Source organism: Pavona decussata, unplaced genomic scaffold (genome assembly GCF_977016875.1).
Source record: "Pavona decussata unplaced genomic scaffold, jaPavDecu1.1 SCAFFOLD_158, whole genome shotgun sequence".
NCBI classification, from domain to species: Eukaryota; Metazoa; Cnidaria; class Anthozoa; order Scleractinia; family Agariciidae; genus Pavona; species Pavona decussata.
Window position 1 is genome coordinate 920,181 of NW_028145570.1, and position 67,449 is coordinate 987,629.

At 39.6% G+C, this 67,449-nt stretch overlaps 4 protein-coding genes and 1 long non-coding RNA gene across 5 annotated transcripts; 2 read left to right on the forward strand and 3 right to left on the reverse strand.

The window, feature by feature from the left end:
• The first annotated feature begins 14,019 nt into the window (after nucleotides 1-14,019).
• On the forward strand, nucleotides 14,020-28,278 carry LOC146465017 (ATP-binding cassette sub-family C member 4-like). Its single transcript, XM_085129054.1, has 6 exons — nucleotides 14,020-14,553; nucleotides 15,348-15,733; nucleotides 16,343-17,637; nucleotides 18,850-19,420; nucleotides 20,496-20,632; nucleotides 27,034-28,278. Exons 1-6 carry the CDS (start codon nucleotides 14,023-14,025, stop codon nucleotides 27,939-27,941), a joined length of 3,828 nt encoding a protein of 1,275 aa, XP_084985180.1. The 5' UTR covers nucleotides 14,020-14,022; the 3' UTR covers nucleotides 27,942-28,278.
• Nucleotides 28,279-38,130: 9,852 nt separating this feature from the next.
• Nucleotides 38,131-48,435, forward strand: LOC146465018 (ATP-binding cassette sub-family C member 4-like). The gene is made up of 6 exons (XM_085129067.1): nucleotides 38,131-38,661; nucleotides 39,312-39,697; nucleotides 41,510-42,822; nucleotides 43,912-44,482; nucleotides 45,247-45,383; nucleotides 47,271-48,435. Exons 1-6 carry the CDS (start codon nucleotides 38,131-38,133, stop codon nucleotides 48,176-48,178), a joined length of 3,846 nt encoding a protein of 1,281 aa, XP_084985193.1. The 3' UTR covers nucleotides 48,179-48,435.
• A 1,092-nt stretch (nucleotides 48,436-49,527) lies between these two features.
• Nucleotides 49,528-50,773, reverse strand: LOC146465019 (uncharacterized). Its single transcript, XR_014868383.1, has 2 exons — nucleotides 50,502-50,773; nucleotides 49,528-49,988 (listed from the first exon to the last, which is right to left on the reverse strand). It is a non-coding gene; the product is annotated as an uncharacterized LOC146465019 (long non-coding RNA).
• Nucleotides 50,774-54,793: 4,020 nt separating this feature from the next.
• Nucleotides 54,794-56,324, reverse strand: LOC146465020 (uncharacterized). Its single transcript, XM_085129101.1, has 2 exons — nucleotides 56,210-56,324; nucleotides 54,794-56,123 (listed from the first exon to the last, which is right to left on the reverse strand). Exons 1-2 carry the CDS (start codon nucleotides 56,322-56,324, stop codon nucleotides 55,120-55,122), a joined length of 1,119 nt encoding a protein of 372 aa, XP_084985227.1. The 3' UTR covers nucleotides 54,794-55,119.
• LOC146465021 (uncharacterized) lies at nucleotides 56,280-60,514 on the reverse strand. Its single transcript, XM_085129064.1, has 2 exons — nucleotides 58,963-60,514; nucleotides 56,280-56,508 (listed from the first exon to the last, which is right to left on the reverse strand). Exons 1-2 carry the CDS (start codon nucleotides 59,321-59,323, stop codon nucleotides 56,450-56,452), a joined length of 420 nt encoding a protein of 139 aa, XP_084985190.1. The 5' UTR covers nucleotides 59,324-60,514; the 3' UTR covers nucleotides 56,280-56,449.
• Between the last annotated feature and the right edge of the window lie 6,935 nt (nucleotides 60,515-67,449).

Below are 67,449 nucleotides of genomic sequence, written 5' to 3' on the forward strand. Positions count from 1 at the left end.
CGCGAACTAAAAAAAGATTGAAAATAATTATCATGGGACACAGGGATTCGCTCTCTTCCCTCATAGTCTCTTGGGCGGCCCTAATGCTTCTGAGAGTAATTGCTTTGTACTCCGACCGTCTATTGTTTTATCTGCCAGAAAGCTAAAATTTCTCGAGGCACTTCAGTGCGCGCTCGGATTTTCTCAGGTGGTTTTCTCCATCTATTCAAGACGAGTCGAGAGCTCTGTTTAACGGTTGCGAGAACCAATCTAAGAAAAAACATGTACTGTTTGCAATTTCTGAGCCTTTGCTAGAATACGGGACAATCCAATAATCTAGGGAAAAAATATATGAAACTTTTTTGCTGAACTGTAATTTGCCTGTTTATAAACAGAAAGGTAAGCACTGAAAGTTTTTGCACTAACCATTACAATTCTTAGCAGCAAACTTGGTTACCTTCTTTGTGCCCAGTATAAAACAGCGTTATTAATAGTTTGGTGTTCTTGCGAGGTCGTTACTTTTTGAACGACACACGAAAACTACGTATATCGCACATAATGTCGCACATGCCCCCGAACAAATTGCAACAACAAAGCGAGTTTCAACTGCAAAATCTTTAAAATTTACCGACATATCGGGTAATATTTCTGTTTCCTCCACACCGACAAGGTCGACAAGATTGAAGGCAAAGCTCGATAAATATTAAATCGAAAATTTGCGTAACCAGTCGGCAATTTGGCGAAAATATCGCTATTTCCCGTCAAGAATTCTTTGATTGCAGTTAGTTAATAGGCATTTAAACGAGAAATTTTGAATGCAGGACACACGGTCCTGAAAGCTCACGTAAACTCGGTCAAGTTCTGTCTCCGCCGTGATGTTTTTCACTGTTCCCGCGAGAGGCGGATTTTAGAAGGTTCGCCGTGATTGGCTTAGCGGAGGAAAGGAATGTGGCGCTTGAGTAAGCGGGTGTTTGTGGGGAGGGGGTAATACGAGTCCTCTAAAAACGACTGCGTGGTAGGCTATGTTACAATGTGTTGAATAAGAAAATGAGATAAGAGTCTTCCGATTTCATATCCGTCGCGCGATTTTTCGGCGAGAAAAAAACAAAGAAAGATCGTCACATTCTCAACAACATACTCTAAACACACCATACAGGCATTGCTCAAGGCTATATCTGGGTAAAAAATAGAAACAATTTTAACTCTGCAGAAGTTTCCTGAAAGACCACCAAACTTGGCAGGGACATAGAACTTAATGACCTTAACTCGTTTCTAACCTCGGGTGTTAAAAATGGATGTCACGTGACCGGTTATGATTGTTTCTTTGACAAAAAGAAAATAGATAATGGGCCGCCGAGTTTGTATATGATGAATATCGATTAGAACGTTTTTCTTACTGCATTGTTATACCTTACATGAATCTTTCCCGAATGGTTGACTTCAATATTTAGTTAACGGGTTATTTAACAAAATAGGACACGTGACTTATTAAAACTTCCTAATATTTTCTTAATAAAACCAAAACATATGCTATTCAGGACAGATTCAGCTACTATACAATAGAAGCTACAATCACACGTGCTAAGCTCCGAGTCACAATAAACCATTCTTTCCCCATCTGACAATTTGTTTTCAGCGCAATTGTGACGTCATCAAACACGTGACTACTATTCTTATGCCTTAAGGAATATAAGGTCGCTATAATACGTCCATTACAAAATTATGGCCACCCTGGAGATTTAAAAAACATTGATTTCAAAGATAGATAGTTTTAAATTCGCCGGGTGTCTTAAGTAAAGAATAAGCCATGCTTTATCATGCTTGAGATACCCATTATCTCTGGTGTTCATGATATTTCTTATTTCTCGGTGAAAAACATCCTAACAAGGAACATCACTAGAATGACCATTCGGATTTCAGGAAACTGAGTGACGCCAAAGAGAACATCGATTGGCTTCCAGAAAGCCACCTGAAAACAGAACGAAACAAAACAAAACCCGTGCGTATTTGTTTTTGCTTGCTAAACCAATCAAATTGCTATTTTTATTTCGTTTCAGGTTTTTTTTTTTCGCGTACAGTCATTTCAAATTGCTATATACAAAGACAATCTTGAATCATATCATTTTGTCTGAAAAACAGCGAGGATTGTAAGCTCCTGGCCGCATATCACCAGCACAATAAACTCTGACTGATCGAGCTCAATGATCTTGAGATCTTGTTTGTAGTGGACTTAGCGAGTGTGTTACTCAAAGACTGTTCAATATTGTAATAATGTGCTACCCAGTTCCCTCGAACAAAAACAAAGCCAATGAAAGGGGGAACAATAAGAAAGAACACTCTTAACCTTTTGTTCTCGAAAGCGGATCCAGTAAAGCTGGGAATCCGTGGTAAGCAAGTGTTAAACTCACCGGGTTTTGAGCAATACCAATGTCTTAATGATGACAAAAAATAGAAGCAAAAAAAACAAAAACAAAAAACAAACGATACCTCCTTGAGTTCACGAAAAATTTGTCCCATCAGGCAATCAAGAAGAACTTACGTCAGCTGAAAAGATTAAAAAATAACTAGAAATACGTGACTCGCAAAACCTCGCGAAGCTGGGGCTGGTCTTTACTCGTATTGTAGCATAAAATGAGGAGATTAAAAGGTTTCTGAACATGGCAACTATTTTGATGAGCATGGTATTTTCGAGGTTCCACAGGCCACAGGCTTGCGGTTGAAAATCTATTTCTGACCCGACGAAATGTACAACGTGCGTGAAGCGCTGTCGTGTTCGATGAATTTATTTTCCACGGAAAATTATTTTACCGCGGCCACAAAACGTGTAATTTCTTCAATGCAATCTTTCACAAAAGAAGATTTCTGGAAGGAAGGGAAAAGATTCTGGAGATATAGTTCTGTATCCAGTGAACATTGCAGTTGAAATTTGGTCCGGCACGCAAACTTTCCCGATGTATGCAAATTTTGCTCCAGACGACGCCACACAGTTTGACGTCATTCATACTTTGTATTTCACTGTTGCTAGGCAACAGTGCGGACACCTTCAACGAAATATATAAACATACATACATACATACATATATAAAAATATATTTTTCGCTCGAATAGCTCCGCTCGGGCTGGCTTGGCCCGACAAATTTATTAACCTCGCTACGCTCGGGCCTTCGGCCCTCGCTTCGCGAGGAATAAAAATAAACACAGATGAATCAACAGCTGTGGAAAATCGACTATTAAAATATTATAAAAAAAAATAGATGAAGCAGGGTGTGGGTGAGTAATAAAATTATACTGACCTGTTTATTTAATTTGGGATGCTGCAGAAGTTCAAATAATAGCGTGACTCCTGCCTTGTGTGCCTCTGCCCCTATCACTCGCACAGCTATGTCCGGTATGAAACCTTGCATCTCTCTCAGTGTCTGGTCACGTCTCTCTAACTTTTGAGTATCAGTTCTGCAGCAAATATAGAGCGTGTCTAATTTGCGCGTGTCGCGGGTCGCGGGTAAATTATCGCGGGTCGCGGGTTAATTGTCGTGGGTCGACATTTGACATTCACGTGTAGCTATTTCTTTAACCCAAGAGGTTGGATAACAGACATGGTTGGGTCAAACATGGAAGGCCTAAAAAGAGCCATCGGTCCTCATGCGTTGCATAAATTGATAATATGCGAATTTCACCTCAAAGAGTGTAGGAATAGGCAGGCGAGAAAGTTAAATGACCATGAAAGACGAAATTTTAGAGACTTGTGCAATGCTCTGCTCGAAGTAGTAAGTCCCGCTGCTTAGAGCCTTAAAACTTAATAAACTTCGTTGAAGAAAGTGAGGAGAGAAAATACCTTCATAACTGGTTGGATTTGGTGGCACAAAAGACGGAGCTACATCTTTCGTGCTTTCGTGCCATTTGACAGTGCGCCGAGAATGAATCACGCAGAGCTGATCCATGCCAGTTGGGTGAAGAGGGACAGAATGAACATGTCATTGCCGGATGCCGCACATGCCGATTCTCGGGACAATATCCAACTTGAAGCGGCATATAAAGCATTTATGGATGGTACTGGGAAGAGTGGAAAAGGCCCATCTCTTCTGGAAAAACGACACAAAGCGACAAGAGATCAGATCCGTAGAGCTAGGCTTCTTGGAGAGGACCTGATTAGAGAAGATCTCTGTGACGAAGACAAGATATCAGCTTTACAAGACCAAGATGCACCTGGAATCCTCAATCCGCATGATAGGCATAATGCTAGTGTCAGCCAAACGTCGAAATCTACCGGAACAAGAGAAGGTCGTTACCGACCTACTCGTAACAAAACCTTTGTCGATAGGCTGCACACGGCAAAACAAGAGAAGGAAGAGCTCAAAATAAAATCAATAGACTCCTCCAAAGCCTATCACAGAGCCTACATCATAGTTAACCTAGGAAAAAATTCTGAACATAAAGTAGAAATCGGAAAAAGTCCCTCCTGTGATTGTGCAGATTTCGAAAAGAATTCTGGGAAAGAATTATGTAAACATATCATATGGACATTATTTAACATGTGTCGACTGCCGGAAAACAGGAATCTCTTGCAGCAGCTGTTTCTAACTGATGACGAGGCCTCATCTATTGTTGGAAATGCATTATCGTTTATACCACAGAACCTTGCATATAAAAAGGCCACTAAAAAGACTAGAAGAGAAATAGTACATGCAGGGCCTCCTTTCAAATGATCCTCGAAGTAAAAACCAGCAAGTCTGGACTCTAGAAAAAAAGAAAAAGAAAAGTGGACAAGCACCAAGATGCCGGGCTTGCAGAAAAGTACAAAATGAAGGTGAATTTACCATCGCTGTTAAAGGGCTCTATGTCCCTTATGAACAGAATTTCGTCACAGAAACAATGTTTTGCTTTTGCCCGTAAGAACAATGTATAAACGAGATACCATATTGGACCAATTTGAAACCGCCGGATAGAATCATAGCTGACAGTTCCGTTTCTGAGATAATGGTTTGCCAATTTATTCTGCTGACCGATAATTAAGATCGATGTGTTTGAATCGTTTGTTCAAGAAAAATATTCACTCGTAATGAAAAAAAAAATGAAAATTTACAAAATTTATACCGTTACAATGCTTATCAATTTGAAATTGGGTGATCACTTTGAAATTTGTATTATTAATGGATTAAAATAATAAAAGTTCAAGTTTTTGGACCCGCGACAATTTACCCGCGCCGATTAGATAGTCACGCAAATATAAAGAACATTTCACAGTCATTCTAGGCGCACGGCATTCTACGATCACAAAGACTGATGTGATAGCTGTGTTATGACATTTTCAGTGGGAGTGGTTAGCAGACCGCATTTCCGATCTTTCGTCGGCAGGCTGGGCCTAGTATATGTCCCTGAGTGCTGTTATAGAGAGAAGACACTTTGTTCCACATGGCCTGTTTTTGCCTAGGTGTAATAACTGAGTGTAGTAAATGAGTTCATGCGGATCATCAGAGAACCCCTGCAAATGACCAAGGTAACCTTGCCATGCACTATATAGAATCCCATCCACTGGGGAGTTTTTTTTTTCAATTTTTAGTATCTCAAATGTGTGCTGGCCTTTAACCGACATACCCATGGGTTGAGGGCTACCAAGTAATGAAAGAGATGCGCGGTAAATATAACATGTGCACATAACACCAGACGCTGTGACTTACTTAGCTCAGTTTCAGATGTAACGGTGCTCACACATTTAATCGGCCCCGTCTTATGAGTACTGTTCGTCACGTTCAACCTATTTAAGTTCAAAGGCCACTTCAAAGGCTAGTTTCTGTCACAGTAATGTTGTATGGTTGATATCTTTTGGAACGCTTGTGTGTATTATTGTTGTTATTATTGGCTATTACTTTACTTTTAGTCCGGTCTCTAACCTAACCTAATCTAAACAAACCTAAATACCAAAACCTAAACACCAAATTCTAAACGTCAAGTTTTTACTCGGAAGAAGGAAATTCAAATTATACAATAATTCAGTTTTTAATAATGACATTTATAACTGGACGTTGCCCATATACGACAAAAAGACTTTATCTCAGAGGATCTTGATCGAAGAAAATTGCATCTAAGGAAGGAAACAGATAGCCGTTGCCAAAACTTTTCAACTCCAAAGAAACAATCGACAAAAACTGTCTTCCTCTTTTTGTTCGAAATACTTACCTCTTAGAAGATGAATTATCATGACAAGTCGATATTCCTTCGTTATTAAATCCAGTTTATGAGCTAAATATCTGAAATATGAATTGAATAAGTCACGTATAAAGGCACCATAGCTAAAAGTAAAATTTGAGAAAGTAAACTTTGAGCAGATCCGTACCGTCAGCGTAGACATCCAAGCTCTGTTGAAAAGCAACTTTCCCACACACTAATAAGCTGTACAGGTAGCAAGGCACCTTAAACAGACGCTGAGCTACAATAAAACAAAACAAAACTAGGTGTGGACAACTTTATTTCACCGTCGGGGATTTGTACATAAGCAGCAGCGGGGTTTTGTCAAATCACTGAAAGAAAGTTAACAATGCGCTTTGAGGGCGCTTAGAATGATGGAAATCGAGTAAAGTTTAAACAACTCACCCCTAAGTTCGTTTCTTTCGACGGACGTAGGATATTCATTTAGAACTCGCTCATTCGCTCAAATAAAGCCTATTTCGCATATTAATGTTCGCTAGAGTTCCGACAGGCACGCCATTTACGCAAGTTCATTAAAGTTGCATTCATATTTGATTTCAGTAACAAAAGGCAAAAAAAAAAAAAGCGCTTTTAAATTAACACTCCCTGGGCAAGGATTGCTATCTCGGACGAGATAACCAAAATCTATCCTACGGACAAGCTACTTTCGCGTCATGTCAGCCTCTTCAAGTAGGCAAAACTTAGTCACTGGTCAAGTATAAGGAATCCACTTTGGGTTTTAAGTTCAACCTTTCTAACTCTTCCATCTTCACTTGGATGAACTTTCAGAACGCGTGAAAGCGGCCAGTGGTCACGCGCCGTATTTGGCTCAACTAGCAGGACAATGTCATCCTTTTCTATTTTTCTGCTATCTGTGGTCCACTTAGGCGTGACGGTCAGAACTGGGGTAGGTATTCAGAATGCCAGCGGTGCCACAACATGTTGGCGAGGGCGAGAGACTGCCGATGTCTTTTCCTACTGTACTGTTGATTTTTTTATCTTCGACGCCAGATATTGGAGGCCTCGCTGAATCAAAAAGGAATTCGGCGTAAGGACTGTGAGATTGGTTCCCTGGTCACTAGTGAGAGTTCTAGGATACCCTCGTCTACCACCAAAGCGGAGGAAACAATTCAGGAAAGAGTCTTTCTCCAGGGTGTCGACAAATTCCAAGTACACAGTACGAACGGTTGCACAGAAGAAGATATCACCCCATCTCTTAACTTGACTTCTTCTTTCCTTGACCTTGATCGGCCTAAATAAATCGACGAGTGCATGGAAAAAGGTCGGACAATAAATCACTCATTTCTCCGGTATTGCTGACATAAGAAGTGAACTGGGACGAGCATCCCTCCTGCTGGAAGAAACACAATTTCGACCAAATTTCTTTACAGCTGATTTTCCGCTAACTAGCCAGTAGCGATGCCTAATTTCATTATAAACGTAGTCGGGAGGCCCGTGGGCGAGCTGGGTGTGGTTGTGTCCAAATAGCAGTTGGCCAAATCTGGATTTGGCTTCCACAAGCACCGGGTGTTTGGCGTCGAAGTCCATCGCCGCATTTTCGAGCCGCCATTAAGAACGTAGGATCCCTTCGTCGTCCAGAAATGGAGTTATCTTAGACAGCCGTGAAATCCTTGGAAAAGGCTTTCCAAGCCTCAAGCAAGAGATTTCATCACCAAAGGAATCCCGCTGCACAACGCGAAGGATGGTGTTCTGTAACTCCCATTGCGTGCCTACATTTGACGTCATAATCATTTTCCATGTGCTCCGTCTTAGACCAACAAGTCGCCATGTTTGCACCCTTCATAATTTGTTATTCAATTCGTTGAATTGTGGACAATTTGAATTCGAAACAGTCGGTAAGTTCTGTCGTTTTCCGTGTGTATTGTTATTTCGCTCGTTAAAGGTGTAATTTCTTTTCGTAGAAAACCTGCCCTATTGACTGCCTTATTGCCTAACTGGATGGAATAACTGGATGGAATATTTGTAAATAAATGGTTGAGTTTTCGCTTTCGAATCTTACGCATATGGTTCTGGGAAATGCATAATATGTTCTCTGCTTGCTGAAGCTCTCTTAAGGTTGGTGACCTTGACACATCGGCTTTGGAAAGCATCCCCTTGAATTTCTGAACACCTCGTAAAAGACAAACTACTGCCCGTTTAGCTTTCCATAAGCTGTGAAATTCTCGAGGTTGATCAGATTCTTTTCTCCCTAGGGGCGACACATACTGCTCCGACATGTACGGGCTTTCTTAACTGTGATGGTTCATCGCTTGCTCGTTCGCTCGGTTGTGCAGGCCATTCATTTTCAGGCTTGTAAAGAAAGGCTGGACTTCGTTGCCACGTACTGTCGGTATCAAGGTTCGAAGGTGTTACTCCCCTTGTCCGAATATCAGCCGTATTCAACTCAAAGGGAACGTACCGAACTGCTACATCGACGCCCTTCTGCTCAATAGACTCTACTCTCTCCTGGAAATTGACAAATCTGTGCGTGACGAAATCTTTGTACCGTCTGCTTGGTTTCCTTAGCCAGTGTTTGCAAATGACGGAGTTTGTCCATACCACGAGCCTCAATACTTCAAGCTAGATCACATTCTTCAACAATTGTGGCGGGTAAGTTTATTATCTAGTTCTAGTCTTGGAATGGCCTGTCTTCTTAACGGGCTTACGCGCGTACGAGCTGAAACCAATGACACATCCACGTCTTCGCTTTCATACACGAAACGGTAATAGCCCACTACACATTTCGCTTGCATGGAACTATCTGAAAAAACTAGAATCTGGTAATCGCTGGCAGCTTCGCTTCTTCTTCTATAACGTCGGGGAAAACTCAACTCGTCCAATGACCTAGCTTCTTTCTCGAACTTGGTCCACACTTGTAACCTCTCATAGTCAATAACGTCATACCAGTCTAGCTTCAGAGGCCACAACTATTGAAAGAGGACTCTTCCACGCAGAAGAAACGGCGACACAAAACCGTATGGATTCCACACTGACGACACAAAACTTAGGCCTTGAATTGGTGTCTTCGCAGACTTTGCTACAGGAGATGTGATCTCAAACTTGTCTTCCGCAGAGTCGAAACAATGCCCAGGGTTCTCATAGCCTGGTTCCCCTGGAGCTCAATCCTAGCTTAGCTCATCTCAGCTCGGTCAATCCCTTTTATTTCCTTTAAAACGTCAGGTGGGTTAGACGAGTAAGGTGAAACCCTCCACGTTTCATAACTTCCGCCAAGTCTCTATAGAGGCAGATGGCGGCGTCTGGAGAATCCACAGCCTCAAGAGTATCATCCATGTATCTATTGTTCTCAAGGGAAGCAGCGGCGCGCGGGAAGTCAGCGCGGTGCTGGTCACATCACAGGACGGTAAAGTTTGCACAGGCCGGAGCGGAGCACTCGCCAAATATTCGTCTCTCGCATGCACTGGTAGACATCTGGCTCCAGGAACTTGTCACTTCTATACGAAGTGACAAGTCTTATCTTGTCTTATCTTCTGGGCGCACATGAAGCATGAGGTACATATCCTTGGCATCAGCCATAAGGTAACCAGTCCTTGCCGAAAGCGAAGGAGTATTCCAAACAACGGACCAAGCAAATCGGGGCCACAGTAAACGAAGTCGTCAAGGCATTTTCTATGGAATTTAGCGGCAGCATCGTACACGCGTCACACTTTTTCGGCCTTCTAACGGTTTCTCACTGGATGGTGGAGGAGATAGTGCGTCATAGTACAGGCACGATTCGCTGGACTTATGATCTCCTCTTTTGACATGTTTCGTAAGTACCCAGTTGCCACGTCGATCTCAATGGATGCTTGGTACGCCGATCTGAGAGTAGGATCTCGATCCAATCTCCCTTCCAGGACTCTGAGGTGAGCCTCGGCAACTTCTTTGTTGTAAGGAATGATTGGACTGGACACACGCCATTTGTTTCGGCTCCTCGTGATGTTTGAAACTTCTCAAATCGCACAAGCCGTATTTTGAGACCATTTTAAACATCCCTGTTACCAATAAATCATAAAATGCTTATTATGGTATTATGGATTTTGTGATTTATTTTTGTACGGAGACGATTTGTGACTCCATCAGGTTTTGAACAAAAACTTGAATATCTCTGGAAGGAGAGAATATATTTAAAGAAAACGCCATTTGCTCTTTTTGAAAGGCCTTTTAAATAGGCCTAAATTATTTTTCACTTTACATGCACTTTAATAATCTCCTTAGATGTAATTTTGTTTCGACAACAAAAAACACAGGGATGTAAATGGGAAAATGTTAAGTAAAATAGAGGATTCCTCTTTTTCACAATTGATCGGCGTATAAAACCCTTTTTTCGCTTCAAAAAGGCCACTTTCTGGACGGATTGGCTGCTACACAGGATGTTTGACGACTCAGGCATCATGAAATCACCTCTCACCTCGATCGGTTTTCTTTCAGAGGCTTGCCTCTACCCACATTCCAGCTTAATGATCAGCCAGACTGTGAGCTTCTGCTGAGGAAAATGGCTCGAAAAAACACTTATAAAGCAATAAAGTTACCAGATTCGAGCGAGTGCACGAGCTCGAACAAACAACAACCGTCATGTGCGTCACGTAACAATTTAGCCTGAGCCCTCAGTTTCTTAAGACCGAAGATATTTTTATTTCATCTCCATTTATGGAGAAATTAAGTGGTTCAGACTTTTTATTGCAAACAATTTATTGGGAAAAAAAAGCACAACCTGGGACTTAAAGGGTTAAAATAACAAAATTACCACATTCGTTTAAAGCAACGTTTAGTTTGTCTTGTTCGCTTCTCATAGCTGGTCCATCTAATCTCTTGGTAGAGCTAAACTTAAGACTGACAAATTATTCTTTCATCAGTTTAGTGCATTCGGCTGAGAGATGGTCTAGATGCTATAGTTCTTTTGGATGGATAACATTTCTTGTATCCTTCTTTATACCATAGTTAATTGAACGACTGGTTGTGAATCCTTACCATGAAAACAGCGGTGCTACAATTTAAGTTGGAAGGGCCGTGACCGTGCACAACCCTTTGTTTTAACGTTCACACCATGGTTGAATATCTTAACAGGAAAGTTTCTGTTGGTCGGTTACTCCAAACCACTGTTGTGGTCTGTGCACGGTCAAGGCCAAAAATGCTAACAAAAACGTATAACAAAGAAGTTTGTCAGGCTTCACTCAGTCTGATAACCATTGCCTCTCATTAACTATGTTTATACTACTAGACACACTGACTAAAACCACGAAATGTTCCATAAACGCAAAAACTAAACATTGCTTGCATCGTCAAGTGCACCTTGGACGGGTAATGCGTCTCTTGGAGTCTCTTATATAAAACTGATGTTAAATCGATTCCCTGCTTTTTTTTTTTCAAGCCAGCACCTTGCTGTCATCAAGGACTGAAGAGACCTTTACAAAAATAATTTCCAGCCCGAAAACCCGTTTCCCAGCAAGTATCTCGTTGGTGCCAAGAATTCCCAACCAGCCCTCTGTGGCCTGAGGAGCGAATATTTTTGCATAAAACAGAGCCGATCGCGATATGCTTAAAAGCACTCCTGGGGTAATGCATCTCTAGGAGTCTCTTATATGAAACTGACGGTCAATCGATTCCCTGCATGTTTCACAAGCGCTAATAATAACGTCTTGACGATGCGATTCGTGGGCGCTCTTCCATTTCCTGTCGGTGAAGGGTGATTTATCTTTTTTTATTTTCATGGTAATGATAATGGCTACGCATGCAAATAAAGCTAGTTTCTCAAATGACTAAATTTAACTGAAGAGCATTGAACAACAACAAGGAACCAACCAACCATTTCGTTTGATTCGTTGCACGACATGTTTCAAAGTTAACACGGTGAGTTTTGAATTTTCTTTGCAATTTTTGCTTATGCTTGCTACGAATGTAAAAACAGGTTTTTGCCTTCATAAACAGATAAAGGGATAGACGGGGGAAACTCTATAAAACCACTTTAAGAAAGGCCTTCTCCTGGGAGAAAATTCGCTGTCTCTTGGAGACATAAATCCAATAGTCTATTGGACGAAACTCTAGCTTACTCTGAAACATTAACTACTTCTAAAAGTAACACATATGGATAACAGTTTCTGCCAGCTTAACTTACAACTTGAATACTTATTGCAGTTATGCTCTTATATAAACAGTTTCCGCCTAAATGAATACAACAGATAGTGTTTGCGGTTTATTGAACTTGAAACCTAAGACCTTAATATTATCTGCGAAAACGTTGGTTTTCATATTCTTATCAGCGAAAGCAAAATAAACTAAATATCTATAAATCCTCTCGTCACACGAAATTCGTGAGCAGCTTTCCAAGCGAAAAATTTTCCAATGTATTTCTAAGTCACACAAATTAAGAGTGATTTCCATATGCTAATTCTAAAAAGATTCTCTGCAGTTGGCTCTGTTAAGCACTCCTGGGGTAATGTATCTCTAAGAGTCTCTTATATGAAACTGACGGTCAATCGATTCCCTGTTTCACAAGCGCTAATTATAACGTCTTGAGGATGCGATTCGTGGGCGCCAATGTATTTCCAAGTCACACAAATTAAGGGCGATTTCCATATGCTAATTCTAAAAAGATTGTCAGTCTGCAGTTGGAAGATTGTAGCTATCACCTCAGTGGGACCAGGATCACTTTATCTATTTTTAAGTTTATACCATTGATGCGATGATAGCAAAATAGTGGGGTGTTATATTCTCTGAGCACTTTTATAAAGTGTGATTATTTTACGGACTGACTAGCATTGTTCATTAAAGATTGAGAAAGCATAGTTTCTAATTGTTGATGCGTAGCCGGAGCCTTGAGAAGAAGAGGTCAGGTGTAAATAATAGCTACAGTAAAAGAAGAAAGTGTTTGAAAGAAAGAAAGAAAGAAAGAAAGAAAGAAAGAAAGAAAGAAAGAAAGAAAGAAAGAAAGAAAGAAAGAAAGAAAGAAAGAAAGAAAGAAAGTAGTTCGTTGACTTCTGAAGTTGCCAGTTTACAATACGTTGTTCTCGCTAATTGTTCACTGCCTATCGTTACTGCACACAATTCATGACGCAACATCAAACTACGTCATACACGAGCGGATATAGAACTTGAACCCGCTGTTACTGCAGTTTACTCTTTCAAATGGGCGGTGATCCCTTTCCCAATTCTCCATGAATGGTAGTATGATGGTGAATCGCGCCTCTGAGTTTTTATTTTCCTGACAGCTACTCCACCTCAAATGCGAAAGTCCCACGGGGAACCTCTCTCGACTAGAGATAAACACGTAATTAAGAAATAATAGTATAACTTCACAATGATTGCAAATAATCCGTAAGTTTTTGTTTATAGTTTGAAAGGGTAAGGAAATTGTGTAGTACTTTGCAATTTTAAATCGGTCATGGATCTTTTCATATGCGGCGTGTTATAGTGTGGTAAATCGCTTGTTTGAAACCGTGAAGAGCCTTAATTCAAATAAGAAAGTATGATTAATATCGCAAAAGCGAGACTTAATTTAAAGCATAATTCAACTAAGAAAACGTGTCCTGTCACGGGGGCCTTTTCTGCGGGGAAAAAACACAATTATGTTGACGAGCCATGTAGATCACTTTCATTGTCGGTCTCCAGGGCAATAGATATGGCGGTTGACCGAGCTCTTTCACTCTCCACCTGCTGTAATCAATAAGATCAAATGCTTTGCGTGTAGGCGAAGCATTTGATCTGATAGGTGACGACAGGCAAGCAAGCTGTGATACAAGCCTTCAGACAAGTGACCTTTTGTTCATGGCAATACAGTATGGTTACATTCCTAGCGAAGGCATTAGTGACCTAACTTATAATTACTTATTTGCCTATCTTTAATCAAATTTTAGACCCAAAGCCATGGCAAGAAATGGATACAAGAAGATCACGAACGACACAAATACGGAAAAACTCAGCATTGTGTCCCTTCTTTTCTTCCGATGGATGAACAATGTCTTCAAGACGGGCAATGAACAAACTCTACACGAAAATGATTTTCTCCCTCTGTCTAAAAAAAATACAACCTGCTTTGTGACTGAACAGCTCAAAGTAAAATGGGACGAGGAAATCACAGATTGCAAAGGAAAGGGTAGAAAACCCAGACTTTGGAAAAGCGTAATGAAGATGCTCTCTGTCAAAGACGTCATTTTTCTCTTCTTAAACTGGTTCATAAATGCATTTTCTCGCATTATGGAACCATTGTTTCTGGGATATTTCATGGCGTCCCTGTTGTCAGCTGAATCTCAGCGTATTTACCGACTCTATGGATGTGCGTTAGCTATGGTCATCAATGTTCTGATCCGTAGCCTTGCTGGACACCAGGTTGCATACAGATGTGAACTGCTGGGAATCAGAATAAGCAGCGCTCTAAAGGGACTTATTTACATGAAGGTAAGCTGTAGAAGGATCTTTGTTTCCATGCTTGGCCTGATTAGCGGCCATAAGCATAAACAACAAAACTCCCTACTAATAAATGCGCTCTATAACTAAAAGGGCTTGGCAAGCTTAGTATTTTTTGGCGATTCAGCGAGGCATGTTAAATAGTTTTTTTGACAAACGTTACGTTTAAAATGTGAAGATTTCACCAAGAATGTATTGCCACGCAGACATACATTCTTTGTAAATTTTACAGTGAGTTTTTGAAAGTTAGTTTCTCAGAGAGTTCAACATATCACACTAATATTTGCACTGACTACCAAGACTGACATGTCCTTTTAGTTTCCATTTTGTTTGGTACATGATGATGAGGCAAAATTTAAACAATGACGTCACCAAAGATTCACCTATAAGAAAAGCAAAGTGCAATATTCATAATAATAACCCAAGACACACGTAACTCCTTTATCTTCACTTTTCTTAATTTCTTTATATTCATTACGTGTTGGTTAAAGCTAGCACATTTAAGAAAATTATAAACTAAGGGTGTGTTCCTTTCGGATGATCCAGATCAGGATCAATGATTCAAGAGTGGATTCCTCGGTTTCTTTGATGCAACATGATTCGAGTGATCTTGGATCATTGATCTTGATCTGGATCATCCCAAAGGGACCCACCCTTAGTGATTCATGTAACAGCTCCTTGCATCCCACTCACCTTCAACCTCACTCTTAATAGCATTCCGTTTCTCTTGCTAGTTTCATCCGCTAGCAAATAAAGTTGATATACTCTTATTTCTTAATTTTCAGACCCTTCTTCTCGGGAAGGATGCATTATTAAAATTTACAACAGGTCACGTGATTGACCTTGTATCAAACGACGTTCAGCGATTTTTTGACCAGGAGGTTGTCAAGTGGTTGTTTTTTGGCTCGATGGTGTGCTTTGAAATCCCTTTGGTAATAGTTTTACTCGTCTATTTTATTGGCTGGCAGTCTCTACTGGGAGTTATTTTCCTATGTTTCCTTGTGCCATATTTCACCGTATTGTCCTCTTCTGGTGCCTTACTGCGCTTGCGCACAGCAGCGGTTTCCGATAAGCGCCTCTCTTTGATGAATCAAGTGGTCCGTGGAATACGTGCCATCAAAACGCATGCGTGGGAGGATCAATACCGAGAAAGAATAAAACATTTAAGAAGGTATGAATAAGCCCTGAATTTTCCAAAGAGTCTGCAAGGACCTAAAAACCTGAATTATAATAAACCGTCTGAATTTATTATTCATGAGTTAGTTTTTTCCTATTGAAACAATGAAAGGTCTTCAACCCCTATGGGCAGAAAGTTACTTCAAACATTCGTCACTTGTTTTAAAATACGACAGCAACGGCCAAAATTAATTTGCAGGATTTCTTCAAATCATATCTGACAATACTTGTTATGACATGTCAGGACCGTTGCCGCATGCAGACAGTGATTATTCATGCTTTGTTATCCATCGTCCAAATAAAAGCTTTCAGAATGTTCTATCGACTTCATAAAGGGTTTTGTCTTCTGTGATTGATGGATTTCAGTCGATCCATTTTACATGTAATAGAAACTTTTCCATCGTAAGTCAGCAAGCTTGTCACGTACTCTTAGTGCAACTTTGAATGACCAAAAAGGGTATTATTTTCGGCGTAAATGTCAAAACAATGGTTAAGTTTTGTAAAAAATAACCCTATTAGTGCACAGAAACTAGTATCATTCATCTTTGGCTGCCGATCGCTAGTAGGAAAATGGATTACAACTTCCTTTCTTTTTCATTTTCAGACAAGAAGTAGACATCATGCGTAAAAAGAGTGCAATTCTATCAGGTATTACTGCTTTGGAATACACTTCAACACCAATAGCGACCCTGGTGTCTATAATCACTCTGGTACTAACTGGTCAGCCACTTACACCTGTCAATGTTTTTATGTTTCGCTCCTTTATCAGTATGTTACGAATGTCCATTTGCACAAACTTGGCATATGGTTTGCTAGAAACATACGACACGTCTGCCTCACTGGCCAGAATAGAAGAATTTCTCTCTTTAAACTGTTTTGATCCGGGTGCTGACAGTGAGGCCGACAAAAGTGTTGTGATTTTCAAAAGAAATAACCAGATAGATCATCTCGAAGAAATTGGTGACGTGAAAAACTCAACAATTTTACATGTGTCAAGACTTACGAAGAAACAAACCAAGCGCGAAGATGAATTTATTTTACAAGATATCGAGTTTACCGCCCACTCAGGGAGCTTAACAGTCATCACTGGACCAGTAGGCAGTGGAAAATCCACTCTTCTTTCAGTAATGTCAGGTGAGCTTCAAGATTCAAGCGGGACCATAAGCTACGATGGAACTCTTGTTTACGTACCGCAATTAGCTTGGGTCTTCTCTGGGACTATAAGAGAAAACATTTTGTTTGGTGAACCATACGATGAAGCTAAGTACACAAGAATCGTTGACGCATGCGCCCTGAAAGAAGACATCCATCAATTTCCTGACTGTGATCAAACAGTTGTTGGAGAACGTGGGGAAGTTCTAAGCGGTGGCCAGCGAGCGAGAGTAAGCTTAGCTCGTGCTGTCTACGCTGATGTAGACCTTTACCTCTTGGATGACCCCCTGAGTGCTGTGGACTTCAAAGTTGGCCAACAAATCTTTGAGAAATGCCTCAAGGGCCTACTGGGTCACAAAACGTTGGTGATAACCTCCCACCAAGAACAGCACATGCAAGAAGCCGATAACGTGATTATGCTTTACAAAGGTCGTGTATTGGGAACAGGAAGCTTCACTGAGTTAAAAGCGAAAGGTATTCTGAATGCAACTGTTGATCCGCTCTACAAGAAATTGGGCGAAAACAATTCACAGAGCAGTACTGATCGGGAGAATGAAGAGAAAGTTGAAGATACTGGCAACTTTGGCAGAATTGTCTCCCAAACCAATGAAGCCCACGGTCTCCAAATGTTAGAAGAAGATCGGGTAATCGGAGTGGTGTCTTCTAACACTTACTGGAACTACTTTAGAAGCGGAGTATCTTGCCCGGTGATCGTTGCAGTAATTTGTTTGTGCGTTATTACTCAAGGTAAATCACAGCATTTTTGCTCTTTTTTCGTGAAGTAAAATCGGGTAACAAGTAACGACAATTATGTGTTGTTCTTAGTTTTCATACATATTACGGTTTATGATTTGGAGTGACATTCCAAATTAAGTAATTCTATCTGGAGTACCAAAGGTCTTTTCACTTAAATATCTGCTCGGGAGGCCCGGTATAATCGTTTTGAAGTTTCAGATTTATTGGTAAACAACATTAGAATTTTCTGTGACTGACCTCGGTAAAGTTTCTTAGCATTAGAAACAACTCGAGAAATACAATTTCTTTCACTAAAACCAGGGACAAAAATTTCAGCAAAACTAAGCGCACAGATTTCAATGAAGCTGTTTACTGGACAAATTAAACGATCTGTAAACACTTGAAACAAGATTTTTCAAGTCATGATTATATTTAAATGTTGTCGCAGGGTTCCAGTGTTCCACTGAGATCAGTTGGTAAATTTCCTGGTTTTCAGAGAAGATTATTTTGAAACATTGAAATCATCTTTTTAAACTTGCTTGAACTTAGCAGCGTTATTACAGAGGTCATTTCACAGAAAATTTACTGAAATCCTATTTTCCAATCAATGTTTACCGTCCCATGTCATAAAATAGAATTAAGACAAAAATGCATCTGATTGGAGAGCTAAATCACATAAAAGGACCTTTACTGATCCAAAATTGCCTCGCATTGAGGACTCGCCCTTGAAACCCTAATAAAATTTCAAGAAGAAAAATCAGACTGGAGAGCATCGTTTGGCCTTCATAATGCTAATACAGCTTTTCTTTAATTTCAGTAAATACGACTGTCGCTTTTCATTAATTATAAGGCTAGGCAATAAGTCTTGAGTAGTTCTTGAAATGCAATATAAATTATATAAATGATTAGGACATACTAGTAACCATGTCGCATGGACATGAAACGCGGACATGTTAGAGAGACATCACCACTCTTATATAAAAAACGTTTTCTGCAAGAAAACATTTTGTCAGCTATTTTAAATTTGGGCATCGTGGAGCGGGGACAAAGTGACCCAAGTTTTCAATGTCGCATCTTGTACCAACTGTCTCTGCGAAAAAAATAGAACTGTAACCAATAAAAACGCATTATTCGTTACTCCTAGTGTATCCCGCCCTTTGAAACGCTGTTATTTATTCATTTAGTCTCATCTTTGAAGTTGCTATTTTTCTTCTTCTTTTTCAGTAATGATAGTCTCCCCTGATGTGTGGCTCTCTTTTCTCACAATGTGGCCTACAGATGCTCAGCGAAACAACACAAACCTAATTATCTATAGCTGTCTGGTCGGCTCGTCCGTGATATTCGCCATCTTTCGTGCATACAGTTTCCTGGTGGTTTCTCTAAGATGTTCTGAGTGTCTTCATAATAAAATGGTTGTGGCCATTTTACAAGCACCAGTCCTGTTCTTCGATTCAAATCCCGTGGGAAGAGTCATGAATCGGTTCTCTAAAGATATCGGTCATTTGGACGAAGTATTGCCAAAAATGTTTCTAATGTCCATCCAAATGTTTTTGCTTGTGTTGATGGGAATTCTTGTTCCAGTTGTCACAAATCCCTGGCTTCTATCTGTTGTTGTTCCACTTTCTGTTTTGAATGTGTGTATTTCAAGGTATTACTTAAAAACATCCAGAGATATCCAAAGGTTGGAGTCGATTTCTCGTAGTCCCGTTTATTCTCATATTTCGGAGACCCTGGACGGCCTGGACACGATTCGAACAAGACAAAGACAAAGAGATTTCGTGGATAAGTTTTACAGGTAAGTGTAACTATTTCAATCCCCGGGGGGTACTCCTCGGAACTTTTGGTAGGGATGTGCGGCTTGGCTCTCCAAACCCTGACACTATTTCAGACCAAAAAATGTAATTTTCCGGTATCGTTTTTCAGACCTGGCCTGTAGAATCCATACCCATTTTCAGAGCTGTTTTTTAGAATCCAAACTCATTTTTAAGGCTTTCAGACCAAAATGGTCGAAATCTATTCCCTATTGTAGACCAAAAATGATCAGAGACGATACCCTTTGGACCCGCACATACCTACTGATATAACTCATATATATAGGGTAGTATCACTCCTCCGCCCACGCTCCGGGTTAAAAACACAATACAGTGCTCTGCGTAGTAGGTAGCTGTCACGATAGGGCTTTATAACTCTAAACGGAGACAAGATTTGGTGATTATCGGGGCCGCTAATGATGCAAGAAATGTTGAAACCAGTTAAAATGAGTTCCTCTAGGCAAAGTTCAAAATCTAATTGGTATGAATCAAGTTTGACGTCAGCATTTTTGTGCTCAATTCCGCCCCTGGGTACCCCAGTCTTAACAGCATCTTAAGGCGCAACATTTCACACCCCACTCTCCTAATGCATCTAAATATGTAGCATGTCAGCAATTTCCGATAGTCACCACCTCCTCTCCGACAATTCTCGGCACAATTCCCTCAGCGCACCAAACATTACAAGCCCTTGTTGTCAGGTGTGATGAGGTATTTGATCCAATACAATGAACCATTTCTTGATACCGATATAAGGTTTTTTTCAAAAATGCAAGTAAAACTGTAGAGTCCTTATTTAAGTGATCACAAGAGACTATGAGGTAAGAGAGCGAATCCCTGTGCCCCATGATAATTATTTTCAATCTTTTTTTAGTTCGCGCCATGCCATTTTGAGTTTAAAAGTAAATGACGTCACTCTAACTGACCAATAAGATGTTTACATTAAAATAGCAACGCAAACAAAAATAGATTGAAAAAAATTTTCATAGGAAGAGGGGCATGTATGGGGGATTCGCTCTCTTACCCCATAGTCTCCTGGTGATCACTGATTTGTCGTTGAAGGTACCAAGATGTTCATAATCAGTCATTAATTATGGTGGTGGCAGGTGTACGATGGCTTGGTGTACGTTTGGACCTGATCACTCTATTGTTGGATGGCGCTGTGGCTGTTGCTGCAGTTTTGGCGTCTCAAGATACGGGTAGGCTTAAACAGAAAAACTACAACAGGACGGGGTCTCCCTTTGCTACTGTACATACGTTCTGCGCATCTTGAGATGATCTGAGAAATACAGGCTTCTTAGGATATTAAATAATAAATGCTTAAGCTAAAATCTGAAACAAAATGCCATATGTACTGTTGCTGAAATATACGTGTTTGCCTCTAATTTTCGTTTTCGGTTCCTTCAGTTGCTAAAATCTGCTTTCAACACAGAGTTACAAAGGGCGCAAAAATATCGCTGCATTATGAGGAACTGGCCTAAATTGTGCCCTTGTTGGATCATAATAAATAAGGCCCTTTTAACGGTTTCAACATTTGCTTCAACAGGCTTTCAACACAGTTGTTGAACCAAATGTCGAGGGCGGGGTTTCATGACGAACTTAGGCCTCAAAAAGAATTCTCTCCGGGAGCTGTAAAATGATGCCTTGGTGTGTCAAGTAAAGACGACAGACATAGATTAGCGAGGTGTTGGGCCGAATCAGGGAATGTGTTAAAGCAATTATCTTAACTGATCTCAGCCGAGAATCAAATCACGTTAGAGAACTTGCTTTCGCTTGAAACGCGCTATTTTTTTGCTCTCTTCTAAGTCCCTTTTACACGCATTTCAATTAGCAGTATCTTGTAGTGATTTCACGCTCAATAAAGCGCACAGTATGGAAAGAAAGGGTGCACATCGCCAATGTCGACATTCTTTCGTTCTGTTTCCAATGAATGCAAAGCAAGTAATCGAAAGATTCGGCAAGGCAAGAAACATCGTTCCAATTTAAAATCGCCAAAGTAATCTGCTGTTGTATGCTGAATTGTAACGAGAGCGGAAAAAACGTAAAAGAAAAAAAATGTCTCACGTGACTTGCGAGAAACGCGTGAAGCTGTTAACGCGTTTGTTTACATCGCCAGGCCATGTTTGTAGTGTCGTTTACGTCACGGTGTTGTGTTGTTCTTTAGCACACAGCACGATCGCGCTTGTTAATATGCGGTTGAAAGGTTAAAATTTTACAATCCAGTTAATATTTTTCTTTGGGGGGTCTTTCAAATTCGAAGCCATTCGAAGCACTGCTCTTCACATGGAGAAAGCTGGAGAAGGTTCCATTCGATTTTTGGAGGGTCACAAGCGCTTGTCTTGATCGTGAAAAGAATAGGTACATTCTTACCGAGAAAATTTGTGGAACGCTGCCGACAGATTTTGCGAAAAGCAAAATATTTCGACGTTTTTCTGACGAGATAAAAAGCGTTTTAGCGCGGGAACTTTTGTCCGTGAAATCTGCCTCGTACTCTTCCATCGTTGAAAGCGTAAAATAATGTTGAAAGCTTGTTGAGAGTGTGTTGAATCAAATTCAGATTGGTTTAAACTTTCATTCAACATCGCTTTAACATTTTATTTGTCTTTGAAAATGTTGAATGGCGTTGAAACCGTTTGAACACTCCGTTCATCCAACATTTGACCAACATCCGTTCAACCACCCTGTGAGCAGAGCCTCCTTTTGTCTTTTTCTTTACTGAGGGGAGCCAAAATCGAGCAACCAAAAGAAAGGCTCTGCTAGCAGGGTGCCGTTCAACTTGTGTTGAACGAATGTTGGGTAAATATTGAAACCGTTTAAACGGGCCTATACTAGCCCCAATCTCTCTCTCATCAAAGGCAGCACGAAGGTTCCCAGCTTGCAAATTCAGACAATACTGTCTATTTTGCTGTTCCATTCGTAAATCAACGTTGAAATAATTTGATAGTGCTCATTTGACTGAGAAGGCGTAAATTGACATAACTGTCATCTGGATTTATGTTATTTTGAAATTTAAAGGATCCTAGTCAACCATGCCTTTGTCATTGTTTGTGATTTCGATGTTGTGATCAAATTACACATTGAGCGACAAAAAGGTCAACAATATAACTAACGAAACTAATCAGGTTTGTATCCTTTGCCCGTAATATTCTCCCTTTCTTTTCTTATTTTACTCTCAAATAAAGGCATTTGACTTAACTTCATGTAATTGGCCTAAGTTTTTGTTTGGAACAAACAGTTGAAACCACTTTTCGTTTGTGAGCCAGCCGTCTTTCGCGCCTACCGAGTTCAAACTTACGTGTCAATTCGTGAATATCAGGCATGTTATTTGGGGAAAGAACCTGATGTTCAAAATTCGGAAATTATAGTGAGAATTTTAGTTCGGGAAGAGCGTGTTCCGCTTAACCCAAGAAGTGTAACATCGGTTGAGACTACATTTGGTGTGGCTGTAAAGGCCAAAGGCTTCGAACTAAAACAAAAGAACCAAACATATACAGCTGTTTCGAGAAAGGTTGTCCAAACAAAGCGTACACGACAATGCCGAAAGGTAGTCTGGGAAATACCCAATAAATTTCAATAAAAGCTCAGAATCTGCATTCGCCCGCCATCTCGAGTCTTCGCTGTACGATCTTGGATTGTGAGCTTTTATTGAAATTTATTGGATATTTCCCAGACTACCTTTCGGCATTGTCATGTACACTTTTTTGGGACAACCTTTGTCGAAACAGCTGTAAACGTAACTTAAAATAGCAACCTGCTCAGCAGTTGGTTGAACAGTAAATGTCATCTTTTTTTTGTTTAATAAACTTTATCGACAAATCAACAAACCGTACAACATTACATAATCTTTTACAACACACTAATTACAGCTGCAAGCACAAAAAAATAATAAAAATAAAAAAATAAATATAATAATAGTAATAATAATACAGTGTAATAATAATAATTATACTAATAACAATAACAATAGTCGTGATAGTAAAACATATACATTTAAGAAAATGGTGATGACAGATTTTAGCAGTGAACACTTCTCTTTTAGTGAATGGGAAAATCAAAAACACAGTAGTGAGCAGTGCCAAGAACGAAAATTAAAAGAAAATTAATGAATGCTGTAAAAACAATAGCTTCTCAAAAGCAAGGAGGCAAATTGGGAAAAGCATACTAATTTGTTAAAGGCTTGTCATAGAAACTAACAATAATTATTGAAGAGGGGCACTAAAGGATCCCACTTCCTTGAAGTAGGAGCTTGTTTGTAGGATTCAATCTTAAATTGGGACTTGAGGACCGCCAAAAACATATTTAGTTGAGGGACCTTGTTACTGGTTTTGCAGCGCCATATGTAATGTCTGGCAATTAGAAAACAGAAATTCAATTGAAGAGCAAACTTTGTTGTGTCCGGCTTTAGTCCCAAAAAGATTGCGATGTCCTTCAAATAGTCGTGAGGTATAAGTTTACATTCAAGAAGTTTAACAGTCAGAACCCTCCAGAAAAAACTAACTTTTGGACAATACCAGAAAAGATGAATAATATTTTCAGGAGCTTTACTGCAAAAAGAGCATTGTGGGTCTTGTTTGATACCAATTTTTGTTAGAAAAACGTTAGTAGGAAGAATTCTGTGCAAGAATCTGTATTGGAAGTTAATGAGGGTCGAACTTTTAGTGCCCTTGGATGCCAAGGTGTAAGCTGCTTTCCAATCAGCCTTACAACCTTCCTGGGAAACGATGGTGTTCCATTTTAATTGGCTTTTCTCTAGTGCATATATAGCTTTTAAGAGAGACAAGTTTCTTGTAAAGTATTCTATTACCTTTAGAGCTTTTAAGAAATGAGTTAAGGAAAGAATCCGATTTAACCGAAACAGCTGTACTGGATTCATTTGGGAAATTTTTATTATAAAGACATTTAAGGGCGGATATAAGCCCACAAAATTTCAAGGGGTTTATTTGTATTTTATATAATTCAATAAAATCTTTGAAACAAAGAAACTTGCAAGGTTCTTTCATTAAATCTTTGACTTTTAAAATTCCTCGCAGAAAGAGTTCTTTCTCATAAATTGGCTTGTTATCAATTCTTATTAGCGAGTTATGCAATAAAGGCTGTTCAAGAAACTGTTGTTTTGTTTTTATAACACCTTCAAAATTGACCTCAGACCAAATTTCAAAAAGTTCTTTCGTGAAGTTGTTCTTTACTGGAAAAGTCTTGAGGGAATCAGTCTTGTTTAAATTTCCCTTAAAGTGCCCCTAACCCTACAATTTGTTTTCTTGTGGTAGATTTCCATATCTTTCAAGAACTCATTTTCGAAAAAAATTTTGAGAAATATTGAATCCTTTTTATTTTACGAGCGCTAAAAGTTACTGAAATTTTTAAATTTTTGCGCCCTTTAAGCCCCGCTGGACAAATTTTTCTCTCGTGGGCTCATTAGGAACGAGCCAATGAGAAGCGTCCGATATTTGACACTGTGACGTAAGAAAAGGACACCAGAAGGATTCAGAAGGGAATCTTATGAGGGGTATCGAATGGTCTTTGCGAGCATTTTGCGAGCATGCGACCACTGTGTTTATTTTTGCGAGCACGAGCTGTTGTCAAATTTTTCTTGCGAGCAGCGAGCACTTTAGAAAATACAGATGGCGAGCAGCGAGCACTTTAGAAAAATAGAGATAGCGAGCAGCGAGCACTTCGAGTACTTCGTAAATTTTCCGCGAGCTGGAATCTCTCTTTTATTAATAGGATTAACGAAATCTCGAGCAATCGAGTACATGTTAACGAGAGTGCGAGCATGCGAGCAGTTGCAAAAATTTTGCGAGCACGAGCAAGCGAGCACCCGTTTAATTTTTGCGAGCAATTCGAGCAAAGGCCAATTTTTGCGAGCACTTTTAAATTGAATGGGACCATTCGACACCCCTCTTATGCATGCTGATTCCTTTCTCTACATTTCGAGAGCTGCTGCATCCAAAAACCACACATTTTCCAACCATTTTCTCTGTTTACAATTGAAGCATTACCGCGAATCTTCGGATATTTTTGCACGATGTCCTTTTCTTACGTCACGCTCCATATTTGGCCGAGTGGGGGACTAATGCGAACGATAGGTGAAAATATCGACAAGACTGCCTTCACTTCTAGCGCTCGTAAAAAAAAAAGGATTCAATATTTCTCAAAAATTTTTTCGAAAATGAGTTCTTGAAAGATATGGAAATCTACCAAAAGAAAACAAATTGAAGGGTTAGGGGCACTTTAAAGATAAGGCTGTCGCCATGTTTTTCGAGCTCAAGGAAGACAATTTCTTTCCATTTTCCGTGGTTCGAAGTATCCAGATATTTTCCAATCCAAGTGGTTTTTAGGGATTTGTTAAAAGAAGATAAGTCAACCATTTTTAGACCGCCATTCTCGTAATCATTTATCAACACGGTTCGTTTAATTTTATCACCCTTGCTGTTCCTAAGAAATCTATAAAAAATGTCTTGAGATCTGTAAAGGGTTTTATAGAAGGTTTCACATTCTTCTAGGATTCCAGTATCAGACGTGACAAATTCGTTCTCGTTGATTTGGAGTTGACTTATAGTGTTAAGTTTATAATGCCTCTTTTCAAGGTTAAGAAAGTACTTTGAATTTTTTTCACCTTCATTATACCATCTTGCTTTGCATCTTAGAATCGCCCCTTGAGTGCGCCACCTTACAAATTCCTCCAATTCTTTTTTGTACAATTCCAATTTTTCTATTAAAAGCAAAAGATGCAAAACATATACAGCTGTTTCGATAAGGGTTGTCCAAAAAAAGCGTTGGTTGAACAGTAAATGTCATCTATTCAATAATTGCATACTTTCGTAGATTCTTTAATCTTTTCATCCTTACATTAGCGTTATTATCCAATTTTATTGTTAGCTGTATTAATCGTTATAAGGCCTATCGTTATATTTTTATGATAATAGACAATATCAACAGTCTGAATTTCCTTTTGTTTTTTTAGAAAAGGAGACGAAAACTGCTAAAAAAAAAACCATTGCGTTCTTTTCGAAGTCGAAAAAAAATATGGTGATTGCAAAAATTCCATGCAAAATAATGGACGTTCGAGTTAGAGGAAAAGATCAAGAAAAGTCCTCAAACACACTATCTGGACTTGTTTGTTCCGCGAACATTATAACTGGAAATGACCAACAAAATAAAGCAATCATACATGGACTTAATTGCATCATCAACAAGACTATTTGCATTTTCAGTCTCGTTAGCATACCTTAGCATAAACAGGAAAACTTGCTAGAAATAAGTGCAAATGAAAATTTGAGCATGACATGTCAAATAGTTTTTGAGCCGAATAACAAAATTTCACAAAGAATGTATTGCTGGTTGACAAGAACTGTCACCTAGCCATAGATTCGTTGTAAATTTCAGTTATTGAAAGCTCATTTCTACAAGAATATTCAACATTTTTCACTGATGTTCGCCCTGATTACCAAATGTGACAAGCTCATTTAGTTTATGGTGTCCACTTGTTTGTAGCATGTTGTTTCATATATGGAAAAAAGTGTAAGCAATGACGTCAGCAAAGACTCTCCTAAATGCTTCGTTCACCAATAAAATGCCTCTGTTTATTTTCTTCAATTAGCCCTTGCCGGACTGGCCTTAGTTTACGCCTTTCAGACCATGGCCCTGAATAACCTCGCTGTCCAAAAAGCATCGCAAGTCGAGAATTTAATGACGTCAGTTGAACGAGTCATGACGTACACCAAGCTTAAATCTGAGCCTGGATACAAAGTGGAACGACTTCCCCCGAAACACTGGCCACACGAAGGAAATATCACATTCCAAGACGTATCACTGACATACTATCCTGGGGGACCTCAAGTACTGAGGAAAATTAACTTAATCATTGAAGGAGGAGCAAAGATCGGTGTTGCAGGCCGCACGGGTGCAGGGAAGTCATCATTTGTGGCGGCTATTATGCGCATGCCAGACGCTGATGGAGAAATAATACTTGATGGAGTTGGAATAAAGGAGATCAATCTCCGAGAAGCTCGGAGATGTATATCCCTTCTTGGCCAGCACCCTGTCCTTTTTAGTGGGTCGGTTAGGAAAAACCTCGACCTTATGGAGCAGTTCAAAGACGCGGATTTATGGCGAGCCTTGGAGGATGTGCAACTGAAAGATTTCGTACAAAGCCTGGAGGGACAGCTTGATTACGAGTTGTTGGAACAAGGTGCAAACGTCAGCGTAGGAGAGCGACAGTTGATCTGTTTGGCTCGTGTGTTGTTGCAGAGGAACAAGATCATCATCTTGGATGAACCAACTGCACATGTAGATCCTGACACAGAACAAACAATCTGGAACGTTGTGCGTGAGAAACTGCAAGACTCCACAGTCATCACTATAGCTCATCGTTTGCACACAATTAGAGACTGCGACAAGATTTTAGTCTTAACAAAAGGGGAAGTTGATGAATTCGATAGTTTTTATACACTCGTAAATAGGAAAGGAAGTACCTTGAGTGAAATGGCTCGAGTTTCCGGTTTCTAGAACAGGATAAACGTTTTGATTAAAGGTATGAGCAGTCACATTAATTGAATTCTAAGGTACTGTTTTCGAGATACAAGTCGACACTGCCGAGGACATTTCGCAACTTATCCACATGGACATTTGGACAAGAATTGTGGACGCCACCATCTGACTATGTATTGTTTATCTTAATTTAATCTGAGTTTTATTCCATTGTATCCTATAGGTTTTAATTGCTGTGACATGTTTTTGTAAATGTTTGCAATTTCTTGATTTGTATAACTTGTAATACATTTGCTTTTACAAATAGTGAAATGCTATTTTTGAAACATATTTTTTCATCTATTTTTCTTACAGATTTATTGATCTTGATCTTGGTAGACTTACATCTATATCCATAAAGATCTGCAAAGAAGGGAGAACGGCCTTACTTAGCCGTTACATGACCACTTCACTCTTCATACAAAACATTTCGGCAAAATATTATTTTTCGAGGAAATTTGCTTTTTGCATTTTCTTTCACGAAAAAGGTATTTCTCCAAAATTCGGGAAAATTTCACGTATATGAAGGCACATTAAACAAAGAAACCCAATAACAAATTAGGCGTGTGTTATCCTTTGTCGAACCAACAAATGTTACGACAAAACCCGAGTCAACAACAGATTATCACAGTGAATGTAAATATATAAAACATATATTTTGACCTGCGGATGAAAGATTAAATGGAAGAAAGATCCTCGCAGTTAGTACGCAAATTAAGCAGTTGCGAAAAGAAAGCCTGAAAAAAATTCAGGCTTGAACGGGATTCGAAAACATGACCTCTGCGATAGCGGTGCAGTGCTCTTGTATTGGTGCACCGACATCGCAGAGGTCATGGGTTCGAATCCCGTTCAAGCCTGAATTTTTTTTCCAGGATTTCTTTTGGCAACTGTTTCAGTTGCGTACTAACTGCGAGGAACTTTTTTCCATTTAAGATTATCAAAGTGTCGCTCATTATAACCCACCGAGTAATCTCCGGCCGCTCTTATTGGAAGAAACACGCCACGTGGTACAAAATCGGAAGGCATTTGTTTAATAATTATCCTACTAAATCGCGCGAAATATCGCATAATACTTAGCCAGATTTGCCTAGTGGTCTCGTCGGTGAAAAGCAGGGGATATTCCGCAACTTTGAGCCGGATGATTATTTTGTTATTCTACACATTGATAACAAAGTAAAGTTTTATTGCAGAAAAACTAGAGAAGAACTTCCGAGGAACGTTACTTGTTTTAAAGTGCTCTTCAAGTTTTCTCCCCGACACACGAAATTATGTATATAGCAGGATATCTGTTGTGTACGGACGACGAATATTGATTGCACCATGACCATATTTGGGCAGTGTTACAATGTGTTGAATAACAAAATGAGATAACAGTCTGGTGATTTCATATCCGTCGCGCGTTTTTTTCGGCAAGGAAAAGAACGTCACATTCTCCACAACATACTCTCCTCGAAATTCCCCGAGTGATCTCAGGCCACACAAGACAACGAACTTTAAATAGTCTATCAAAATATTTTACAGCATTCTTATCGAAGCAATAAATTATTACAAAACTTTAATTAGTCTGAAGATAACTCGATTTCTTTTATTTAACAGTTTCATTTTTTAACACTGATTGCTGTTACATCAATGCAGGGATGGGAATTCTTTAAGTAATGCGATGCCTCTGAGAGAATAAAGTGTGTTGAACTTTCCTGCAGCAGTTTATTATTTGCTCCAAACTTATCGAAACACAAGTGTGGGATTGTTTTGCAACCTACAGACCTGCTGGTGTTTAGTTTTAATGCTTGTAAAGGCGTACGTCACAGGTTTTATAAAAGAGTCGTAACAGTTTGCTTAATACTGTATGTTCCGTTCCCTGAAAAATTTAGACAGCACCACCTGGCGTAATAAAAGATTAAAGTTTCTTTCACAAGAATTGTGAGATACAAACAATAATCACCATAGACCATCAGATAATTTTTTTGCCTAAAATAATTTTGAACCAATGTTAATACACTTGTAGCTAAGAAAAGTAAATAACTATTATTACTATGGGTTTCAATAAGTAGTGGCAAAAGGTTTAGGTCTCTGTTATGATGTTATCCAAAATTTAGACCCCCTGTGGTCTGACCTCTGGTAAGCGACCACATATCCTTGACATTATGGGTGGTCGCCTATGGGAGGTTCCACTGTATAGGATAATGGTTAATCTAATTCTGGTTGCAATGTGTCAAAACTACATGGACTAAACCATTTCTCAGAGTCTAAAACTGCCAGCCAAAGTCACAGATTTTAAAAAGAAATTTTTGGAAGATGAACAAAATAAAGCCGGGGCAATACTCCAGTCAGACATACATATATTATGTTTTTTTTCTTGTCCTTTTCAATGCCTTTGATTATTGTTTGTAAAAAGCGAAAGTTTGGCTTGGAAACAAAACAAAGACAGTTGGCACTTGTGGCTAAATCATATTCATTACAAAATCCATATAACATGTTACATCCTTAAAATTAATCAACAGATTTGTCAAAAATTTGTCCTACTCTGAGGCACTAGGGCCACAACAATTTTGAAGTTGGGTAAGGTTTACCAAAATTTGGTTGGACTGAAAACCACCATCCAAACTTGTAAAATGGAATTTTTACAGATATTTTTACAAAATAAACTTTCGCCTAGGGCCCTTAGTTAGGCATCCAGACAAAACCATGTAATTGCTGGTTTTCTTTATTCTCGTCGCCTGTCTATTTTCCAAGTTATTGAGATTGTAAGGAGAAATTACATGTGGATGTTGTTCACTACCGGCAATTGAGGGGTTTACAATTTACTAATTAAGCGTGGCTAGTCCATTTCGTATTGCATGTTAATGGCAAAATAAAATCTAGCGATCTTAACTACAAAACCATAACATAAGTCTTACATGTAAGTCGCATATGGCTCTTTCATTTGACTTCTGGTTGTTATGTAATCTATCTTTAATCACACAATCACAGGATCACTCTCACACTCTGCGATCGCTTATCATCTAGCAGATCGAGTCAGGAAATCGAATGTCGTCTGAAGAAGTAAATGTAAAAATACACCGTTTTATTGTTACACTTACAATGTAATTCGATTATCTTATCCGAATGCTTGTAACCCTTGTTCTTGACGTGCATTTTCAATCCAAGATTGGAAAGTGACGAATCCTCGATGCGGATGAATTTCCTTTCCCCGACATTGACCGGCCTCAGACCTTCTGGCCATCTGAAGTTTTCATCGACCATAATTTGCCACTGACGGTTGACGCTCTAACATTAGTAGAAATATTTACTATCATATGTAAGTTATCTGGTGTGCAATCGACGATCAAAGAGGTCAACATTTTCCCACCACGTAAAGCCGCAGCAACACGAGCGATTTTTTGCTCGCGCAGGTGATGCGGTTTTCTCAAATTTTGCCCCGTCGCCAGCGCGAGAGGGTGGCTACACGAGTGACAAATTCTAGCGAGTTTGGCGACAAATTGAAAACCGCGTTAATCGCATACTTCAAGAGACCTGGCGCTATAAACAGACATGGCGGACGGCCCTTTCGGACGAGGACATTGTTTTTTCGCCTATTTACATTTTCTTTCATGACGATAAAAAGCAAACGAAGGAAGAACAAAATTAAGAATAGGTCAACGTGGGTCCGTCCGTGGCTCGCAAAGAGAAAGGAACAAGGATTTTACCATCAACTTCTGACGGAAATTTCGGTCGCTAATATTCTGGCGTTTCCCGAGCTATTGCGGATGACGAGGCTTAGTTGCAGGGTGGATTACACGGGCGCTATCTACGGTGGCCCAGGAGTCTCAAACGCAAACAAAAAAGAAAACGCAAACAAAAAAAAAGAAAACGCAAACAAAAAAAAAAGAAAACGCAAATAAAAAAAGTAAAACACAAACAAAAAAAGAAAACGCAAATAAAAAAAGTAAAACACAAACAAAAAAAGGAAACGCAAATAAAAAAAATAGAAAACGCAAATAAAAAAAGCAAAACGCAAATAAGAAAACGCAAATAAAAAACAAAACGGAAGTAAACAGGAAAAACGCGTAGGGACTGAGCTCTAGGATTGTAATTTCGCGCCATCCGCGCCATTTTGTTCGTAAGCCACCATGTTTTGTAGCAGTTGTGGAGCGAAATCTCTGGTGGAAAATGCAAAATATTGGTCTAAGTGTGGATTATGTCTTTCCAATCCCACAAGTGAATCATCCAACAAGACTATAGGGTTCGAGGAATTCAGAAAAAAGGAAGAAACGGAGCGATCGACCCGATTTCGGCCCAGGAAAAAGCTCAAGGCATCGATTACAGCGGGCAAGTTGAAGGCCACGGAAACTGAAGTAAGTGTCAATGTAGGCTACATGAAACTGGAGGCTTCAGGGAATCTGAAGAGATGCCGAGGCAAGACTTTGCCAGTGAAAGTGAAACCAACAGCAAAAGCTCAGTGCATTTTGGATAAAGGTCTCACTTAGCACGCAAATCACGACAAAAAGGTCCATGAAGGGTTGGAATACGTTCTGCTATACCATGATCACAGTGAAGTCATAAATTTACCAGGCACAAGCGAAGAATTTATCCTGGAGAAGTACAGAGAGGATGTAGGGAAATCCAACAATCGCATCACGCTTTTCATAGCCTCCAAAAGTGACTTTTTAATGTCCGAGTTGCCATTCCTAGATGGGCTAGATGATGATATTGAGGATGATTTATACGATGGTATCGATCTCGAAACCAGCGTTTTCGTAAAGAAGGAAACTGCAGTACACGAGAAAGCTAGACCCTCTGACGAAAAGCTGACCAGCATTACACCATGTCTAAGGGTCTGAACTTCAGCGGGGCTTGAATAAGCTCTCTGCAAAGGTTTCTAAAGGGACTGTTACTTATTTGTTTAAAATAAAAAAATATTCACCGCACTTGCCTCTATATCAGTGTTACACAATCTGCTATTCAGTACGTTGAAAGTCCCAAAAGTCAAGAAACAACTTTTCCTTACTGACTTCAGTGGTCTCTGTACATTTTCTTTTAAAATGTGTTGGAAGAGGTTAAAACATCTAGAGAATTTTTCACTGGTGATCATTTCTTAATACTCGTATCTTCTCTCTTTCATTATACATTGATATATGGCATGGAGAAATTTGATGCTGATCACTGTTGTGACTTGCAGTCTTAATGACTAACAAGGTTTACAAGGGGTGCTTAATCAAATCAGACTGCTCTGCAGGCCTGAAGAATTAGCATATGCACTAATTGGACTTCACTAATCGTACCATCCACATGCCAGCAGAAATTAGGACCGTAACTGGTATATCTCCGTCTTGCCAACTTTCTGCGTCTCCTTTATCTCGTACCAGCTGGATTTAGCTCCCGAAGAATATTAGCAACCCTTGCTCTTGGCACGTGGATGTGATGATTCAATCTCAGCGAGTGCCAAACTGCTCGGTAACCTCCAAGTTCGCCAGGTCCGGATATTTCCCTTCGCACGATTTCCCCAAGTTCTTGATCGCCTACGTCCAAGCCACGTCTACTGAGACCGTAGTCACGAAGCCGTCGTTTCAAAGTTGCAAGACTTAGCCTGAGCTGCATGTCGATTGTTTAAGAAGTCAACAATGACTTGATTTTCAAATCCAAGATGAAAATAGTGTTCAATCAATCGTCTTAATTCCTCTCTGTCCATTACATCTTCGGTGGTAGAATGTTTTCTTTTCTCTGCGAACAAAATGGCGCGGATGGCGCGAAAATACAATCCTAGAGCTCAGTCCCTACGCGTTTTTCCTGTTTACTTCCGTTTTGTTTTTTATTTCCGTTTTCTTATTTGCGTTTTGCTTTTTTTTATTTGCGTTTTCTATTTTTTTTATTTGCGTTTTCTTTTTTTGTTTGTGTTTTACTTTTTTTATTTGCGTTTTCTTTTTTTTAATTGCGTTTTCTTTTTTTTATTTGCGTTTTTTTTTTGTTTGTGTTTGAGCCTTCTGGGCCACCGTAGCTATCTCTACGATTTTGTCGCGAAAATTTCAATTCTGGCGACTTTTTTCTTGCAATTTTTTCACCTGTCACGTCGCAAGTTCGAGGGTGGTTACACGTGCGATTTTTTTTATCTCGCGCTGGCGACGCCACAAAGTTTGAAAAAATCGCATCACCTGCGCGAGCAAAAAATCGCTCGTGTGGCCGCGGCTTAAGCGATCGAGAGTTGTCTTTGTTGTTGATAGTAGGAGAACCAATCACATTTCAGACTGTCCATGGTTACCATGACACCAGTATCGACTGGATTTTGCGTGATACGAAAAGATAAGGAGTGAAGACAGTTTGAGAGAGATTCTAAACGTTTATTACAGTGATTGTAGTTTTCATTTGGAGACAAAAGGATAGCGCTTCAGTTTTAAATAAAATCGGAACGTTTGGAGAGGAATCCTATCGGGGAAAGTCGTTTTGAATGCCTGTCCGACGGCAACCTTGACGCAGATGGGCGAGCGCGCGTGCATTGTTTTTGAAACACTCAATTTGAGGTATTTTAAGCACATCTGAGCCTTCTTTAATTCAGAGCTCAGTTCTAGTTTTCGTTTTACTTTAAAATTATTTGTCTAATATACTAGTAGATTAAAGATAACAAGCCTTGTTGTGTTCTAAATAGGAGAAACTGAGATGTTCTGTTATACTGTTATGCGATGATGCAACGGGTGAGCGCGAACCAACTTTATATACATTTTTAAAATATGCTATCCAAATTCGGCATTCTTTGTTGTGTGGTTAAAGAATGCGAGGGGAAATAATTAGAATTACAGATATTGTTCGTTCTCAGATGATAAACAAAAGGAAATAGGCACACATTTTCTCAAAGAGCCTTCCGATTTCTATAGTTGTCTTACATTCCCGAGTGACATCCGACGTGAACACCGATGAATCAGCAATGAGTCTAAACAATAGCATGAATATATGAATACTTAACGACCCACGAAACGTGGGTACACACTTTAATCGACGTGAAGTTGTCATGTTTCCCTTCAAAAAGGCTACTTTCTGGACGGATCGGCTGCTTCACAGCCGGTTTGACGACTCAGTCATCAAGAAATCACCAATCACCTCGAGCGATTTTCTTTCAGATGCTTGCCTCTACCGACATTCCAGCTTATAAAGCGATAAAGTTACCAGGCACTCGCTCGAACAAACAACAACCGTCATGTGCGCCCCGTGACGATTTATCCTGAGCCCACAGTTTCTTAAGACCGCAGATATTTTTATTTCATCTCCGTTTATGGAGAAATTAAGTGGTTCAGACTTTTTATTGCAAACAATTTATTGGAAAAAAGTAGAACACACCTGGGACTCAAAGGGTTAAAATAACAAAATTACCACATTCGTTTCAAGCAACGTTTAGTTTGTCTTGTTCGCTTCTCATAGCTCGTCCATCTGACCTCTTGGTTGAGCTAAACGTAAGACTGACAAATTATTCTTCTATCAGTTTAATGCATTCCGCTGAAAGACGGTCTAAAGGCTTTAGTTCTTTTGGATGGATAACATTTCTTGTAACTATCCTTCTCTATACCATAGTTATTAGAGGGACTGGTTGTGAGGCCTTGCCATGAAAACAGTGGTGCTGCAATTTATGTTGGAAGGGCCGCGACCGTGCACAATCCTTTATTTTAACGTTCACGCTATGGCTGAATATCTTAACAGGAAAGTTTCTGTTGGTCAGTTACTCCAACACATTTCAAAATTTATTGTAGTCTTTGCAAGGTCAATGCCAAAAATGCTAACAAAGACATATAACAAAGAAGTCTGTCAGGCTTCACTGATAACCATTGCCTTTTATTAACTATGTTTATACTACTAAACACTGACTAAAACCACAAAATGTTCCATAAACGTACAAACTAAACATTGCTTGCATCGTCAAGTACACCTCGGACGGGTAATGCGTTTCTTGGAGCCTCTTGTATGAAACTGACGGTCAATCGAATGGATTCCTTGTGTTTTTTTCAAGCCAGGACCTTCTGTCATCGAGGACTCAAAAAACCTTTACAAAAATAACTTCCAGCCCGAAAATCCGTTTCCCAGCAAGTATCTTGTTGGCGCCAAGAATTCCCACCCAGCACTGTGTAACCTGTGGAGCGAATATTTCTGCATATCGGCTCTGTTAAGCACTCCTGGGGTAATGCATCTCTAGGAGTGTCTTATATGAAACTGACGGTCAATCGATTCGCTGTTTCACAAGCGCTAATAATAACGTCTTGAGGATGCGATTCGTGGGCGCTCTTCCATTTTATGTCGGTGAAGGGTGATTTGTCTTATTTTTATTGTCATGGTAATCATAATGGGGACGCATGCAAATAGAGCTAGTTTCTCACACAATTAAATGTAACTGAAGAGCATCGAACAACAACAAGAAACCAACCAGCCATTTCGTTTGATTCGTTGCACGACATGTTTCAATGTTAACATGGTGAGTTTTGAATTTTCTTTGCAATTTTGCTTCACTTTCTAATGCTTGCTACCAATGTGAAAACAGGTTTTTGCCTTAACAAACGGATAAATGGATGGACGGGAAACTCTATAAAAACCACTTTGAGAAAAGCATTTTCCTAAGAGAACATTCGCTGTCTCTTGGAGACAGTAAATTCAATGGTCTATTGGACGAAACTCTAGCTTACTATGAAACATTAACTACTTCTAAAAGCAACACAAATGGATAACAGTTTCTGGCAGCTTGACTTACAACTTGAAAACCTATTGCAGTTATGCTCTTGTATAAACAGTTTCCGCCTAAATGACTACAACAGATTGTGTTTACAGTTTATTGAACTTGAAACTAAAGACCTTAATATTTTCTACGACAACGGTGGTTTTCATATTCTTATCAGCGAAAGCCATATAAACTAAATATCTATAAATCCTCTCGTCACACGAAATTCGTGAGCAGCTTTCCGAGTGAAAAATTTTCCAATGTATTTCTAAGTCACGCAAATAAAGAGTGATTTCCATATGCTAATTCTGAAAAGATTCTCTGCGGTTGGGAGATTATAGCTATCACCTCAGTGGGACTGGGCTCACTTTATCTTTTTTTAAGTTTATATACCATTGATGCCATGATAGCAAAATAGTTGGGTCTTATATTCTCTGAGCAGTTTTATAAAGTGTGATCATTTTCGGACTGACTAGCCCTGTTCATTAAAAAATTGAGAAAGCATAATTTTTTGATTGTTGATGCGTAGCCGGAGCCTTGAGAAGAAGAGGTCGGGTGTAAATAACGGTAAAAAAAAAAGAAAGCGTTTGAAAGAAAGAAAGAAAGTCGTTCGTTGACTTCTGAAGTTGCCAGTTTACGAACAATACGTTGTTTTCGCTAATTGTTCACTGCCTATCCTTACTGTACACAATTCGTGACGCAACATAAAACTACGTCATACACAAGCGGATAGCCGCTGGTAGCGTTGCATTAACTTTAACTGCAGCTTACTCTTTTAAATGGTCGGTGATCCCTACCTTCTTTACCAATTCCTTACGAATGGTAGTATGATGGTGAATAAGGGTTTTAACTGAGCTTTCATCTCCCTGGAAGCTATTCTACGTCAAATGCCAACTTCTCACGGAGAACGTCTCTCGACTAGAGATAAACACGTAATTAAGAATTAACGGTATAAATTTACAATGATTGCAAATAATCCCTAAGCTTTTGTTTACAGTTTCAAAGGGTAAGAAAATTGTGTACTACTTTGCAATTTCAAATAGGTCATGGATCTTTTGATATGCGACGTGTCATAGTGTGGTAAATCGCTTGTTTGAAACCATAAAGAGCCTTATTGCAAATACTGAAGAAAGTATGATTGATATCGCAAAAGCCAGACTTTATTTGAAACATGATTTAACTATCGGAACGCTTGTGTTGTCACGAAGGCATTTTCCGCGGAAAAAAACGCAATTATGTTGACGTGCCATGTAGATCACTTTCATTGTCGGTCTCCAGGGCAATAGATATGGCGGTTTACCGAGCTCTATCTCTCTTCACCTGTCGTAACCAATCAGATCAAATGCTTCGCCTACAAAATCCTGCTGTGATACAAGCCTTCAGACAAGCGAGCTTGTGTTCATGGCAATTTAGTATGGTTACATTCCTAGCAAATGCATTAGCGACCTGACTCATAGTTACTTAATCGATTATTTTTAATCAAATTTTAGACCCAAAGCCATGGCAATAAATGGATACAAGACGATCACCAACGACACAAATACGGAAAAACTCAACATTGTGTCCCTTCTTTTCTTCCGATGGATGAACAATGTCTTCAAGACGGGTAATGAACAAGCTCTAGACGAAAATGATTTTCTACCTTTGTCTCAAAATAATACAACCTTATTTGTGACTGAACAGCTCAAAGTAAAATGGGACGAGGAAATCACAGATTGCAAAGGAAAGGGTAGAAAACCCAGACTTTGGAAAAGCGTCATGAAGATGCTCTCTGTCAAAGACGTCATTTTCCTTTTCTTAAACGGATTCGTAAATGTATTTTGTCGCATTATGGAACCATTGCTTCTGGGATATTTCATTGCGGCGCTACTTTCAGCTGAATCTCAACGTATTTATCGACTCTATGGATGTGCGTTAGCTATGGTCAGCAGTGTTTTGATCCGCAGCCTTACTGGACACCAGGTTGCATACAGATGTGAACTGCTGGGTATCAGAATAAGCAGCGCCCTAAAGGGACTAATTTACATGAAGGTAAGCTGTAGATGGATCTTTGTTTCCATTCTTGGCCTGATTAGCGGCCATTATCATAAACAACAAAACTCCCTACTAATAAATGCACACTGTAAATTAAAAGGGCTTGACAAGCTTAGTATTTTTTGACAATTCAGCGTGGCATGTCAAACAGTTTTTGAGAAACGAACGTTAAAAATGTGAAGATTTCACCAAGAATGTATTGCCACGCAGACATACATTCTTTGTAAATTTTACAGTGAGTTTTTGAGAGCTAGTTTCTCTGAGAGAGTTCAACATATCACACTAATATTTGCACTGACTACCAAGACTAACATGTCCCTTTAGTTTACATTTTGTTTGGTATGTGTTGATGAGGCAAAATTTAAACAATGACGACACCAAAGATTCTCCAATAAAAAAAAGTAATAGTAGTAATAATAATAGTAATAATAATAATAATAATAATAATAATAATAATAATAATAATAATAATAATAACCAAAGACACACGCAGTTAGTTCATACTCAGTGTATATACTAAGTGATTCATTTAACAGCGCCTCGTATCCTACTCACCTTCAACCTCACTCCTTATTGCATTCCGTTTCTCTTGCTAGTTTCATCCGCTGGCAAATAAAGATGAGACGCTGTCATTTTTTAATTTTCAGACTCTTCTTCTCGGGAAGGATGCATTATTAAAATTTACAACAGGTTACGTGATTGACCTTGTATCAAACGATGTTCAGCGAGTTTTTGAGCAGGAAGTTGTCAAGTGGTTGATTTTTGGCTCGATAGTGTTCTTTGAAATCCCTGTGGTAATAGGTTTACTCGTCTATTTGATTGGCTGGCAGTCTCTACTGGGAGTTATTTTCCTATGTTTCCTTGTGCCATATTTCACCGTATTGTCCTCTGCTGGAGCTTCACTGCGCTTGCGCACAGCAGCGGTTTCCGATAAGCGCCTCTCTTTGATGAACCAGGTAGTCCGTGGAATACGTGCCATCAAAACGCATGCGTGGGAGGATCAATACCAAGAAAGAATAAAACATTTAAGAAGGTATGAATAAGCCCTGAATTTTCCAAAGAGTCTGCAAGGACCTAAGAAACTAAATTATAATAAACCGTCTGAATTTATTATTCACCAGTTAGTTTCTTCCCATTGACAATAAAAGGTCTTCAACTCCCATGGGCAGAAAGTTACTTCAAACATTCGTCACTTTTTTTGAATATGACAGCAACGGCCAAAACTAAGATTCAGGATTCTTCAAATTATGTCTGACAATATTTGTTATGACATTTCAGGGACGTTGCTGCATGCAGACAGTGATTATTCATGTTTTGTTATCCATCGTCCAAACAAAGGCTTTCATAGTGCTCTACCCACTTCATTAAGGGTTTTATTTTCTGTGATTGATGGATTTCGATCCACTTTATACGTAATAACAACTGTGCCATCATATGTTCGCAAGCCTTTCTACTGTTTTGTCTTCTGCGAACTTTCCTTTCGAGAAAGAACGTTTTCGGAATTTTTAAATAAAACATTCTGGTTGAAGGGGAAGCGCTCCAGTCCTCTTCAACTTCAATTCCGTCAATGTTCTGGGTCAGTGTCATCTACTCTTAGTGAAAATTTAAATGACCAAACAGCATTTTTTTTCGGCGTAATAATGGTTAAGTTTTGTTAAAAATAACCCTATTAATGCATAGGAGCTAGTATAATTGATCTTTGGCTGCGGATCGCTAGAAGGAAGATGGATTACAACTTCAAAAAATTGGTCAATTTTTTCAAGTCTCTTCTGAGCGTTTTGGAGAAATTCTTAAAGTGCTACTATGACGAAATTCGCGTCTTTCTAATCTGAGCCATTTTAAAACATAAACAAGTAGTCTGTATATGACGAAGAATGCTGTTTACTATTTTCAAATATTTCTTTTTGTTCCAGAGATATTCAAGTTTTTAAAATATGCAAATTAGGAAAGCGATGACGTCATAAAATCAACCGAATTTTGGTCAAATATTATGAAAAAAGATATCTCAGCCAATTTGTATCAGAAATGCTTGATTCTTTGCAGTGACATTGTTCTAGACGCGCTCCATAATATGAGCTTAACAGTTTTGTTGCCATGGCAACACACTGGGTTCCAGTCCTCCCTGATAATATAAGGCTTTGCTGGCCACCTTTGGCGTTCTATTTTGATATTTGCCAATGGTGCCTCATCTGCATGATCCAGCAGGCGTATAAATATGTTAAGCCGAGTTCGTGGCCTTGTTAAATGTTTTTCAAGCTGAAAATCACTAAAATATTGAAATCAGGTTGGAGGGGACTGGAAAAGAGTGAGTTGCCGTAGGTGTATTGCCATTAGAACTATTAGCCCGCCAGGTTTCAATGGTCTCTGCTGTAAATTGACTGAGATAGCTCTATTTATATACTTGATGTTATATTGAGTTGAGATTATGACGTCATCAGTCCTCTCATTTACATATTTTACACATTTTTCAAACGTGAATATCTCCGAAACCAATGCAGATATTAAGAAACGTTAAACGGCGTTTTTAATCTTTCCTAGAATTCTATGTGATAAACCTTAAAATTCAAGAGGTAAAAATTTGATCATAGTAGCACTTTAAAAAAATTGATTATAGTTTATTCTTTCTTGGAGAAATCATTTCATATTTTCCTCCAGGCGCTCTAATAGCAATTTTATGTTAGAGAAGAGATTCTTATTAAAATATTTGAGTACTTTTGATCAACACACAGCAACATCTGTGTGACAGTCCCCCTTTAATTTTAAATTAGCGTTGTGGTGTTATTGTTGTATCATACTCCCCGATTTTATGATGTATTCTGTGCTCTTTTGTGTTTGTTCTTTTCAGACAAGAAGTAGACATTATCCGTAAAAAGAGTGCAATTCTATCAGGTATTACTGCTTTGGAATACACTTCAACACCAATAGCGACCCTGGCGTCTATAATCACTCTGGTACTAACTGGTCAGCCACTCACACCTGTCAATGTTTTCATGTTTCGCTCTTTTATCAGTATGTTACGAATGTCCATTTGCACAAACTTGGCTTATGGTTTGCTAGAAACATACGACACGTATGCCTCACTGTCTAGAATAGAAGAATTTCTCTCTTTAAACTGTTTTGATCAGAGTGCTAACTGTGAGGCCGACAAAAGTGCTGTGATTTTCAAAAGAGATAACCAGAGAGATCATCGCGAAGAAAATGAAGAAAATTCCCCACTTGGTGACGTGAAAAACTCAACGATTTTACAGGTGGCAGGACTTACGAAGAAACAAACCAAGCGCGAAGATGAATTTATTCTACAAGATATCGAGTTTACCGCCCACTCAGGGAGCTTAACAGTCATCACTGGACCAGTAGGCAGTGGAAAATCTACTCTTCTCTCAGTAATGTCAGGTGAGCTTCAAGATGCAACCGGGACCGTAAGCTACGATGGAACTCTTGTTTACGTACCGCAATTAGCTTGGGTCTTCTCTGGGACTATAAGAGAAAACATTTTGTTTGGTGAACCATACGATGAAGCCAAGTACACCAGAATCGTTGACGCATGCGCCCTGAAAGAAGACATCCAGCAATTTCCTGATTGTGATCAAACAATAGTTGGAGAACGTGGGGAAGTTCTAAGCGGAGGCCAACGGGGGAGAGTTAGCTTAGCTCGTGCTGTCTACGCTGATGTAGACCTTTACCTGTTGGATGACCCCCTGAGTGCTGTGGACTTCAAAGTTGGCCAAAAAATCTTTGAGAAATGCATCAAGGGCCTACTGGGTCACAAAACGTTGGTGATAACCTCTCACCAAGAGCAGCATATGCAAGAAGCCGATAACGTGATTATGCTTTACAAAGGTCGTGTATTGGGAACAGGAAGCTTCACTGAGTTAAAAGAAAAAGGTATTCTGAATGCAACTGTTGATCCACTCTACAAGAAATTGGGCGAAAACAAGTCACAGAAAAGTACTGATCGGGAGAATGAAGAGAAAGATGAAGATACTGGCAACTTTGGCAGAATTGTCTCCCAAACCAATGAAGCCCATGGTCTCCAAATATTAGAAGAAGATCGGGTAATCGGAGTGGTTTCTTCTAAAACTTACTGGAACTATTTTAGAAGCGGAGTATCTTGCCCGGTGATCGTTGCAGTAATTTGTTTGTGCCTTATTACTCAAGGTAAATCACAGCATTTTCTATATCTTTTGTCGAGAAGTTTAAATCGGTTAACAAGTAAACAAAATTGTGTTATACTTAGTTTTCAGACATATCATGTTGTATGATTTGAAGTGCAATTCCATATTAAGTTTTGGATTTATTGGTAAACAAACATTAGAATTTTCTGCGACTGTCCTCGGCAAAGTTTCTTGGCACTAAAAGGAACTCGAGAAATACAATTTCTTTCACTAATACCGGCGACTAGAATTCAGCAAAAGTACCCGTACAGATTTCAATGAAGCTGTTTACTTGACAACTTAAACGATCTGTAAACACTTGTAACAGGATTTTTTAAGTCATGATTATATTTAAATGTTGTCGCAGGGTTCCAGTGTTCCACTGTGATCAGTTTGTTAATTTCCTGGTTTTCAGAGAAGATTATTTTAAAACATTGAAATCATCCTTTCAAACTTGCTTGAACTTAGCAACGTTGTTGTAGAGGTCGTTTTACAGAAAATTTACTGAAATCCTATCCTCCAGTATGTTCACCGTCCCATGTGGTGAAAATAAAATTTAAAAAAAATGTATCTGATTGGAGAGCTGAATAAATAAAAGGACCTTTACTGATCCAAAATTGCCACGCCTTGAGGACTCGCCCTTGGAATCTTGCTAAAATTTCAAGAAGAAAAATCAGACTGGAGAGCGTCGTTTGGCCTTCAAAATGCTAATGACTTGCTTACAGCTATTCTTTCATTTCGCTCAATACGACTGTCGCCTTGAAGTGCCATATAGATTATATAAATGATTAGGACATACTAGTGACCATGTCGCATGGACATCACGGACATGTTGGAGGGCATCACCACTATTATATAAAAAATAATTCTGCGGGACAACATTTTGTCAGCTAGTTTAAATTTGGGCGGGGCCAAAGTGACCTAAGTTTTCAATGTCGTATCTTGTACCAACTGGCGGTCTATGCGAAAAAAAAAAGAATTGTATCCAATAAAAACGCATTATTCGTTATTCCTAGTGCATCCCGCCCTTAAAAACGGTAGTGTTTATTTATTCTCACCTTTGAAGTTGTTATTTTTCTTCTTCTTTTTTCAGTAATGATAGTCTCCCCTGATGTGTGGCTCTCTTTTCTTACAATGTGGCCTACAGATGCTCAGCGAAACAAGATTAACCTAATTATCTATGGTTGTCTGGTCGGTTCATCTTTGATATTCGCCATCTTTCGAGCATACAGTTTCCTGGTGGTTTCTCTAATGTGTTCTGAGTGTCTTCATAATAAAATGGTTGTGGCTGTTTTACAGGCACCAGTCCTGCTCTTTGATTCAAATCCCGTGGGAAGAATCATGAATCGGTTCTCTAAAGATATCGGCCATTTGGACGAAGTATTGCCTAAAATATTGCTAATGTCCATCCAATTGTTTTTGCTTGTGTTGACGGGAATTCTTGTTCCAGTTGCCACAAATCCCTGGCTTCTATCTGTTGTTGTTCCACTTTCTGTTTTGAATGTGTGTATTTCAAGGTATTACTTAAAAACATCGAGAGAGATCCAACGGTTAGAGTCGATTTCTCGTAGTCCCGTTTATTCTCATATTTCGGAGACCGTTGATGGGCTGGACACGATTCGAACAAGGCAAAAACAAAGAGATTTCGTGGATCAGTTTTACAGGTAAGTGTATCTATTTCTATCCCGGGGGGGGGGGGGGGGGGCGTACTGCTCAGAACTTTGGTTGGGCTGTGAGACTTGGCTCTGCAAACCCAGACACTATTTCAGACCAAAATGTGTAATTTTCTGGTATCGTTTTTCAGAGCTGGCCTGTAAAATCCATACCCATTTTCTGTTCTCAGGGTTTCAGACTAAAATGGTCGAAATCTATATCATATTGCTTACCAAAAATGCACAAAAAAAATCCCCTTTGGATCAGCATATACGCCCCCCCCCCCCCCTTCCCCTCCCCCCACCCCCGCTCCGGGTTAAAAACGCAATACATTGCTTTGCGTAGTAGGTAGCTGTAGGTAACCGAAGACAAGATTTCGTGATTATCAAGACTGCTAATGATCAAAGAAATGTTGAAACCACCAACAAGCACCACCAAGTTCGACGTTAGCACGACTTGGGATCAACTGCATTTTGGCGCTCAATCCCGCCCTTGGGTACCCCAGTCTTAACAGCAACTTAAGAGTTCACTCTCCTAATGCGGCTAACTATGTATGTCGGCAATTTCCGATGGCCACCACCTCATCTTCGCAATTCTCGGCACAATTCCCTCAGCGCACAAAACAAATAAAGCTCTTTTTTACAGGTGTAATGACGTATTTAATGTATTTAATGTAACAATGAACCACTTCTTGGAACGGCTATAAGGTTTTTTTCAAAAACACAAGTAAAACTGTTGAGTCATTATTTAAGTGATCACTGATTTGTCGTTGCAGGTACCAAGATGTTCATAATCAGTCATTAATTATGGTAGTGGCAGGAGGACGATGGCTTGGTGTACGTTTGGACCTGATCACTCTATTGTTGGATGGCGCTGTGGCTGTTGCTGCAGTTTTGGTGTCTCAAGATACGGGTAGGTATAAGCAGAAAAACTACAGCAGGGCGGGGTCTCCTTCTGCTAGTGTACATACGTTCGGCTGAGCATCTCGAGATGATCTGAGAAATACGAGCTTCTTAGGATAATAAATGATAAATAAATAATAAATGCTTAAGCTACAATCTGAAACAAAATGCCATATGTATTATTGCTGAAATATACGTGGTTACCCCCAAATTTTCGTTTTGGGTTTGAACAGATCGTTCAACATTGTTGAAAGCGTAAAAAAAATATATTGAAAGCTTGTCGAGAGTGTGTTGAATCAAATTTAAAATACCTTCATTCAACATCGCTTCAAGATTTTCTTTGTTTTTGAAAATGTTGAATAGCGTTGAAACCGTTTGAACACTCCATTCATCCAACATTTGCCGAATGTCCATTCAACTTTTGTTGAACGAATGTTGGGTAAATGTTTAAACCGTTTAAACGTGCCTATACTCGCCCCAATCTCTCATCAAAGCACGAATGTTCCCAGCTTGCGATTCACAGAATTTTTTTTAGTTGTCTATTTTGCTGTTCCATTCGTAGTTCGGGAAGAGCGTGCTCCGCTTAATCCAAAAAGTGTAATATCGGTTGAGACTATACTTGTTGTGGGTGTAAAAGTCAAAGGCTTCGAACTAAAGCAAAAGATGCAAAACATATACAGCTGATTCGATAAGAGTTGTCCAAAAAAAAAGCGTTGGTTGAACAGTAAATGTCATCTATTCAATAATTGCATACTTTCGTAGATTCTTCATTCTTTTCATCCTTATATTAGCCTCATTATCCAATTTTATTGTTAGCTATAGTTATCTATCGTTATATTTTATGATTGTAAATTAGGTATGAGGATTCCGCCTGTGAACCTAATAGACAACCTTTTATTGTACGGCTTTTTTCGGGCCCACTCGCGCTAATTTTTTGATTTAAAACAGCACAACGTTAATCTTCCAACCCCTTTTGAACAATTCTAAAATATGGAACAAGCCTTACCGATACTTAAGATTTATTCTGACTTGGAAACTTGATGTTCAGTGAAATAATTCAGAATCATATGACACCTTGGAATGTCGTTAAAACATTGATACAATACATACCTCGAGTTAGCTTGGGCCATTGCTGATGCCAGTCTCTTCAAAAATTTGTCTAAGTCAGCTCGTTTTGAAATATGACAATTAATTATGGTAAACTTTACTACATCACTTTCAAGATTCCATTGAAAATTTCCTCGAAAATTAACAGTTTGAATTTCCTTTTGTTTCTTTAGAAAGGAGACGAAACATTCTAAATAAGCCCATTGCCTTTTTTAAGAAGTCGAAAACGGATATTGTGATTGCAAAAATTGCTCAAAAAGTCCTCAAACACACAATCTGGACTTGTTTGTTCCGCGTATGAAAACAAAGGAACATTATAACTGGAAATGACCAACAAAATAAAGAAATCCGGCACGCAGTGACTTCATTGCATCATCAGCAAGACTATTTACACCTTCAGTCTCGTTAGCATACCATGGCATAAACAGGAAAACTAGCGACAAATAGGTGCAAATGAAAATTTGAGCATGACAGGTCAAATAGCTTTTGAGCCGAATGACAAAATTTCACAAAGAATGTATTGCTGGTTGACAAGAGCTGCCACCCAGCCATAAATTCTTTGTAAATTTCAGTTATTGACAGCTCATTTCTACAAGAATATTCAACATTTCACACTGATATTCACCCTGATTACCAAATGTGACAAGCTCATTTAGTTTATGGTGTCCACTTGTTTCTAGCATGTTGTTTCATATACGAGACAAAGTGTAAACAGCGACGTCAGCAAAGATTCTCCTGTGTGCTTCCGTCATCCACTAATAAAATGCCTCTGTTTATTTTCTTCAATTAGCCTTCGCCGGACTGGCCTTAGTTTACGCCTTTCAGACCATGGCTCTGAATCAACTCGCTGTCCAAAAAGCATCACAAGTCGAGAATTTAATGACGTCAGTTGAACGAGTCATGTCGTACACCAAGCTTGAATCTGAGCCTGGATACAAAGTGGAACGACTTCCCCCGAAACACTGGCCACACGAAGGAAATATCACATTCCAAGACGTATCACTGACGTACTATCCTGGGGGACCTCAAGTGCTGAAGAAAATTAACTTAAGCATTGAAGGAGGAGCCAAGATCGGTGTTGCAGGCCGCACGGGTGCAGGGAAATCATCATTTGTGGCAGCTATTATGCGCATGCCAGACGCTGAGGGAGAAATAATACTTGATGGAGTTGGAATAAAGGAGATCAATCTCCGAGAAGCTCGGAGATGTATATCTCTTCTTGGCCAGCACCCTGTCCTTTTTAGTGGATCGGTGAGGAAAAACCTCGACCTTATGGAGCAGTTCAAAGACGCGCATTTATGGCGAGCCTTGGAGGATGTGCAACTGAAAGATTTCGTACAAAGCCTGGAGGGACAGCTTGATTACGAGTTGTTGGAACAAGGTGCAAATGTCAGCGTAGGAGAGCGACAGTTGATCTGTTTGGCTCGTGTGTTGTTGCAGAGGAACAAGATCATCATCTTGGATGAACCAACTGCGCATGTAGATCCTGACACAGAACAAACAATCTGGAACGTAGTGCGTGCCAAACTGCAAGAATCCACAGTCATCACAATAGCTCATCGTTTGCACACAATTAGAGACTGCGACAAGATTTTAGTCTTAACAAATGGGGAAGTTGATGAATTCGACAGTTTTTGTACACTCGTAAATAGGAAAGGAAGTACCTTGAGTGAAATGGCTCGAGTTTCCGGTTTGTAGAACAGGATAAACGTTTCGATTAAAGACATGAACAGTCATATTAATTGAATTCTGAGGTAGAGAATTCTGAGATTTAAGTCGAGGCTGCCGATGACATTTCGCAACTTATCCACATGGACATTTGGACAAGAATTGTGGACGCCACCATCTGACTATGTAGTGTTTATCTTAATTTAATCTGAGTTTTATTCCATTGTATCCTATAGGTTTTTACTGCTGTGACATGTTTTGTTAAATGTTTGCAATTTCCTTGATTTGTATAAAACGCGTTCCAAACTAAATTGTGGCATTACATTTTTGAAAAATTCAGAGCAATTACTTAGATTTAGGAGAAAAATCGTTTTTCCCACGAGTAAAATTGCAATATCAGTCGGAATCATCAAATTGAACCAAGGAATCTCAGAAGTTTCAACGAAAAACAGTAAGAATTTGGCAAAAAATTAAATGTAAATTTTGCGCGGAATTTGAAAATTGTTCCTTTATACAAGAGATAATTTTCTTTATTAACTCGGAATCTTAAAATCGTACTAAAATTGAGAAGAAGGAATTCTTTTTTTACTCGGAAGCCCAAATTTTCTTAGCACAAATCAATGGTTTCACTTAATCTCAAGATTTTCCTGAGTATCGGAACTCCCAAACAATGCAGATTTTTCCAAATTTTAAAACCCTCATAAAGCATTTACGTTTCTTAATTTCGGAGCCCCTTATAAACCACAGACGTTTCCGAATTTCGGAACCCCCAACTACCCACAGACGTTTTCAAATTTCGGTACCCCTAACAACCCACAGACGTTTCCGAATTTCGGAACCCCCAACTACCCACAGACGTTTCCGAATTTCGGAACCCCCAACTAACCACAGACGTTTTCAAATTTCGGTACCCCTAACAACCCACAGAAGTTTCCGAATTTCGGAGCCTCCAACAACCCCCAGACGTTTCCGAATTTCGGAGCCCCTAACAGCCCACAGACGTTTCCGAATTTCGGAACCCCTGACAACCCACAGACGTTTCCGAATTTCGGAACCCCTGACAACCCACAGACGTTTCCGAATTTCGGAGCCCCTAACAAACCACAGACGTTTGCGAATTTCGGAGCCCCTAACAAACCACAGACGTTTGCGAATTTCGGAGCCTCCAACAACCCACAGACGTCTCCGAATTTCGGAGTCCCTAACAGCCCAAAGACGTTTACGAATTTCGGAGCCGCTAACAATCCACATACGTTTCCGAATTAAGACTATTATTGCGCACTGAAAAAAAATTATCACTCCGACAGAAAATAGCAAATTGGACGGAAAGAAATTGGTCTTTCGTCAAGACCAGTGGAAGCAAGATATTAAATTTACCGTTTCCGTCAACATCTGTAAATTTATTCAGTGTTCCTCTTTATTCCTATAGATACAAAATCTGATCCTTACAGCGCTTAATTGAATGTTAAAGGACTCAGAATTTCTGATCCCCTATCACGTAAAACTTGACAAAACCTGCTTTTTTACACCAAATTCTAAGGGACTCAGAATTTCTGATCCCCCATCATTTAAAACTGAATAAAACCGGCTATTTACATCAATTTATAAGGAACTCAGAATTTCTGATTCCCCCATGAGCAAATCCGGCTATTTATACTAGATTCTGACAATGTGTACTTATTTTCTCCGACCTCTAAACAGCTGCTTTAAACTCTCTACATTAATAAGTTAAAACCTCTTCCATTCAGACTTGTCTTTCACGGATGAGTCACAAGAGCGGCTGTCTTATTTCACCACCTTCTCTGGATGCTAATGCACTGAAACGTATTTCCCTTCATTTCTAAAGAAAAAGAAATACAACGTGTTAAAAGCTTTATACCATAGTGAAGTGTAACATGAACGAGGAAAAATTCTCAAGTCCAGTAACAGGAATAACAAGTGCAATACTGCTCAGTATTCAGCGCTAAATCTCCGGAACAATTAATCCATTTTCAATCTGGGACATTTCATCCAAGCCTTTTGAGTCTGTTTGAAGCTATTTAAAGTATGGCAAATACAACTGGATATTCTTTCCAACTTGAAAAGCAAAATGTACATACGAAAGGAAGCATAGCCATTTTTTGTCGACTCGCAATACATGCATTCCAAGCAGCGTCACCAGCGAGTGTGCAATAATCAACTACTAGCGGGACGATGACTTTTGAGTGCAAAGCGGTTGGGCTACGGGCAGCCGTTGAGAATTAGACGCGTTAAAAGACTTTGTATGGGGAATAAACTTAACTACTGTCGATTCTGAAGCTTAAATAACGCTAAATTTAGCTTTCATTCAATAAAACGAATAAAACTGAATCACCTCCGGTGTATTCTTGCGCTTTGGGGATTATTTTACCGTTTCGGGCATTCTTTGAAATCACTGTCATTCCCTTCATAAGACTTTGCTCGCTGAGCGGACTAGAATCTTGAACTCTGCTATCGACTATCGTGGACTTATGTCAACGTACGTGCTTCTGCCCAAATCTGCCCGTCTAACTTTAAATAATCGATGTCTTTCGCTTTCGCTTTTCCACTAAATTCCACGCTATTGAAATACTTGACATGTCAAAACGTAACGGCCACGCCACAAAAGGAAATGAATGACCTTTGTAACAGCCACGATCTGACAACAAAAATGTAACGTAAACAACGAGTTCTTTGATCTTTGAATCAGTTCATGAGTCACGCAAGGTTCTGTGACATTTTGTTTTCCCTTTTAGTTTCAAATAAAATGATCATAGCTGTGTAAAACCGGAGAAGAGAACTAGACCTAGTAGAGTGAAATAACTGTGGAGCCCAAGATCTCCGAGACAATTTGGAGAGTTTATTTGCAAGTTACGTGACTCGACATCGATCACGTGCTATGCGACGCATTACCGCCGGACTCTTGACCGGTTGCTGTCGCGTGGTTCAAAATAATCTTCTTGTCTTTCAATTCAAATTATCCTAAGCGTCAAGTTGGTTTATTCTCCGTTTTGGTGTTGACTCCATTCGAAAAAACTGAAAGGCAGGAACGTTTCATGTTTTTTTTGTGGATAAGTTGCTGAGCTAAAGTATTGCCTCGATGAGACCGGAGACAACTAACATTTGGGGCGGCATTTATCATGGCTGATGGCAAAGTGCTGTTATTCTCAACTCACGCTGGTCTTTTACGCCGTTTTCAAGGTAATTATAAAGATTCGTTTCATTGTATAAACTTTCTTTACCTTGCAAAGCTAGCACTTGTAAATCGCACTTGATGTACCTAAACGATAAAGAACATGACTACCCGCGTCAATTCTTGTCAATTTGTGTTTTGTGCGTTTACCGAGGCCGTTATTCCCATTCAAATCGCGCGGGTTTTCCATTTCCTGCTTCTGACATGGTTATGATATTTCTATGCTATCCTTTCTGAGGTGAGACAAACCTTTTCGATGAACCCTCGTCATGAATTCATTTTGTTTGAAGGAAACATATGCATACATATCGTCCGTGGCCTAATTGCATGACCAAACTTTTGTAAAGGTGTTGTCATATGCAAGACATGACAGCTACTTCATCAACAGAGTCACTTTGTTTTTCATCTGCACAGAAGATTTAGCGGTTTAGATTTACCAATTTTCATTGATGAATTGACGAGAGTGTTATCATTCTTAGAAAATGGGATGCTAGCACGCTTGAGGCTAAAGAGGACCAGCAACCTCAAGGGCAAACAGGAAGAACGAACAAAAGTGAATTTATGGAAAATCTGACAGAGAAAGCTCGTTTGTCCGAAGGCTCCCAGTAACAGGCTGTCTTTCTGTTTTCATTGACATGCAATATGTTTTATCGTTCATCAATAATTATGAATGTAGTAAATACTATTCTGCCAGTAATTTTTTATAAATTTCATTTTATATCTCATAATAAGAACTAGTTGCTAACAGCAAAAAAAAAAAAAAAAAAAAAAAAAAAAAAAAAAAAGAAAGAAAGAAAGAAAGAAAACGCGTTTCTTTCACCGGTCTGTACAGACTGTGCACTTTTAAGTTCGTAGAAACCGTCACTAGAAGTCTCTAGAATATTAGTGGTTATCGTCCTTTATCCAGCTGGAGAGAAAAACGCTAGCCATTGTGATTGTATAACATCGGGAATACAGCTGCCTCGAGCCGCAGCGTACTGTAAAGTAAAATAATTCTAGGACAAGTGTTGAGAGGACCTGAAATTCGGACAACCTTTCGATATCTAAGTGGTCGTTTTTCCTCGAATAAGTGTTGAGGGGGGGGGGGGGGGTCCTGAAATTCGGAAAACACGCTGAGTTTATTAGATAGAAATGACCCTTTTCCCTCTGATAAGTGCTGGGGTCTGAAATTCGGAAAACATGTCAAGTTGAATTTAAGTCAAGTTTAAATCGTTTTCTACGGATAAGTTGTTGAGGGGGTCCGAAATTTGGAAAACCTCTAAAGTTTTCCGCGACTAAGTGTCGAGGAGGTCCGAAATTCAGAAAACATTAATTTTGAGTTTATTAGATAGAAGTGATCGTTTTTCCTCGGATAAGTGTTGAGGGGGTCCGAAATTCGGAATAACTCTCAAGTTAATAGTAATGATCGTTTTACCTCGGATAAGTGTAGAGGGGGTCCGAAATTCGGAATACCTCTCAAGTTAATAGTAATGACCGTTTTACCTCGGATAAGTGTAAAGGGGGTCCGAAATTCGGAATACCTCTCAAGTTAATAGTAATGATCGTTTTTCCTCGGATAAGTGTAGAGGGGGTCCGAAATTCGGAATACCTCTCAAGTTAATAGTAATGATCGTTTTACCTCGGATAAGTGTAGAGGGAGTCCGAAATTCGGAATACCTCTCAAGTTAATAATAATGATCGTTTTACCTCGGATAAGTGTAGAGGGGATCCGAAATTCGGAAAACCTCTCAAGTTAATAATAATGATCGTTTTACCTCGGATACGTGTAGAGGGGGTCCGAAATTCGGAATACCTCTCAAGTTAATAATAATGATCGTTTTACCTCGGATAAGTGTAGAGGGGGTCCGAAATTCGGAATACCTCTCAAGTTAGATAGTAGTGATTCGTTTTCCTCGACTAAGTATTGAGGGAGTCCAAAATTCGGAATTTCTTATTTGGAACAGTACACTGTATTCTTGTTATTACGCTTGCTCGAAATGGAATAAAATTGTGTGATTTTGACGGAATTGTCATATTTTAAACCGTGCCTCTTATGAACTTGACGGAAAGCAAATTTTCCTCCGATGAAATGCCCTACTTCGCACGGATTGGCAAAATTCTTCAGTGCGTTGTGGTTATCTTCCACCGAATTTCTCTAAAATGTAATGCCACAAATTAGTTTGGAACGCGTTATAACTTGTAATACATTTGCTTTTACAAATAGTGAAATGCTATTTTTGAAACATATTTTTTCATCTATTTTTCTTACAGATTTATTGATCTTGGTAGACTTACATCTATATCCATAAAGATCTGCAAAGAAGGGAGAACGGCCTTACTTAGCCGTTACATGACCACTTCACTCTTCATGCAAAACATTTCGGCAAAATAGTATTTTTCGAGGAAATTTGCTTTTTTTATTTTATTCGACCAAAAAAAGTATTTATATCGACGCATGTTCTCATTAAACAAAAGGTGCAGTTAAAGTGCGAGCTTTGTTGAAAATTTTAAAAAACTGCAAAAGCCGTGAACGAAGAAAACACTGTTACTAGCAGATTTCCCAGAAGCGAGAATAACAGACAACTTTGTTGGAATAAATTTGGCCACGGTTTGTGGCAAGTTTAATTGAACAAATTATCAAACTCATAAAACAGCAATAAAAATTAAAGTACAATCTCCTGTTGATAAATGGGGCGACAAAATTTCGCCTGGGTTGGACTCTGCCCACGCATCAGGAAAAAACGTTAACGTATCAGGTGGTGAACATGGGGAGGAGGTGGGAAAGAGATTTCTGGGGATCTGTTCAATCTGATGGCGAGGAGAAGAAGGAAGACTACCTCGGAAAAATTTCTATTTCATAACCACGCTTTATCATTTGCTCTAAGCTCATTGGCTACCTTACGGTGCTATCCGCACCTGGTACGACCCACCTCCACCGGATTATCACGTGAAGACCACGCCTCGATATAAATTACATTATGTCGGGCCATAATGTTTGGTTTTATATCGACGCATGTTCTCATTAAACAAAAGGTGCAGTTAAAGTGCGAGCTTTGTTGAAAATTTTAAAAAACTGCAAAAGCCGTGAACGATGAAAACACTGTTACTAGCAGATTTCCCAGAAGCGAGAATAACAGACAACTTTGTTGGAATAAATTTGGCCACGGTTTGTGGCAAGTTTAATTGAACAAATTATCAAACTCATAAAACAGCAATAAAAATTAAAGTACAATCTCCTGTTGATAAATGGGGCGACAAAATTTCGCCACGAGCCACACTATGTGGCTTAAGCCCCAACGAAAAACAAAGCTCGCACTCAACTACGGAATGGCAATGTAATGAGGTGAGAAGGCGTGCCGAGTCGCAGCCCATTGTCTGACCGACTCCACAGGCATCCCCACCCACTGCGGATAGAACCCAAAAGTGACATGTCTAACGAGTTGCAGCCCAATGACTGACCAACGCAAAAAGTCTAAGAATAACAACAACTGAAGGCCGTAAACGTTGCTCCCTTGGGGCAACGGAAATACATATAAAATAACATAGTCAATAAAGGTAGAACGAACGTGAACGCAAAAGAAATAAAATTAAAATCAGGAAAGAAGTGATAATGCAAGCCGAGTCGCAGCCCAGTGTCTGACCGACTCAACAGGCATCCAGACTTTGAAAGTTATGTCTAACAAATTCAAAACGGGTAGTGACAGCATTATAGCAGCCCCTGTCTAAACTAACATGCTGTATATAATGGCCATAAAGGCTGTATATAAAGGCTTGGCGTGAAAAACCCCATGTGCAAAAATTATTAGTTCGCCTGAAGAACTTCCGACCTCAAATAGACTTTAAAAGCATCGGATTTCCAACGACCCAGAGCACGGATTTGCGCATCAGAATAGCCCCGATCAGCGGCATGACAAGCACCGCCGATACGAAAACTATGACTTTTATAACGACTGGTGTCTAAACCACAATAAGCTAAGCACCGCTGTAGTTCGATATTGAATTGGTGAGCAGAAATTGGACTCATATCGGCGTGACAAAATAGCGGACCAGAACCATGTCCCCGCAATTGGCAGTATTGAATAAGGGCTTGGACCGGGCAAAATGTGGAAGAAACATCCCGAGTGATTAGAATATCAAATGGACGACGACTAGTGTTGTGTTTATACTCTGAAATCGTAATTGTCGCCGTGTGAATATGGCCATCGTTGGACAAAAGGGTCAGATTACGATACTGGATAACCGAAGGCGCAAATCGGGTGCTCTTGGCAGTCAGTTCTCCGATGCGAAATAAGCCGTAAAACGCCACTAGCAACATCGCCGAAAAAAGAGAACGCTGAAATGCCGAAGAATTAGTAAGGCTAAGGGCACGAACGAGCTGATGCAAAACAGGTCGAGTCACCGGAAGACGGATATCAACAGGATGTCGACGGCTAAGAGCCGTTAACAGTTTTTGAATTAAAAACGATTTCGTAGGGTCTGGGTGGCCTTGTAATTTGTGTACGTAGGAAATAGCTGAAAGATACGAACTAATGGTGGAAAAGGCCAATTTACGAAATGTAAGATAAGAAATAAAAAGAGGAATGCATGCTCGAGGTAGTGGTAAAGGAGGATCTCCGGAATCATAAAAGTGAACGTAAAATTGGCGGAAAACAGTCCACCCACGCTGGTACGTGCGACGCGAGCTGGCTGTCAGAGAGGAGCTTAAGAGACTTCTTAAGTTAGCTCCCAATTCTTCGGCATTAGGTTCTCGGGTAGTGGAGTGGGATTTTCGTCGGCGTCTGGAAATATGGCCTCGAAGTTCTCTACCTGGGAACGGGAAATGTAATCGGCGCTAGAATTTTGTAATCCAGGAATATGGCGGGCTTGAAAGAAAATATGATGTCTAAGGCAACTTAACACTAGATCTCTTAAGAGCACCATGATGTCCTCGTGTTTCGATGTCTGCTTATTGACAATGTCAACCACTGCGGCATTGTCTGAGAAAAATATGATACGCTTATCTGCCATGAGTGACCCCCAGACGTGGACGGCAATAACAATAGGAAAAAGCTCTAAAAAGGCTATGTTAAAGGTTTTCCACATCTCGGGCCAAAGGCCCTGTAGCCAATGGCAGCCAAAAACCGCACCAAATCCTATAGAACCAGCCGCATCAGTATAAAGATGAAGGGTGTCTGAAGTTTCCCAAATATCACTAAAGAAAAAGGATTTACCATTAAATTCGTCCAAAAACCGAAGCCAAACCAAGATATCTAATTTGGCACCCTTCGAAAGACGAATGTGATGATGCGGCTTTTGGATGCCTTTGGTAAGATCGATCAAGCGGCGGAGAAAAGCGCGGCCAGGCGCGACAACAATGCACGTGAAATTCAGTAAACCGATTAAGGATTGAAGTTCTTTTAGGGTGACTGTTCGACGCGTGTAGAAATTGCGTAACATTAAGCGACATTTTAGAAGCTTGTCGTCAGGTAGGCGGGCCTCAAAGCGTATGGAATCAAGTGTTATTCCGGCAAACTGTAACACCGTGGCTGGACCGACAGTTTTCTCCGGCGCAAGAGGGACGCCAATATGATTACACATTAAGATAAAATTTTTCAAGTCACGGTCGCATTGATCTCTAGTTTTGGCGATGAAACGAAAATCGTCTAAGATGTGCAAAACCACGCAAGCACCGAAATGGTTAATAGATAACCATTCAAGTGCCGTACTAAAGCATTCAAAAATAGCACATGAACTAGACAATCCCATGGCAAGAGTTCTGTCAAAGTAGTATAAATTATCCCAGCGGATGCCTAATAAGGGATAGTCAGCGGGATGAATAGGGATAATGCGAAAAGCGGACGTCACATCAGTTTTGGCCATAAAACAACCCCTCCCTAAACGTTTGATTAACTTCGTCGCGTCGCCCACCGAGGCATACTTAACTGTTGAACAATAATCAGGAATAAAGTCATTGACAGAAGAGCCCTTTGGATATGATAAGTGGTGAATCAATCGGAACTCGGATGGGTCTTTTTTAGGAACAAGGCCTATGGGCGAAGTGTGAAAATTTGAAAAGGGGGGAGTTGTAAAAGGACCAACTATACGTCCCGCATAACATTCCTTCTGTAACTTAGCACTAGTGACTCCCGCAAGGTCTAAAGCACTCCTGAGATTGGGGCAATCCAAAGCACACCGTTCACCAACAAAATTTATTCGAAAGCCAAAACGAAAACCCTCGACAAGATAATTGCTTAAAACGTGATTATAACCCTGTAGCAAAATTTCAAGACGATCCACGTTTACTGGTGTTACTGGCGGACTGTGAAGAACCCTGCGTTTTAGTTCCTCCTCGCGCGCCTTTAAAAGGGGTTCGGGGTTGGGGTGCAGAACATTGGCTACCCGGATGTTGTGCCCCACACTTAAAACACTCATGTTTGAACTCACAGCCCGAACAGTGCTTACCGGCTTGGAACGCCCAACAAGTTCCTTTTGGGAAGAATTGCGAACGAAACCGGGAACGATTCTGCACAGCTGGTTTGTTAGTGGACGGTTGTGCTCTGCGAAAACTACTAGATGCCCGTAACCACAATTCCCAGTGTGTTTGATCCCAGGGGTATTGCTCTGGGGCTGATTGCCTTAAATACCGAAACTGTTCTTCATACCAAATCCAATTCTCGGTTTTCACGTGATGTCACCAAATTCTAGAATTCAAAACTGGAAGGCCTACGAAATTTTTACCTTCATTCAGGGAAAGATTACCTAAAAATATGTCTGTTCACAATTTCTTAGCTCGATGTCGTGCTTCCTTTTGAAAATAGAACAGTTTCAATTTCCGAGTTTCCATCGTGCGTGACACAAGGAGGACGGCCGTGACAGAGCTTTTCCGTATCTTAAAAATGACTCTTCGGGTGATTTTCAGCACTCTAAACAATTTAAGTTTGAGGAGATATATTAATTTAAACATTCGAAAATTCTCAAGGGCAAACAAACCTCTTTTCTGGCGAAAGTGAACTCCAGATGTTTTTTCGTATTTCCGGCCGCCATGTTTGTGCCCCTCAGAGGGACACAAACATGGCGTCTCCATACTAAGCTCTTTAAATTTATGTGGAACATTTTGTCAAATAACTTGAGTACGGAATGCTGCACAGACCTGACACTTGGACAGATGCCTTATTAATTTATTCTCTATACCATGTCACTTTCTTGACTTCATTGATGGAATGGTTTCGATTTTTTTTTTCAATGGCGTGACAGTGAAAACCGAGAATCCCCAGCCTTGTGAGCCAAATCCCTTACTACGTCACAGTATTTCTTCAACAGGGGGGTCTCCGCCTTAAATTTCTCAGAATAAACAGAAACAAAAATTGTAAAAGCAGAGACCCATTGGTGGATAGATTGAATCCGCTTGGAATTATGTAACGGTTCTAGTGTTAACTGGGGGTGGATAACAGATCCTACTGAGGGTGATATAGAAAGGGAATATTCCCTTCGTTGTGAAGGGAAGAGGATAATAACGCCCCAAAATCTACATATTCGTTGGCGAATATTTTCGCTTTCAGTTTAGAGCTAACCCTAGCACTTAGAGGGACAGATATACTCGTGAACGTCGTCTTCGGCCGTGAATCAGAAGAAACTACGGGAGAGGGTACGCCCCCTGTATCAGTACCTGACGAGTTGTCCTGGATAATATCAATCACCTCCGCACTGACAGCGTCATCAAGAGCGCCAGAGGAACCCTGGGGAGACACAGGCAAAACGGCTGGTGGAGGTCTACTGCTTTCGAGAAGAACAGCTAGATTTTCTGGCGAGAAGGCAGTCTTGATGGCTTGAGAAACCACGGCAGATATGGTTGATGAAATGGCGGAAACGTCCAAGGAAACTGTGCCTCGGGTCAAAGAGGTGTCGTCAACACGGACTGGAACGCTCTCGGAAACTGTGTTCACTATGGAGGGTCGAGGTCTTTTGGCTCGTTTTGAAGTTGCAGAAGCCGTGGAAGTCTTAGGGGCGGCACGCTTTTTAGGAGGCATTTCTTACAGAATACAATTGATAATAAAATATGAGAAGGCAGACAACAACGCTGGACGTCGGATTACTAAAATAACTGTGACAATGCATTTAACTGTAGCCGCCCGGTATTGTTGTCCGGAAACGAAACAGAATAGATCTTGCGAGGGGCGTTTTTACGAAAGAAAAATCAGGACATGCGCCAAGCCGGCGAGGTAATACGAATCTAATCGAAAGTTAAAAACCAGAACAAACACACAAAGAAGGCCATTTCTGTCAGGAACAAAAACAAGTGAAAAATCACAAAATGCCAAGTGCATTGGACACACCCCTGGAGGGGGCGATCAATAGTTGTACACTGATAAGGCAAAGTGATTGCACAAAAATAACAATGCCAAGGCCGTCAATTGCACGGTATGTTATAACCGCGACTTGAACATATTTTGCACGGCATGTTATAACCGCGACTTGAACATATTTTGCACGGTATGTTATAACCGCGACTTGAACATATTTTGCACGGTATGTTATAACCGCGACTTGAACATATTTTATCCACCAAGCCACACAGGCAATGAACAACACCATGTGTGAACAATAGGCTAGGCGGGAAACAAAACACATTGGCCTGGCGAACAAATAAAACTGAAATGGCGAGAGAATTGCAAATTGAGAGCAAATTGATGAAGTAGAGCAAACTAATTTTTGGCCTGTACAGACCGCAAGCATCGTAAAACCGCCTCTCTCAAGCTACGAAAAAATTTGTAGTGACCTAAGGAGTTGAGGTGAACGCCGTCCCGTGCTGGAAAGCGTGATTTACAATTCCAAAAGCCTCGGTGTCGCCAATAAACAACGTAAGGGAGCGGCTCCAATACGACCTTTAGATACTTAGTTAATAACTTCACTTGGTTATGAAATAGAGGAGCATCCCTGCGAAAAATCGTCTGGCAAACACAGACCAGCCGCACACCGTATGACTCATATAGCAAACGAGTTAGATCCTCAAGAGCCGAGCCAGTTTCAACGGCGGATATGGTTGAAAGATCATTTGTACCCAATTGTAAAACAACAATGTCCGGGGCAAAGGACTGAACTATCGTCAAATCATATTGAACAACTTTAGCAATTGTTCTTCCCCCTATGCCATGCCATTTGATACAAAGATCCCCAGGTATGTGTAAGTTTTCCGTAAATTTTTGGTTAAAATTGTGACAAAGAAAATCGTGGAAACGGCGAATAAGTGAGTGGCCGAGAACTAAAACACGTGTCTTTGCCATAATAGAAAGCAGAAGAGGGAAATCCAAAATTTGAACCAAATATAAACTAAAGGAGTTTAGATCTCCAATAATTGAGAAAGAAAACAATTAATGAGCTACTTGCCTGAAAAAGGATTTCTTGGCGATCTGTTAAAGAGATTTCTGAGGATCTGTTCAATCTGATGGCGAGGAGAAGAAGGAAGACTACCTCGGAAAAATTTCTATTTCATAACCACGCTTTATCATTTGCTCTAAGCTCATTGGCTACTGTTGGAGACTGAAGCTAATTGTGTTTTGTGTGAGATTTAATTATTTTAGCATTTGAGTAATTGTTGTTATCGTGAAATAAGATCGTTTGTGGTGTGATTCGAAGGAACCAATCATAAGTAGCCTTTTGATAGACGCCGGAAATCGCTACCTGATCCAGGACGCTTTGTACTGTACAAATAGTAGTGTCAAATTGTTACTTTTTAGAACGCGTGTGAGTTGAGAAACGGTGACTAACTGTGAGATCAAATTAGTTGAATATATCCTTTAAAACCAAACGTGAGTGGTGCAGAACACTGTTTATCTTGGAGGCGAACATTCTCCACACTACCTTACGGTGCTATCCGCACCTGATACGACCCACCTCCACCGGATTATCACGTGAAGACCACACCTCGATATAAATTACATTATGTCGGGCCATAATGTTTGGTTTTCTCCGAAATTCGGGAAAATTTCACGGATATGATAACACAGGAAACAAAGAAACCCAATAACAAATTAGGCGTGTGTTCTCCTTTGTCGAACCAACAAATGTTACTACAAAACGCGAGTCAATAACAAATTATCACAGTGAATGTAAATATATAAATTATATATTTTGACCTGCGGATGAAAGATTAAATGGAAGAAAGATCCTCGCAGTTAGTACGCAAATTAAGCAGTTGCGAAAAGAAAGCCTGAAAAAATTCAGGCTTTAACGGGATTCGAACCCATGACCTCTGCGATGCCGGTGCAGTGCTCTACCAACTGAGCTATCAAGCCAACTGGGAGCTGGTCATATTGTGAGTTCGTAATGTACCCGTGAAGGATGAATAAATGAATTTAAATATATGAAACATATATTTTGATCTGCGGATGAAAGATTAAATGGAAGAAAGATCCTGGCAGTTAGTACGCAACTTAAGCAGTTGCGAAAAGAAAGCCTGAAAAAAATTCAGGCTTGAACGGGATTCGAACACATGACCTCTGCGATGCCGGTGCAGTGCTCTTGTATTGGTGCACCGGCATCGCAGAGGTCATGGGTTGTTGTTTTCAGGATTTATTTTCGCAACTGCTTAAGTTGCGTACTAACTGCGAGGATCTTTCTTCCATTTAAGATTATCACAGTGTCGTTCATTATAACCCACCGAGTAATATCCGGCCGCTCTTATTGGACGAAACACATCACGTGGTACAAAATCGGAAGGCAGTTGTTTAACAAATATCCCACTAAATCGCGCGAAATATATCGCCTGATACTTAGCCAGATTTGCCTAGTGGTCTCGTCGGTGAAAATCAGGGGATATTCCGCAACATTGAGCCGGATGATTATTTTGATATTCTACACATTGATAACAAAGTAAAGTTTTATTGCAGAAAAACTAGAGAAGATCTTCCGAGGAACGTTACTTGTTTAAAGTACTCTGCCAGTTTTCTCCCCAACACACGAAATTATGTCTATAACAAGATATCTGTTGTGTACGGATGACGAATATTGAGTGCACCATGACCATATTTGGGCAGTGTTACAATGTGTTGAATAACAAAATGAGATAACAGTCTTCCGATTTCATATCCGTCGCGTGATTTTTTCGGCGAGAAAAAAAATAAAGAAAGAACGTCACTTTCTAAGCAACATATTCTCCTCGAAATTCCCCGGGTGATTTCAGCTCACACAAGACAACGAACGTTAAATAGTAGAATATTCTCATTTGTCTCCCTCACGCCTATTGTTGAGTATAGGCACCAACAGTCTCGATCTGTTGACTAATATAATCCTAATATAAAACTGAGGTGGATAGCGTGGGAAAAAGCCACAGAAACGAGACCTGAGAAGGATAGGCGTAAAAGGAAATGAATGAGAACGGTCAACATGTTGAATATAAACTGCTCAGCAGCTTCGAGAGAAATGGCATCACTCCTTTGCCTACTCTGCCTTTTGTACGCGGGAAGTAGGACCGCTGAGAATAGCAATTTGCTTGGAATACGTTAATAAAGAGATTACTTAAAAAATATTTTTACTATTATTATTATTATTATTATTATTATTATATTATTATTATTATTATTATTATTATTATTATTATTATCATTATTATTATTATTAACTTTTGAGGGAACATACTTCCCTTTTTCAACTGGCTATCAGGCAGTCTTCTTGGATACACTAGCTTCGATGGCAAATTTACGCCGTTTACTGTTTTTTTGATTGAAGTTTGTCAGTATCACTATTTTGGTATAATCAATACTACCATGATAACGATAAAACCAAAACTAGATATCTGTAAAACGTGAAGTTTGCGCCTAGTATATGGCAAACAGATTACAAAAATAAATCAAAAATTCTGTATGTTTCATTTTAAACAAATCGCAAGAAAATTAAAACTATACAAGTAGAGTTTGTATGGTAAACATATAAAAATTAAATGGAGCGAAAATTGAACAATACTAGAATATCGCCAAAATCTGAATTTATTGTTTTGCGATACCAAAGACTTGTTGATTTTACCTTTGTGAGCTTGAGTACGAGTTTTTCTCTGACATCTGCTTCTCTAAGAAGTTTCTTGCAATTTTCCAATTTTTGCATTTTTCCAAAAATCTTACAAACGGCTCAATAGATTTTTTCCACGCATGCTTGATGGTGTGAACAATTTTATCCTAAAGTCTTATTAAATTGGTTTTCCGCAACAAATTTTTGAAAATTTAACGATCGATTAAAGGACATATATAGCGATGTTGAAGTTTGTGTTTCAAATTCAACATTGACTTGATATGATAATACTTTAAATTAAGCGTACGACATTTTATTATGATTTTTACGAGACAGTCCGCGTTAGATTCGACCGGTCAATTTGGGCCAGTCGTTCGATTTCCTTCAAATTTTCAGCAACAGGCAAAGTTGATATAACATTAATGAAAACACATTTCTTTTGATTCTAACCTTAACAAGACCCGAAATTTTGAGGCGAATGTTCAACCCTCCCGAATCCCCGAAAATCGACCTTTTACCGAGTCGAAATTAACCCGTTTTCGGATGTTTGCCGCCGAAAGAATATTTATCCGAAAAAACTTACATTTATACCACGAACACATACACTATACTACTTTACAAATATGGTATATAGAACTCATATTATTGAGAACTTTTAAAAGGAGGGCATCTCAAACATACCGATGTTAACGATTCGTGCACGGAGCGTGTCAAGTGCTGCAACAAAAACCAACATTTCTCAAAATTCTGACTTACTCTGGAAGTCTCGTGTATTTTTTCAAAGAGTACTAGGATAGTGTCCTTAAACTACGGAATAATATTAAGTGGCTCTCTATACTGCGAAAAGATACGGCCGCAACAATTTTGGGCAAATCTCTTATTTTCCGACACGTGTTGTGTGACAGCGATGGCATCCCAAGGCAACAAATTTCGACTTTTTCTGTCTTGACCGCAACTTAAAGTAGACAAATACGTTTTAAAAGGGTAAACAATTAAAAACATACCTTAAAAGTTCCACTGTTTTGCTTCCAAGGCTTCATGTTTCACCGATTAACTGTCAGCAAATTTGATGGCCGTGTCACAGTATCCGTGTTCTTTATTTGTTGGCTTGTAGGCGACAATCATGCTAGTTAAAACCCTGAATAACTCTACAGAGTTCCGTGAAATTAGTTCTCTTATTCAACCGGGCACTCTGCCGACCAAACAGTCATCCGTTGCAGAATTTATATCGAGGAAAGACTTTTGCAAGTTGTCGTCCATCTTTGTTTTGAAATAACAACCGCTGACCGCAACAACACTTCCGGTCTGATGGAACCGGAAACAGAACATCGTCTACAGTAAGAAGTCGTGCACTAAGTTCAATTTCTCGAGTGTTATTGTTATTAACTTACTGTTAATTACTTGATTATTTCTAGCTTATTTTCTACTTCAAATGCATACATGTTTATGCCGGGCAACTCATTATTTAACCCTTTTACGTTATCTAAGATGTATTGGTGGTTTTTACCTCACACATCGTCACGCAAGTAAAAAAAAATTAAATCCCTTAACAATTCAATAGATAAAGTCAAGAAATAGATATGTTGTAGAAGAGTGATACATAAACAACGTGTGAAAGCCACAGGGATGTGCGATATCTCTTTACAGAGTTATTCAAGAAAATGTACCACGGAAAATTACAGAGTTTAGCATGGGACGCCATGTTGGTGTTCCGTCTGAGGGACACCAACATGGCGGCCGGAAACCAGCAAAAACATCTGGAGTTTACCTTGGCTATTTCAAAGCCCTTCTTCTCTCTGCTGAACTTTCACACATTAACATAGACGTTTCTATTACATGTTACATGTTAGCAATCCTTCTGTCACGCACTGCGCAAAAATCTAAAATTCAAACTGCTCTATTTTCAAAAGAAAAAAAGCTATCCAGCTAAAAACAAGCAAGCCGATGGAATTTTATATTTTCTTTTATGTGATGAAGATAAAAACCCAAAATTGTGTTTAGATATGAATTTCAGTTTTTTATGACGTCATGTGAAAACCAGCAATTTTACTAAAATAATAACAAAAACTGTAAAAAAATATCGAAAAAATGCGAAATATATAGAAATGAGAGTTCAGAAAGGTCTCAACAGCAACTGCGAATTTACGAAACTTGCAATAAATGAGACGTCAGAATGGTCTCACCGAGAACTGCGAATTCTAATGTAAAAAGAAGAAAATGCTGCGAAAATTTGCAATTTTCAGTTGAAAATCGTAAACTTTGTAGCTACAATTTCGTCCTAGATCGGTATACCGCTACAAGAGGCTAAGGCTAGCAGAGTTTTTCTTTATCTTGTTTGTATCCCGGGGGTTTTATTTAGGCTAGACTTTTCAGCGGCTCTCCCGTTTGCTATCTCCGAGAGCGACAGGTAGCTGCATGGAAGGCGATCATTAAAAACTGAGTGTACCTAAATATTATTCTGTCTCTTAGCTAGATAATTTTACAGAAAACACGAACATTTTTCAACAAAGATAGCCAAGTGCTGAGCCAAATCCTTCGTTCTGTCCTTTGCTGTAAATGGGACTTCATAGTTCTTTAGAATGTTCTTTAGCAATGAAACATTAAACTGTGAAAGTTTGTTGGCTTTCCGGTACTGGCAAAGGTCATACACGTCGTAGTAAATGGGATGTAGAAGGCCGATCTCGTCAACAATGCTGTTCACCACTTCTTGTCTGTTGCTTTCTTCTTCCTCTTCCAGTATTTCTTCAATTTCTGTTTGGCTGCATCTTGCCCTTTCCTCTTGGATGACGCTAGCTGAGAGAAAAAGTTCTTTATCTGAACAATTGTTAGCCATTCTTCTCTGAAAAAGCGACGCTTATTTTGTTCATCTCGGGCGTTTCGCATGTCTGCAAAGACTTGTTTTGGGTTGGCCTTTAACCCCGTTCATTCTCCTCGGTTAAACTTTGCTTTCAAGTAATCCTTTACATTTTCAGAAAAACGAGTTGCGGCACGCGGCTTTGAAAGGGCCCATCCTCGCGTGAGATTCAGTTAGTCTGGCTGCCTGTTCTGAACCACGGGCGCTCTCTCTCGAATTATTAGAAGCTTCTTGACTGTCTTCATCTCCTGTAGAGAAACGCGCGGCCCACTCTCTCCTTAGTTGATCATAAATACTTTCATTCATTGGCTTCTTTCCCTGATCCCCGATTTCAATGTGTATTTCAACAGACAAAAAGTGGTGAATAGCATTGTTGAAATGATTAATGAAACATTAAACTGTGAAAGTTTGTTGGCTTTCCGGTACTGGCAAAGGTCATACACGTCGTAGTAAATGGGATGTAGAAGGCCGATCTCGTCAACAATGCTGTTCACCACTTCTTGTCTGTTGCTTTCTTCTTCCTCTTCCAGTATTTCTTCAATTTCTGTTTGGCTGCATCTTGCCCTTTCCTCTTGGATGACGCTAGCTGAGAGAAAAAGTTCTTTATCTGAACAATTGTTAGCCATTCTTCTCTGAAAAAGCGACGCTTATTTTGTTCATCTCGGGCGTTTCGCATGTCTGCAAAGACTTGTTTTGGGTTGGCCTTTAACCCCGTTCATTCTCCTCGGTTAAACTTTGCTTTCAAGTAATCCTTTACATTATCAGAAAAACGAGTTGCGGCACGCGGCTTTGAAAGGGCCCATCCTCGCGTGAGATTCAGTTAGTCTGGCTGCCTGTTCTGAACCACGGGCGCTCTCTCTCGAATTATTAGAAGCTTCTTGACTGTCTTCATCTCCTGTAGAGAAACGCGCGGCCCACTCTCTCCTTAGTTGATCATAAATACTTTCATTCATTGGCTTCTTTCCCTGATCCCCGATTTCAATGTGTATTTCAACAGACAAAAAGTGGTGAATAGCATTGTTGAAATGATTAATAAAACATTAAACTGTGAAAGTTTGTTGGCTTTCCGGTACTGGCAAAGGTCATAACACGTCGTAGTAAATGGGATGTAGAAGGCCGCTCTCGTCAACAATGCTATTCACCACTTTTTGTCTCTACAGGAGATGAAGACAGTCAAGAAGCTTTTAATAATTCGAGAAAGAGCGCCCGTGGTTCAGAACAGGCAGCCAGACTCACTGAATCTCACGCGAGGATGGGCCCTTTCAAAGCAACGTGCCACAACTCGTTTTTCTGAAAATG

Coding starts and splice junctions, on each gene's coding strand:
- LOC146465017 (XM_085129054.1), top strand. CDS start 14,023: ATGGCAAGAAATGGATACAAGAAGATCACGAACGACACAAATACGGAA. Junction 14,554..15,347: donor AGGGACTTATTTACATGAAG/GTAAGCTGTAGA, acceptor CTTAATTTTCAG/ACCCTTCTTCTCGGGAAGGA. Junction 19,421..20,495: donor TTCGTGGATAAGTTTTACAG/GTAAGTGTAACT, acceptor TTGTCGTTGAAG/GTACCAAGATGTTCATAATC.
- LOC146465018 (XM_085129067.1), top strand. CDS start 38,131: ATGGCAATAAATGGATACAAGACGATCACCAACGACACAAATACGGAA. Junction 39,698..41,509: donor AGAATAAAACATTTAAGAAG/GTATGAATAAGC, acceptor TGTTCTTTTCAG/ACAAGAAGTAGACATTATCC. Junction 45,384..47,270: donor TTTGGTGTCTCAAGATACGG/GTAGGTATAAGC, acceptor TTCTTCAATTAG/CCTTCGCCGGACTGGCCTTA.
- LOC146465020 (XM_085129101.1), bottom strand. CDS start 56,324: ATGGCAGATAAGCGTATCATATTTTTCTCAGACAATGCCGCAGTGGTT. Junction 56,124..56,209: donor CTTAAGAGATCTAGTGTTAA/GTTGCCTTAGAC, acceptor TCCCGTTCCCAG/GTAGAGAACTTCGAGGCCAT.
- LOC146465021 (XM_085129064.1), bottom strand. CDS start 59,323: ATGCCTCCTAAAAAGCGTGCCGCCCCTAAGACTTCCACGGCTTCTGCA. Junction 56,509..58,962: donor TATCCAGGACAACTCGTCAG/GTACTGATACAG, acceptor CTTTTTCTTTAG/TGATATTTGGGAAACTTCAG.